This window comes from Diplotaxodon limnothrissa, linkage group LG17 (assembly GCF_057381915.1).
Source record: "Diplotaxodon limnothrissa isolate DT_005_m linkage group LG17, D_limnothrissa_male_GT1.1, whole genome shotgun sequence".
NCBI lineage: Eukaryota > Metazoa > Chordata > Actinopteri > Cichliformes > Cichlidae > Diplotaxodon > Diplotaxodon limnothrissa.
Window position 1 is genome coordinate 16,370,850 of NC_140612.1, and position 70,171 is coordinate 16,441,020.

General features: G+C 40.7%; 3 protein-coding genes across 3 annotated transcripts; 2 read left to right on the forward strand and 1 right to left on the reverse strand.

The window, feature by feature from the left end:
• The first annotated feature begins 535 nt into the window (after nucleotides 1-535).
• On the forward strand, nucleotides 536-12,953 carry pde6d (phosphodiesterase 6D, cGMP-specific, rod, delta). The gene is made up of 5 exons (XM_085376174.1): nucleotides 536-731; nucleotides 7,545-7,633; nucleotides 9,324-9,449; nucleotides 10,687-10,792; nucleotides 11,326-12,953. Exons 1-5 carry the CDS (start codon nucleotides 682-684, stop codon nucleotides 11,405-11,407), a joined length of 453 nt encoding a protein of 150 aa, XP_085232300.1. The 5' UTR covers nucleotides 536-681; the 3' UTR covers nucleotides 11,408-12,953.
• Nucleotides 12,954-16,230: 3,277 nt separating this feature from the next.
• LOC146614782 (prohibitin-2-like) lies at nucleotides 16,231-23,945 on the forward strand. The gene is made up of 10 exons (XM_085375500.1): nucleotides 16,231-16,306; nucleotides 17,140-17,272; nucleotides 17,520-17,604; nucleotides 18,597-18,676; nucleotides 18,933-19,117; nucleotides 19,306-19,435; nucleotides 19,612-19,715; nucleotides 20,061-20,138; nucleotides 20,318-20,397; nucleotides 23,146-23,945. Exons 1-10 carry the CDS (start codon nucleotides 16,286-16,288, stop codon nucleotides 23,168-23,170), a joined length of 921 nt encoding a protein of 306 aa, XP_085231626.1. The 5' UTR covers nucleotides 16,231-16,285; the 3' UTR covers nucleotides 23,171-23,945.
• Nucleotides 23,946-46,925: 22,980 nt separating this feature from the next.
• lrrc40 (leucine rich repeat containing 40) lies at nucleotides 46,926-57,319 on the reverse strand. The gene is made up of 15 exons (XM_085375947.1): nucleotides 57,138-57,319; nucleotides 55,389-55,570; nucleotides 54,691-54,764; nucleotides 53,094-53,223; nucleotides 52,811-52,934; nucleotides 51,469-51,608; nucleotides 51,113-51,285; nucleotides 50,736-50,826; nucleotides 50,391-50,436; nucleotides 50,079-50,181; nucleotides 49,153-49,260; nucleotides 48,915-49,025; nucleotides 48,448-48,525; nucleotides 47,538-47,723; nucleotides 46,926-47,193 (listed from the first exon to the last, which is right to left on the reverse strand). Exons 1-15 carry the CDS (start codon nucleotides 57,277-57,279, stop codon nucleotides 47,088-47,090), a joined length of 1,794 nt encoding a protein of 597 aa, XP_085232073.1. The 5' UTR covers nucleotides 57,280-57,319; the 3' UTR covers nucleotides 46,926-47,087.
• Between the last annotated feature and the right edge of the window lie 12,852 nt (nucleotides 57,320-70,171).

The window sequence follows — 70,171 nt, forward strand, 5'->3', positions numbered from 1 at the left end:
TACTTGCTAAAGTTAACATTACTGTTGGCTAAAGGGAGTCCGCGCACGGCTGTGGTGTTCTCACATACATTACACGAAACAATACAATTTTGCTCCAATAAAAGTAAAATAAATGACATAAATTAAAGATTTTCTCCATTTCGGTCGTCCATCACGGATGCAGCGTCTACTGTCGCGGTTGCTAAGCAACAAGAGCCGAGCGTCGTAGGGGACACGGTCCAGTTTAACAGCCGCTCACTTCCGGTCTTTAAGGGCAGCCCCTGAATTTGAACACACGCCTAGTTTTGCGTTTTAGGAGAGTGAGTGCTTAAATGATAAAAGAAGTAAGCACACAGACAGCGCAATAATGATGTAATACTTTGTGTGTGGCGTTGCCACTGGTGACGCGTCTTTATCCGTTTTAGTCCCGCCCTTGCTCGCTATTCTCCCTGTGATTGGCTGATAGTGGTTCCCTTGCGTTTCACTGGTTAGGCTGTGTGCAGCCCGTTTGCTAGCTGGGTATATTTAGCTGATTGCATTATCGGATCAGATTTAGCCTGCAGTCCAGCAGAGTAGTGAACGTTATTTCAGGTGAATTCTGACTAGTAGTTAGCCAAGTAGTTAAGCTAACGTGAACAGCAGCCGTCTTTTTTCAGAAAAGTCTAGGTTATCTGTAAGGAGCGAAAACAAACCATTTCGGACATGTCTTCAGACGAAGACAGGGCCAAGGAAATTTTGAAGGGCTTCAAACTGTATCCTTTTTCCTGTTTGTGTTGCGCGAATGTTAGAAACACAGCAGTGAGCTAAATAGCTAGCTGTCTGGGTAAAGGCATAGGACAGGATGCAGCAGCCACATTAGCAGGATGGATGTTGTTGTACAACAAGCTTAGTTGCTAAAGCTAACCTGCCACAGTCTCTGCGCACGGAGTTGTATAGTTGCTGTGTTCCAGTGTCTGAACGGACACAACAGCAGCTCATTGAATGACGACCTGTGGGCTCACATGAGCTTCCACATGAGGGTGAATTCGCCTGCAGTTGTAGTACCTGTGGCACATGATGAGGATGAGATTTTGCTCAGGTAGCTGAGAAGTAACTGTTGTGCCTCCTGTAACTATTATTAAGCGCCTCACAGGTATGTGACTCGCGTTGAGCATAGTCTGACTGCTGTATGGTTCCGTAATGCTGGAAGTTGAAACCCAGGTGCGCCTCTCTGTGTGATGATGGCAGACTTGATTCCACGCAGCTATTCTGGATTTGTATGCTAACCACCAGAGCAACATTGGAGATTGCAGTATGACCTGTTAAATGTGTACTCATGTAGTGAGTCAATTTTATTCCTCTTTGGTGTGCCTGTTAGCGCTCATCCAGCACATGTCTGAGAAAGTGACCGAGCAACAGATTTGTGATTAGAGAATAGGAGATGCTGTGCAGGATAAGTGTTCAGCATAAGTTACCTCAGTCATTTAGGTAGGTAAATGGAGTCTCTTTAAGCTTGATGCAGCTCAACATGTCATTGATTGATTCATTAATTCTGAGTTGTAGCATCCAGTTTGAAAGACAAATGTCAGAACATCAGTCTGTAAACTAAACCTGAAGCTGGTGTTTTGTTTGTTTTTTAGCCAAGGGAAAAAAAAAAAGACAAAGTGATTAAAGTCATGCAGTAAAAGTGCGGTAGAGTAGTATCACAATAGTCTCTTATGTGTAGGTTATCATTGTAGACTTATTTTTAGGGGTTACACCTTGTGTACACATGCTGTAACATAAGCATGAAGCAGAAGCTAAGGAGGTGTTTCAAGCACACATCTGATGTTTAGGTTGCCTATATCTTATAAGAACTCAGCGCTGAGTCAGTTCACAATCATTAAAACACTTGTAAAATAGAAGGACATGCCTAGAAGCACTCAAACACACGAGTAAAACTATGTTATAACCTGTGTCGCACAGAATTAAACAAATACACTTCATTTCTGATGCTCAGAAAACATAAAAACTGAAAAGCATGTCCAGATTAGAAATCTTACTATAGAAAAAGTCTACAGAAAAGAAAGGGGGGGGGGGGGGGGGGGGATTGTGTGCTTAATGGTTAATGGTCTGTGCCAGTGTCACCCTTTCATGTAAATTAGCTTGAAGCTACACTAGAACATCCTGGGTTAACTTGACCAGTTAAGAACCAGCTTTATGTGAGCACTTTTTACTGCAGGCTTGATTTATACATTCACACACATTTCTACAGCACTTTTACTGCATGCCTTTAACTGTTTGGTCAGACCTCTTGATGCACTGTGGTAATGGTTAAACCCATGATTTAGTGGAATGGAGCTTTACTGCCTTCTGTCCTTATTGAAATGGGGTAAAGAGAATTTTCTTTTTCCCTTCTTTAGTGTAATGGTAACACAGATAAAGTCCAATATGACAACAGCCCTGTTTAACTAATATAATACTAAAGTAGTGTTTGTGAAGTTATGTCACTTTGTCCCATACTGAGTAGTCATCAGATTTGTAAATGGTGAAATGTGATGATTTTAAATGGCCAGGATGTTCTTACGAAACCCCTTCAGACACCTTGGAACTGGAAGGAAGTCTTCTAGAAGGATTAGTCAGATTTCAGCAAGCTGCTGTGAGAGACTGACAACTAAAAGAGCTACACAGCGGTCTTTGTGCTAAAGCACAAAGACTGCTGTTTGGTACTTCAGTGTTTGGTACTTCAGTGTTTCCAGCTGGCTTTTCAATCTTTTGATATCTTTCTAGATATCAAAAAAGTAAAATAATGACCTTTGTTTTAACTGTATGCCAGCTCAAAACACTATTCATCTTCTTTTTATGGTTTACTAGTTGTAAATTAAAGGCAAAATATAAGCAGCTAATGTAATTGATGGTAAAACCTCAAGCAAAGAGAAAAGTTCTCTCCGTTTCCTAAAATTGCAGTTATGTGCTGTGAACATCACCTCAAAATAAATGGACATCAAAATTGTATTCTTTGTTTATCCTAACATGTAATACTATAAAAGCTATTTTGGCAGCTCCACAATCAAATCTTATTGAATTCTGGTGTAAATGGCTTAAAGGTCAGTAGTTGTATAAATGTTGGGGTTAGGAAGTTGCCAGTACTTGGAGCCATTAACATGTCTTTAAAAAATAAATGCAGACTAAAATGTGACAGCAGCTTTTCACTGGGGGCTCATTAACGATGTTCTGACGGGTCTGTGCAGGCACCCTGGTGATTTACACACACACACACACACACACACACACACACACACACACACACACACAACCTGCAGCAGACCCACAGGAGGCTATGGTATAATTTTGTATGATGTTATTGGAGCTGAAGTGTGTATGGGTTTTAGACTGTGAGAAAGTGATTGGAAGTAAATTGAATAAGGGCATACATTATTGGGTGTAAAGCATTTGTGGAGGTGATGGTTTTTATTTTCTGAGCCTTTTTTTTGTTTTGGTAGTGTGTAAAGAGGATTCTTCTGGATGGTGTAGATCTGGTTATGCATGGAGGGATTAGTGAAACTGTTCAACTCAGCATACTTTACTAGAAAGCCAAAGGAAGGGGGAGGGGCTAGTAGAGGTAATGGAGTTGTGCTGTCAGTGGGATCTGACCCATACGGCTGGGATTATACTCCCTTGCAGACTCAGCCACGGACAGCTGTCAACTGCAGACACTTAGCTTGGAGGAGGTATGTACATTTGGTGCCCTTCAAGTGGAGTGGCTGTGGAGACAACTGTGCACAGACCCAACCACAGGGAGGGTATGTGAAAGTCCACTCAGTCTCTTATATACACTGTTTGGACAAAAGCCACACAGCCACCATGTACAGGGCTCAACAGATAACAAATATTTTACAAATGGGCCAAAAACCTTTTTCCAAACTATAAATGACTGTATTCACTGTAGTGAAGATTGAGTGGACTTCTCTGGGAGGTCAGAAATGAATTACTAATCACATAAACATGTGACCACTAAAACTACCTTTTCAGTTCAAAAATGGAAGTAAATAACTGATTTGGCATCTTAATCAAAATAATAACATGTTGTACTTATATCCAATAAATTTGAAAATTATAATAGCAATTATAGAAACATAGAAAAGTAACTTTGGCAATTAAGGACATCTGTGACATAAAGCTTACACATTTGTAGAACTGTGTTCTTCAAGCAAATTCGAAAACAGTATAAGAAATCCACTATTCATTACACTATTCACAGATGACTAATGAATAATCCCATAATATGACGACTTTCATTCCTCTGGGGGGTTGGCCAACAGGCTGCTGGTGGAAACTGTGCTACTGTTGTCTGAAGATGAAGACAGAGGAGAAGGGGAAGGTGTTTTAGGCATTGGTAAGAGAGAAGGAAAGGCATGAATGCAGAAGTGTGAGTAGGAACTCTACATGTAGGGACTCCGACTGGTAAAAGGAGAGAGCTGGGTGATACGGAGAGAAGGAAGGTTGATATATTGTGTGTGCAGGAGGCAGCAGCTTTTCACTGGGGGCTCATTAACAAGCAAGGGAAGCACTCAAGGTGGATTCAAACTATTCTACCATGGTTTAGATTGGAAGTGAAGCGGCGTGGGGGTAATTTTTAAGGAAGAGGATGTGAACAGTGTTATGGGGATGAAGAGGGAGTGAGGTGGGATCATGAGTTTGATGATGGAAATTGAAGATGTGACGTTAACGGTTGTCAGTGCAGAGTGTCCCTATGGCGGGTGGGAGTTGTTAATTTCAGTGTAATGTAGGTTATGGGAACAGAGGTGATGGTGTTGGGGAGGAAATGTGGAAAATTATGTGGCAGTGGATTTTGCAAAAAGGATGGAAAGGACTGTCAAACATACAAGAAAAGAGAGGAACATAGGGTGGCATAAGGTCACCTTATGTTCACCCTGAGTGCAGTCTGAAAGACATATGAGACTCCAGGGTGGTGTCAAGGGAGAATGTAGCTAAGCAGCATCTGATGGTAGTTGGTAGGATGATTTTAGAAATTAAGAAGAGGAAGCGAGTCAAGGATTAAATGGTGAAAGTTGAAGAAGGAAGCATGTTGCTCAGAGTTCAGGAAGGAGCTGGGACAGGCTGTGGGGTTTGTTGGGAAGTTATCAGATGACTGGGAATGTACAGCTGAAGTGGTGAGAGAACCTGTCAAGAAGGTGTTTGACATATCCCTTGTATTTAAGAAAGAGTATAAAGATACTTGGTAATGGAATGAGGAAGTACATGAAAATATTCAAAGAATGAGGTTGGCAAAGAAAAAGTGTGATAGTCACAGAGATGAAGAAAATAGACAGGTGTACTGAGAGGTTTACAGCAAAGAAAGAGGTGGCAAAGGCTCATAGTGAGTTTGTGAAGCTGGAGACTAAGGAAGGACAAAGGACTTGCAGAGAGATCACGCTGAAAAGATTGTGCAGCAGCCTTTCAATCTCTAAACATAAAGATGGAAATCGAGTAATGAGTGAAAAGAGTGTTGAGAAGATGGAGGAGATACAGGAGTAAGGATGGAGGACAATTTTATTTATACAGCGCCAAATCACAACAACAGTCACCTCAAGACGCTTTATATTGTCAGGTAGACCCTACAATAATACATACAGAGAAAAACCCAACAATCATAACCCTATGAGCAAGCACTTCGGCGACAGTGGGAAGGAAAAACTCCCGGAGGGGCGGACATCTGCTGCAACTGTTTGGCGTTAGGGGAGGAAGACGGGACAAAAGACATGCGGTGGAGGGGGCCAGAGATTAATAATGAGTATAATTCAGTGCAGAGAGGTCTATTAACACATAGTGAGTGAGAAAAGCGACTGGAGAAGAAACACTCAATGCATCATGGGAATCCCCAGCAGTCTACACCTATTGCAGCATAACTAAGGGAGGATTCAGGGTCACCTGGTCCAGCCCTAACTATATGTTTTAGCAAAAAGGAAAGTTTTAAGCCTAATCTTAAACATAGAGATCGTGTCTGTCTCCTGAATCCAAACTGGAAGCTGGTTCCACAGAAGAGGGGCCTGAAAACTGAAAAAAGCCTCCCATTCTACTTTTAAATACTCTAGGAAGAACAAGTAGGCCTGCAGTGCGACAGCGAAGTGCTCTAATAGGGTGATATGGTACTACAAGGTCATTAAGATAAGATGGGGCCTGATTATTTAAGACCTTATATGTGAGGAGCAGGACTTCAACTTCAATTCTGGATTTAACAGGAAGCCAATGAAGGGAAGCCAATGCAGGAGAAATATGCCCTCTCTTTCTAGTCCCTGTCAGTGCTCTTGCTGCAGCATTTTGGATCAACTGAAGGCTTTTTAAGGTGTTTTGAGAACACCCTGATAATAACAAATTACATTAGTCCAGCCTAGAAGTAATAAATGCACAAACTAGTTTTTCAGCGTCACTCTGAGAGATGATGTTTCTGATTTTAGAGATATTGCGCAAATGGAAGAAAGCAGTCCTACATATTTGTTTACTGTGTGCATTGAAGGACATATCCTGGTCAAAAATGACTCCAGAATTCTATTGGTTAGGTTACATATAAAATTATTGCTTTTTGTTCATCATCAATTTATCCATCCAGCCTCTTCTGATTATTGTGGGGGCGGGGTTTAATTGTAGCTACCATAGGTTGAAAGTGCATTATGAGAAAATTTTCAAAGGTCATATTACAGTGTATGATAGATGACTGTTCATAATAATAGTAGCGTATTAAAGGTCTGCTTTTCACCTGTGTTTTGACACACTGTCAAAAAAAGTTGTAACGTCATCATTTTCAACATGTTCCAGCCATCAGTGCTTGAGAATTTAAATCTGTACTCTGATGGTTTTAAGGTTGTTCTGTGGGTTTGTGCTGTTGTCCTCCTGTTGTTTCTAACGTGAGCAGTCAGCACTTCTGTACTACAGTAGGAAATTCAGCATGCAGGCTTCATGAAGTCTGAGGGAATACTTGTTCCAGGGTACCATGCTTTGGTGTTAATGGCTGACCAGTGTTAAGTTGTAGTACTGCTGTTGTTGCAGTAATATTGTTGAGCTGATCAGAGGTTGTGTTTCTTCACCAGATATCCTGCCAGTTTTCATTTTGCTTTGATTGGAATTAAGTGAGGGCATGGCGCATTAAGAACAGCTTCAGTTCCTTCACGTAAGCTTCTACTGGTTTTTGGCTGATGTCTCCAGTGCAGCATGTCCCTTTTGAAAACACCAGTTGTAGAAGTATCCAGATCCATAATTTTTATTCACAGTACACGCTGTTTGTTGGGAAAAGATCATCTTTAATTGGAAATGATACGAATACAAAATTTCAAATATTTTGAATTTGGCAGCAAACACTTGAAAAAGTTGGCAATGGGGTAACACGACAGGGAAAGAGCCTGAAAATATGCATGTTGAAAAGTCTCACTGCGCTGACCTGACATGTAGGGACTTTACAGGGAGGTGTAGGTCAGGTACACGCTAGGTTACAGCATAGCTACTTTGTAGATCTCCCACTGCAGCAGAAATTCCCAGTAAGTCTACCGGTGTGTATTTGAGTGGTGCGTTCACTTTGGTTAGGACACTGTTACTTAACTGTTTCCTGCTAGAAACTGGATGAATCTTCGGGATGCAGAGACGGGCAAAGTGCTGTGGCAGGGAACGGAGGACCTCTCTGTACCGGGAGTAGAGCACGAAGGTATGTCTGCGCTTTTGACACTCTCAAGTCATATCTGTTGTGAGAGAACAACTAAATACAAATCTTCAAGACCTGTTTATCAGATGGTTTACCCACTAATTCATAATAAAACCCACTCATCTCATAAGCCAACATTGTCAGCTAATACTGATTGTTCTATATATGCAGTATCCTTCTCTCTGTTTATTTAGAGGCTGTATATTTAGACAAAGTCGTTTTTTCACATCATTTTAAGTTTAAAAATTATAATGTTGAAGAGGCGTTTGTGAGGGCCACTCAAAAAACACCAGATTGACCTTTTAATGTTACCAAAAGTGATTTTGCGGTTTTCAATCATCCTGTTGTAGAAACCAGCCTCTAGTTAACATTGGAAGAAATTGGTTTCACTCTTCCAGTGAAAATTGTGTGCAGCACAAACAATAAATGTGTTCTTTTGTAAATGACAGATAAGGTCGGAAATGACTGTTTATCAGGATCGACTGTTGCAGGTAAACAGGAGTGGAGTCATCACATCCATCATAAAATGTTTTGTGGCATTGTGCCTTCAAATAATGTAAAACACAGGACGACCAAGCAGAAAAAATGTGTTTGTCCATTATTGTTCAAGAAGTTACTTGACAGCACGATATCGCACTGACAGCAGGGAGTCTTTTATGAATTCCATTGTCATCACAGATTTTCCCGCAAATCTGAGGAGCCTGATCAATTTGTTACACTCACAATTGTTCTCGGTTTCCATTCAACCTGATAATTCAGTTACTGAAGTGAAATAATGATCAATGGGTTATGCAACTTTTTTTTTTTAGTGACAGTAAAAAGCTAAACTTTGTCTGTTAGTGGACAGCAAATCAGCCATTCATTATTCTTCACTCTCTCCCTTCCCCGTCATATCCCTCCATCAGTTTTTTAAACCATAGTAATTACACCTTCCTGTCGTTCTCGCGCTGTTCTTGGGCCTGCGGTCTCTCCTCCTGCACTTCTCCACAGCAAGTGTGAGCAGCAGCAGCCTCCTGTGACTGCAAAGGCTGGTTACTAGTTGTTGCTAGGACTACAGCTGTCAGTGTAGCAGCAGCCCTAACAACTAACATGTCGCTTAATTTCACACAGTTTGCTGCTTCCATTTCTTGTATCAGAGTGGCTATAGCTCAGGAACTAGAGCGGTCGTGCTAATTAGATGGTTAGTGGTTCAATCCCTGCCTGTTCTGGTTTGGATGCCATAGTATCATTGGGCAAGATGCTAACAATTCGTCGAAGTGTGGATGTTGGATGGAAGCACATAAGCATGGAAAACGTTCTTGTATGAATGGATGTGAACAAGTGAATGAAGCATGTTATGTAAAGTGCTCCGAGTGCCCCAGTAGAGTAGAAAAGAGAACCAGTCCATTTACCATTTCTGTCTTAGCTTTTCAGCTCCACTTTGCTACTTTTGTTTGCTTTGTTCCATCTTTATCCGCCACTTCTTCCACGATACACTCTGTTCTACAAGGTGCATGAATGCACAGGGAGGGCAGACGAGGGGTCAGTTGCCTTGACAGATTTGATCTGATCCTACATGCTGACCTGTAGCCTGTATAATTATGTCTATAAAGTCTTAGGTCCTGGGCCCACAAATGAAAACACTGAATGCTGGTGTTACGTACCTAGCTGTTGTAAGCAGAGTTAATTATATACGGCATATCTGTCTCTTCAGCTCGTGTCCCAAAGAAGATCCTGAAGTGTAAAGCAGTGTCCAGAGAGCTCAACTTTTCTTCCTCAGAGAAGCTGGAGAAGTTCAGACTGGAGCAGAAAGTTTTCTTCAAAGGACAGTGTTTAGAAGGTAATATGTGAAAACTGACAGATCAGTGTTCGTTTCCACATGAATGGAGCCCTGCATGTTCCTGTCTGGTTCTACAGACATCCTCTTATCCACATGTGGTACAGGGACCAGTAGCTAACTGAACATGTTAAAAACGGAGTCGACTAGGTACTGCTGGAAAAGTGCTATATGTTATCCATATCTTATCTGTCTCATATAATATAGTCAGTGTAAGATTAAACCTATTTTACTCCAAATTATGTCAAGTTTATTAAAATGTGTTTAAAATTTGTTAAAAAAAAAAACAAAGACCAAAATGAATATATACAAAATACAATATTATTCCCTTAAAAGTGATTACTACCCACAGAGTGAGCAGTGAAATGCTATTTGAAGATGTTAACATGTTTGAAGTAAACCTCCCTTTCACATAGCATCATCACTTAACCTCGACCCCTCAGCTGTAATCGGCTGACTGCGTTATGTCGTCACCACGGTGGGCGGGTGAGAGGTCACCCAGGTTTGTGAATGCAAGAACTCAAGAACAAGGCAAAAAAGAAACTTTGCATCGATACCATAGCTGTGTCTACTAAAAATCTCAGACAAGTTCAAATCTCAATGACTTGGACTTGGTCAGTTTTTTGTTTTTTTTTTTGAAAATCTTGTGAATGTGAGAACTTGAGAAAAAGACAATTTTGAAATTGATACTATAGGTGCGTTTACTAGGAGGCTAACAGCTTTTTGTTGTTTTGACCATGTGTAGGGACAAATGAAGGCCTGGTAGTCTTAGGAAGGTTAACCAATGAATACAGTTGCTACATAGTATTATGAAAAAAACAAAAATGATAAAATGCTCAGAATTAAAATCAAATAAAAACGTATTTTTGTGAATTCATTAGCAAATTAATTATAAGATTCTATAATCAAGCAAGTTGAAATCTGAAAGAAGGAAAACCTGTGCAGGGTTACTAGAAGGCGGTTTGAGAAGAACAGACAGCTCACAGCCCTGGAACCTGTTGTGCATTGTCGTCACTTCCCTGTTTCACTGTGTTTGCAGTACAGTAATCCCCCTGACACCCTGCTGCACAGTTCCAGAGAGAAAACACACAATCCACACCCACATAACATGTTTGTGCTGCTGTTTTCCACCTGAGAAGAGAAATGTCTGTGAACTAATATCTAGGCCATGGTGGTATAGTAATAGCAATGATAGTGTGTGCTAGAGCAGCAGCATTGAGCCCTCTGTCTCTCTGTCCAGAGTGGTTCTTTGAGTTTGGTTTCGTTATCCCCAACTCCACCAACACATGGCAGTCTCTGATAGAAGCGGCTCCAGAGTCCCAGATGATGCCAGCCAATGTTTTAACGTGAGTCTCTGCTCAGATGTTTCCTGTACTTTGTGTTTCTGTACTTGGACCGTCTCTGTTTTAATGCCATAGAGCTGTGCTAGGCTTTTATCTGGCCTTGAGCTACATCAGGCCTGCTTCCATAGCGATACAAAGTGTACATCAACACACAAGTGGTCTTATGTTCTTGGCTGAAATATATTTACATACCTGCATTTTATTCTGATGATCTGAACATTTGCACGTAGACGCCTTGTGGATTTTCAGCGACTGAATCATAAAAGATCCAGTCGCTGAGCTTCAAACCGCACAAAGTGTCGTTCAGCAGCCCTACATTCTTCTTTCAGTGCGCCCGGAGGTCGTCTTTAAACAGATGACTTGGGAAGCGCAGGCTAATCATAATTAAAGTCAAGTCCCACATTTAGTTTCCTTTTATTCTACCAGTCACAGCTGTACAAAGTTGCGCAGCATTCATGTATCTTTTGCCCTGTTGTAGTGAATTTTCTGTTATGTTTCACTTTTACTAAAGGCTGACACTTGTCTTTGTTTTCTAGTGGTAATGTTATCATAGAGACCAAGTTCTTCGACGATGACCTGCATGTCAGTACTTCCAGGGTACGGCTTTTCTACGTCTGACATTTAACCCCCCCAAGTCTACCTTCCTGAATGCTGACACCCTGCCAAGGTCTGTAAATACCCAAGGTTAGCTACAATTCACAGCGGTAAAGAGCTCTTTGCTGACGTGGGATCAGCATGTTGGGGTGAAACCCAGCTGTGGCGCCACAATCAGTCAAGTGAGCTCGTGTTCTCTAGTTTTGTCTCGACTTGAAAACCTCTGGACCTTGGAAGAAGAGGGAAGAGGAGAGAGAGAACTCGATTGCTTCCCCTGTTCCAGGATCACCTCTCTCTCTGTTTTCCCCTTCAGACTGTTTCACTGTAAACACGTGATCACTGATCTCAAGTCAGCTAGGGAAGCCCTCTTGTGTTTTTTCTTTTTTGTAGTGCTGCCCTATCTCACTCCCAGGTAGCATTTACTCAGGAACAGAACAGATGTGTAACCTTCTGTGAATAGATATCATGTTTTCTAATCTCCATGTGTCATGTCATGGCTGGTCAAAGATGGACTGTTGTTGTTGAGGGAAGGTGATGCACTCAAGCAGGGGTAGGGGAACTCCAGGCCTCAGGGGGCCTATGTCCTGCAGGTTTTAGATATCAGCCTAGGTCAACACACCTGAATAAAATGATTAGTTCACTACCTCTGGAAGTGGCCTCTGGAGAACTTCAAGACATGTTGAGGAGGTAATTTAGCCATTTAAATCATGTGTTGGATCAAGAATACATCTAAAACCTGCAGGACACGGCTCTCGAGGCCTGGAGTTCCCCCACTCCTGCACTAGAGGGTCGGGGATGACATGAAAGCTCTTATTGTCATTTTAGGTGCTACAAATTTTATTGACAACTCAGATAAAATGTATAAACCTGTTACAATGAGCACTGCATATTTTACATAATTCAAATATAAAGTAGTATAGCCTTGAGGCGACTGTTGTTATGATCTGGCGCTATATAAATAAAATTGAACTGAATTGAGCTCATTTCCTCTGGCTGCCTCCCGTTTCAGAGGCTGTCTGTGAGCGCCCACATTTCTCACATGGTATGTCTTTACTAGTAAGGGTGACTTTCCAAAGCAGGTGAAATGCAGCCTCCTTCCTTCATTTGAGCAACAGAAGGAGCACAACCTGTGCACTCTTCTCCTCCTCAGATGGTCAATTTGTTTTTTTCTAGTCATTGATTAGAATTGCTCGGTTTTTATTGGAGAAATGGAAGAAATATACATTTGTGGATATATTAATCTTTACACATTAACCCATTCGTAATGTTTCACTTTGATGAGTTGATGAGGCCCGTCTAACACTGCAGTGCTCATCCCCTGTTAGTTTTCACAAGCACTAACCTTAGCAGGCTGACTCGTGACTGGAACAAACCCGCTTAATGTAATGTTTGCAACAGTGGTTTCAATGTAGTCTGATAGAGGGCTACACACGTTTGCTTGTTTTTTTTACACTCCTCCATGAATTGTTAAAATGAAACCTTCACACAGTTATGACATAATTAAAAACTGTTGTTATTCATTGGTAGAACAAAACAAGCTTTTATTCCATTAATTTATGTTTTAATTGACCTTCACATGACTTAATTCTGATATTTCACTTTGAATAAAATCATTATCAGGGTGAAACCAAAACATGCGTCATTTTATCTTAGCTAGATCCAGATGGTAACAGCAGCTTGAATTCTTTTACAACACCTTTGCTTTGCATATTCTCACTAGATTTTTAGCTTTGGCTTCCTGCGTAGTTCACACATTCACCTCGTTATGTGTTTTTCTTAGCTCCTATCTGGGCTTTGTAAAATAGATTTGTGTTGTAATATAATGGGAGGTGTGGATTAAAGTTACATGATGTTGGAATAACATGATGCGTTCTGTTTATTTTATTAATTAATAATTTTCCCCGACCTGGTTGGGAAACAATTTCCCCAATTTCAAATGATGCATGTAGAGTTGTTGGAAAAATTCCCATGCACCCTGAAGTATCTTATCGCAGGTAAAGACTTGATATGCTCTTCTATGGCTAGGCCAAAAAACAGGTGGAGTCTCCTCTCTAGTACTGGGGCAAAGACTTCCACAGGCCAAGGAATGTCATTCCCCTAGTTACCCATGGGACCACCATCCCAGTTTGCCAATCCAGAGGGGACTGTCCCTGACCTCCACACAATGCAGCAGAGATTTGTCAACCAAGACAGCCCCACAGCATTTACTTCACTGCAGATACTAGTCAGCTGGCTCCAGAATCCAAGAAACAAACCAAGGGAAGAGGAGAGAGAACTCGATTGCTTCCCCTGCTCCCTTCACTTTTGGCGTCCACCATTGAGACAGGTACCAGCAACTTTACAGCCAGAAATAGAGGAGTGGCATCTGACTAATTTGGATCCTGACCAAAGATCTACTGCTCTTGGAGCAGGCATTTTGCCAGATGGTGCCTCCACATCCACACTGGACATTTGATTGAGATTTCCACATCAGTGCATCTTCCCACACCACCTTGACAGTTGACAGCTCAGCTTCTCTCAGCCTAGGTTGTGGGTGTTAAGTGCACTGATGTGGAAATCTCTTCAGTTTCATGCAGATTTTTTTATGGATTTTTTTTTTATGGATTGAACAATTATGTTTAGAAATGTACTTAATATACTGTAGGTCGTTTTCAGTGTTTATTTGTGACAGAGGGATAGCAGCAAGAGAGAAAGGGAAGGATTACAAGATGGTAGTGAGACCTGCTATGATGTATTGTTTGGAGACAGCGGCACTGAAACAAAGAAAGAAAGCAGAGCTGAAGATGTTCAGATCTTCATTATGAGTGAGCAGGATGGACAGGATTAGAACTGAGTCCTTTAGAGGGACAGCTCAGGCTGAGCAGTTTGGAGAAAAAGTGAGAGAGACGAGGTTGAGATGGTTTGGACATGTGCAGAGGAGGGAGAGTGGATATATCAGATAAAGGATGATGAAGATGGAGCTGAGAGGAAAAAGCACATGCTAGGGACAGGGTGAGATGATCCACTGGGATAAAAGACAAAAAATAATCACATAGCAAGCAGAAGAAACTCAAACACTGTTTGGGTAAATTCTACAGGGTGGGCCATTTATATGGATACACCGTAATAACACGGGAATGGTTGGTGATATTAAAGTCCTGTTTGTGGCACATTAGTATATGTGAGGGGGCAAACTCCTCAAGATGGGTGGTGACCATGGTGGCCATTTAGAAGCCGGCCATCTTGGATACAACTTTTGTTTTTTCAATAGGAAGAGGGTCATGTGACACATCAAACTTATTGGTAATGTCACAAGAAAAACAATGGTGTGCTTGGTTTCAACGTAACTTTATTCTTTCATGAGTTATTTACAAGTTTCTGACCACTTATAGAATGTGTTCACTGTGCTGCCCATTGTGTTGGATTGTCAATGCAACCCTCCTCTCCTACTCTTCACACACTGATAGCAACACCGCAGGAGAAATGCCAGCACAGGCATCCGGTATCTGTAGTTTCAGGTGCTGCACATCTCGTATCTTCACACCATAGACAATTGCCTTCAGATGACCCCAAAGATAAAAGTCTAAGGGGGTCAGATCGGGAGACCTTGGGGGCCATTCAACTGGCCCACGATGACCAATCCACTTTCCAGGAAACTGTTCATCTAGGAATGCTCGGACCTGGCACCCATAATGTGGTGGTGCACCATCTTGCTGGAAAAACTCAGGGAATGTGCCAGCTTCAGTGCATAAAGAGGGAAACGCATCATCATGTAGCAATTTCAAATATCCAGTGGCCTTGAGGTTTCCATTGATGAAGAATGGACCCACTATCGTTGTACCCCATATACCAAACCATCACTTTTGTTGTTCCAACAGTCTTGGAGGGATCCATCCAATGTGGGTTAGTGTCAGACCAATAGCGGTGGTTTTGTTTGTTAACTTCACCATTCACATAAAAGTTTGCCTCATCACTGAACAAAATCTTCTGCGTGAACTGAGGGTCCTGTTCCAGTTTTTGTTTTGCCCGTTCTGCAAATTCTGTGCACCGATCTGGGTCATCCTCATTGAGATGCTGCAGTAGCTGGAGTTTGTAAGGGTGCCATTTGTGAGTAGCTAATATCTGCCGAAGGGATGTTCGACTAATGCCACTCTCCAGTGACATGCGGCGAGTGCTACGCTGTGGGCTCTTGCTGAATGAAGCTAGGACAGCCACTGATGTTTCTTCATTAGTGACAGTTTTCTTGCGTCCACATTCTGGCAAATCCAACACTGAACCAGTTTCACGAAACTTAGCAAGCAGTTTGCTAACTGTAGCATGGGAGATGGGTGGTCTCGTAGGGTGTCTTGCATTGTAATGTGCTGCAATGACCCGGTTACTGTGTTCACCAGATATCAACACAATTTCGATCCGCTCCTCACGTGTTAACCTCTTCGACATGTCAATGGCTGTGAACAAAGAGAAACCTGTAAATAACTCATGAAAGAATAAAGTTACGTTGAAACCAAGCACACCATTGTTTTTCTTGTGACATTACCAATAAGTTTGATGTGTCACATGACCCTCTTCCTATTGAAAAAACAAAAGTTGTATCCAAGATGGCCGGCTTCTAAATGGCCACCATGGTCACCACTCATCTTGAGGAGTTTGCCCCCTCACATATACTAATGTGCCACAAACAGGACTTTAATATCACCAACCATTCCCATGTTATTACGGTGTGTCCATATAAATGGCCCACCCTGTAGATGACGGCTGGATTTTGGAGGCTAACAGAGACCTCCAGGGGGCAGCATTACTTCTGTGAGAATGCTTTTATGACGTGAAATGCCGAAGAAAAAGGGGACTACATGTCCCAGTGTAGTTTGCGGCCCACGCGGAGGGGTTCCATCTGTGTCGACCTTGGGCTTTGACGTTTAAAACATGGCGAATAAGGAGCCGAATGTAAGTGTTTGAAATGTGACTGGTTTTGAATGAAGACAGCATGATCTTTATTGTTGTGCGACATGTTTATCTGGCACTAATGTGACTGGTGACGAGGCTAAGTTAGTATGCTCCATCAGATTGAGCAGCTTTGCTAGTTTCGTTGTAGTTCACTAACAGCTCGGTTAGCAGCGACAACTGCTGTATGTGATCTAGTAGGCTTTACACGATACAGGTGAGGGCAGGAGATAGTGGGACAGGGCGACCTTTCGCTGTGAGGCAGATGTTTCACACTGTAGGCAATATCATGAGATTACATGTAGCTGACCTTCTGTTAGTAGAGTAACCTGAACTGGGCTATACAGGCAAACCTGCCGGCAAGCTACTGTTAGACCTTGTTTCTGCTTAAGGATAGCGGGTTTCTTCTCTACTACCACATATGGTTTTCAAGCATTCATCGTTTTTCTTAACTACCTAAACATGCCAATGCCAGCTAACAGTGGGCGGAAGGCAGTGATCCACCGTGGACAGGTCCCACATACATCACAGAGCTAACACAGACACAGCCAATATTCATGTCCACATCCATGTGTATGAATAACCCGGCTGGCATGCATGTGTTTAGGCTGTGGGAGGAGAACATGCGGACTCCACGCACAGAGCCTTAAGTTCAAATCCACAACCTTGGTACTGTGAGGTGATGGTGCTAACCACTGCACCATCATAGCTCCATCAGCTAAATGATAAATCAGAAAAATTAAGCTTTACACCTGACATAAACATAAACCGCACCAAGATACTGATTGTATTTTTGTTGTTGCACTCTCGCCACCACATACAAACACAAACTGCAGCGGTTCATCCAGCACCTGAGGGATCTGGCTGGTCGGATGTCCTCATCTGGTGGCAGAGGAGCCGGATTAGGAGTGAAACTGCTTCTTGGAGCTGGTGCATTGGCATATGGCATTAAAGAAGCCACCTACACAGGTAAACACAATGTGGGATTTTTAGACCATGCTTTAAATTTGTGGCAGCCTGGGTAATGCTATGGTTATTTACAGAAATAGATTCGAAGACCTGTTTAGAAACTTTAATGATGAATTTTGTTAATAACATGCTGTGTACTAGAACTGTACTACTGTACTTATTGATCGAGTTAAAGATGGTGACAAGGCAAGGTTTCACAACTTCAGTCATGCTAATATAGTGTGTGTGTGTGTGTGTGTGAGAGCAGTGGAGGGTGGTCACAGAGCCATCATCTTCAACAGGATCGGAGGGGTGCAGATGGACACAGTTCTGGCTGAAGGGCTACATTTCAGGTAGAGTTACAGCTAGTGTCAAGATAAATTTTAGATAAATTTATGTGAATCTATTAATGATACAGATTTTGCACTCAGCACAATTAAATGAAATCTCCCTGAATATTCCCCGAGAAACTGACTCTTAGTTCATTAAAAAAAACCAACTTTTTACTATTATTTTTGTGAGTCATTTTGCCTGATGACACCCAAAGCAGTTTCCAAACCACTTTTATGTTTGTTTGAGAGGTACATGATTAGGCAGAGTGAAGGATTCTGTGTGTGCAACTTACACAGATGTCCTTGTATGCAGTCCTCCAAAAAACCAACAGCTCGTAGCCCAGCAGCATTTGCTATGCATAGGTTAAATGCTGATTGATTGACAAGTGTACCTGAAAAGAAACGGACACCAGCTTTGACTGTAAAGGGGAGAAGTGCAGGAAAAAATGTGAAGAAGATGAGAAGCACACTCGGTTTACTTTAGCGCTTTAGGTTTGGACTTTGCTCTTCTTGGCTGGTTCTAGAGATTTTTGATGCTGCCCCCTGGTGACAGTAAATAGTTAGAGCATGTGACTACAAAGCTCTGTGTAGGCTCATGGCCCAGCTGTACTGATGCCTTTAGATCTTTGGTTTAAAGAACTACAAGAAAACCATTGGCTTTAGTACTGCCGTAGTGCAGGAGATGAGCCACAGCCAAACATGGCGGAAACTGTGTGGGTGGCCACAAATCGGCATGTGTTGGGTCCTATGGTATGTGTGTTGTTTTTCAGCCTCAGCCACTCATCTAATAATATAATATAATATAATATAATATAATATAATATAATATAATAAAGACATGAAATGGGCTGTGAGCTCTGTGGTGAGGTCAAGACATTACCTTTAAAAAAAGATTATGAATTAAGAATATTAAAGGTGATCACAGCACATGATATCTAAGTCATTTATAACTTAAATGTGAGTATGCTTCGAAATCTTGATCAGCTTTGCTATGACTTTCAAATCTTTTGTAGGATCCCTTGGTTCCAGTACCCTATCATCTACGATATCAGAGCTAAACCCAGAAAAATCTCCTCTTTGACTGGAAGCAAAGGTAACAAACATGGGGGGCTTTCTCACTCTCTCTCTGTCACACACTCTCTATCTCGATTCTTTATTTGTTATTTGTAATAGTGATCTAGCTCGTGCTTGAGACAGCTGCTGATGAATGTATCGATGTGCCAGTATAATAACTGAGGCGAAAGATTTGTTTTAAGTTCAGAGTTACAAAGGCGAATATAACAAAACTTGTTGGAGAGGTGGCAAAGAAACCATTCAGTCATTTTTGGTGTGTGCATGTTTGTTTGTAGATCTGCAGATGGTGAATATTGGAGTGCGGGTGTTGTCCAGACCCATGGCATCCAACTTGCCAGCCATGTACCAACGGCTGGGGAAGGACTACGATGAGAGAGTCCTCCCGTCTATTGTCAACGAGATCCTAAAGTCTGTGGTAGCAAAGTTCAATGCCTCCCAGCTCATCACACAGAGAGCACAGGTACTGCAGCACCTTCGCACTGCTGGGGGGGATTCATGTTTTTCCTGTTGGCCAGTTACTGTAATCAGCATTGATAAGTTGATCCAGAACAGTAACTATAATATTCAGCTGATTCGACTGTAGATTCAGTCGTTCCACTAAGCTGACACACAGTGCAGATCATACTTGTGTTGCTGTGTCTCGTTTAGGTGTCTCTGCTGGTGCGCAGGGAGCTATTTGAAAGGGCGAAAGACTTCAACATCATTCTCGATGATGTCGCCATTACTGAGCTGAGTTTCAGCAACCAATACACTGCTGCTGTGGAAGCTAAGCAAGTTGGTAAGGCTCAGTATACCACAGTGTTATCAAACAGTGAATCAGACTGCTCCAGTCTGTCATTAGCATCACTGGAGCAACAAACAGCGAAAATGCTGTTGCCATAGTTTTCATTATTGTCTCTGAAGTAAATGTGGCTGCTTGGGTTGCATTGACCACGCCTGTTGTCTTGTGTTTAGCTCAGCAAGAGGCCCAGAGGGCCCAGTTCTATGTGGAGAAAGCCAAACAAGATCAGCGACAGAAGATCATCCAGGCTGAAGGAGAGGCTGAAGCTGCTAAAATGGTAAGCAGACACTGACGTTGTCTCGGTGCAGTGTTAGCAGCAGTTATTACTGCACAACAAAATGCTGTTTTTCTGAGAAGCTGTTACATGTCAGCCAAGAAATAAAGTTGTTCTCTATTATGGGAGTGTCTTTTCCGTGCAAACTGGAAGTCGGGATGTTGTACCTGAAACCTCTACGGTTTCACACATGTATGTAACCCGAGTCAGACAGCAAAACAAGTGCTGAGAATGAACTGTGAGAAACGTAAATATCCATAGAGAACAATCAAAAGTAATCATTCTCTACCTTTCTTGTCATATTGTATGAATGTCGTTAATAATCTAAACACAAACTGTTTCCTTCAGCTCGGCCAAGCAGTGACTAAGAATCCTGGTTACCTGAAGCTGAGGAGAATCCGAGCGGCACAGAACATTGCTAAGACGGTCAGTACGCTCCTTCATTGCCTGTGGCTTCGTTTCTGTTTTGTCTTGACACTCAGTAAAATCCCAGAAATGCGTGCTCTGGCTTTTGAGTAATCAGCAGAATTCCTCCCCGAGGTGAAAATGTAGACTTTAACTCCCAACATTGGGAGGTGACTAATAATTGCTGTGTCTGCTTCCAGGTGGCATCGTCTCAGAACAAGGTGTATCTTAATGCTGACAGTTTGGTCCTAAACCTACAAGACCAGGCACTTTTTAACAAGTAGGTTTACCCACAGTCTCTGTCCCTCACAAACATACAGACCAACACACAAATGTCTGCATCGCTTCATTGTTTCATTTTATTACTCGGACCATGCACAGATTACCAGTTTTGTACCAGATTTCGCTGTCAGCTAATTTCCATCTGCATCACTTCAAAGGACGCTGCATCCTCTTTTAGTTTCCACTTGTCTTGACTGTGAACGATCGGAGGCTGAAGCTCAACTCCCACGTTCAGTTTTGTTGGCATCTGCACACAATCAGCAGACTGCACATGGCTCAGTAGTTACAAAGTGAAACAACACTTTACATTTCAGTGAGTAAAGCAGCCAGATCCCTGTGAACCTCCGTCTTAATCTACATCACTTTAACAGAAAGTATAAACAGTGTTTCTTTTCCTGTAAAATATCCTGCTGGCATCAACATAAATTCAATTGCAACATTATTGCCTTCACTAAATTCACTTTTATTAGTTTATAAAACAAAGCACAGTCTTTACTTTTTAGCTCATCCAGCTGAAGGACTTGTGCCATGTTGAGGCCTCCAGTGTCCATCTGTCCACAGTTCAGCTGCTGCTCTTCGTAGAGTCTTTTTAACATTTTAGCAAAACTTGCAGGTGACGATCACCTAATGGTTTCCCCCACAAACTGTGCTCAAAGTTGCTTTACGGGCGGTGACCTACGAATGATGAGGGAGCCGGATGAGCTTTTACATTATTAAACTTCTGGTCTTTATGTAACTTTTCAAAAACAAACCGTTCTAAACAAAAACCCCTCAAACACACCTCTCCACCAAAGCATGGCACTTTTTACCCCATCATCTGTGAAAGGCTATTGTGGTCACCAGTGTTGAAAATAGAAATTAGTTACTAATTACTGATTACTTCTCCAAGAGAGTAATCCTATTACTTTACTCATGACTTATTTTCAAAAGTACAGTGCATGGTCGTACTCTATATTATCCATCGTTGATCTTCACACGTCGCACGCTCGTACGTCATTGTCATGAGACACTCTCACAAACAAAATCGCGGTTTAGTAACGCAGCGTGCTTATGAGGAAGAAACAGTAATCTAATTACCGTATTTCCCGGACTACAGAGCGCACCTGAATATTAGCCGCACAAGCTAAAATCAGGGGAAAATCCTGTTTTGTACATACATTAGCCGCACCTGACTAAAAGCCGCAGGTGTTTCAATGTTGACTCATCATATGTAAGAGAATATGCACAAAGGGAATTGTCAGGAAAGAGATGGCTGTTTGGAGACACACCCCTTTTATTAATATTTTGAAAAACAAGTTATGGGTACATATTTGCATAACTTTTTAGGTATATGTACAAGTAGCGGTAATTACAAGTACGAAACATGTACTGTGCTTCATAAATGAGTAACAAATGTAGTACATAACAATAACCTACAGCACACCAGAAAAATAGATTCAGACTACCTTTTAGGCTCAGGTGCAGTGACACGGCTTTAACAAGAAGAAAAGTCAGTCATTCACCACCATCTTCCTCTTCTTCCTGCGCACTAAAACCACCAAAGTCCTCTTCTCCAGTGTCGGAAACGAACAGGCTCAGGATGGCTACGTCATCCACTCTCAGCTTCTTTCCTTTGTTGTCAGTGTCAGAGTCGAACACCCTCTGAAGGGCCGTGGCGGTGTCCTCCTCTCCATCATGCAGCAGTCCAGCCCTTCGAAATCCGTTGGTGATCGTGGATGTTTTCACACTTTTCCACGCTGTCAGATTCCACCGGTGGAGTTGAGCATAACTTGCTTTTCGCAAGTTTATCGCCGCTCGTCATCCACGCCTCCCGCTGAACGCGTAGCGCTACTTTGAAGTTTGTTTTTCGCGCTACTTGTACGGCACTACGTTGCCTGGCGGATGGGCATGTGACCAACATACCACTCTTGAACCCCGATACTGTGTGTCTGATCACATGCCCTTCCGCCAGGCAACGTAGTGCCGTACAACAGCGGAACAAACAAAACAAATCGTCTTACGATATGACAAAAATCATGGACAATCCATAGAAAAGCTGCACCTGACTAAAAGCCGCAGGGTTCAAAGCTTGTGCAAAAAGTAGCGGCTTATAGCCCGACAATTACAGTACCTTTTTGCAATAGTAATCCCTTACTCTACTCGCTACTTGAAATAAGTAATTGGATTACAGTAATGTTACTGCCCATCCCTGGTCGTAACCCAGGCAGGTGGGCAGCATGCACACTGAAGTTTGTAAATGCAATAACACACAATGACCTTGAACTCAGTTCGAGTCAACTTGACGAGAGGTCAGGACTGGCAGCAGTCATTAGTTTTATATAGTACCAAATAAAAACACAAACTACTTCCTCTGGAAAATGTATGAACACTCTTCAGTCTCTATTTTGTCCACAACACATAAGCAAGAAAACAGCTAACGGGCTTCACATCTGCATCGTATCTGAAACTCGTGCCTTTATTTTTGTAAATACAGATTTAGTTCAACTAAATTTAATAAGTGAAATGTTTAATATTTATTGCCTGTTCATCGCTAAAGGATCTGGTCTCTGCTCTGTGTTGCACTTTTCTTCTGACTCAGCTTTTTCAACAAGGTTGTTAAATTCCATTTCTACGTTTTACCACTGAGTTTATTTCCACTCCTGATAACATGAAATTTGAACAGTGTTGTGCTCGACAGCAGAGTTGTGACTCTGAGTTTAACTGTGTATAACACTGTACGCTAATGTGGTGTTCCCTTGTTTTTCAGTTTGACAATGGGTGCAAAGAAGTGATGAAGAGGACACGAGCTCTTGCAGAGGCTGTTGATTTTGCTTTGTGCTACTGGAAAAATCAACGTACATGACTGGAAACTTGATTTCTTTATGGTTTTTCTTGTTTTAATTCTCTCATGTGTCGGAGTGACTTTCATCAATGAGTTGTCTAGTGATACATAAAGGGGACGTTATTAAAATCCACATTGAATACGTCTAACAGATTTGTTGAAGAAAAGATCAAAATCCAGTTTTACCAGAGACTTTTGTGTTGAAGGATTTATGCAACAGTACATATGGATACTTAAGAAGATCAGAGACTTCTGTCAGGAGGAGCTCATTGGCCTAAAATGTCTCCAAGCCGCTTGTCTAGTTTGGCTGCCGATGTTCGTTTTACATGTTTTATCAATAAATGTTCCTGTTTCCTCTTTACAGCTATGACATGAGAATGTTAGCTCCATCTACACATGTGTGTGAGTTTATAATACAGCCACTGCTGCTAGCAGACCATCTTATGCATTAATAAAGTTTATTAGGAAAAGTTCTCATTTCTATTAGTTACACCGCTCTACTAACCAGCTGTCAAAGGTTAACTGCAGGGTTAAGACAGAGAGGCACACAACCGCTCATGCTCATAGTCACACCTGTGGCCAATTTAGGATTGCCAGAAAACGCAACTCATGCATGTGATGGGACTGTGAGAGGAAGTCAGAGAGAACCTACACAAGTGCTGGGACAACATGCAGGCTCCACAGATTTGACTACAACTGTTAAAGAAAAGGAAAATAAAGGAAAATGCAATATCAAACAGCCTACTGGAAGGTTTGTTGTAGGACAGCTTAATACGTAATATAATTGTATATACCAAAATACCCAAGCGCCAACAGGCTGTCTAGCTAGCGTTGGCTCCAGCCCGACCGCGACCCTGAGAAGTGGAAAAGTTCAATGGATGGATGTCTCCTGTGGTATTACTGACTGTTATTACTAGTTGGGACAGCTGGAGGCACTACACCAGTGCAGGATCTGGTGTGTTCTATGGATCTGTGTCAGCCTGCTGTGTGTGATTCCTGAGTCAGGTTTATGGCGTTTTGCCCTGACATCGCATGTGATGAAGGTGGGAGTATGCCCACCAGAGACCAGCAGTTTGCACATAGATCCAATCTGGAAATAGGTGACGCAATCATATACATGCTGCAGAGAGCATACTGCTTTCTAGATGTGCTCCAGAAGAAGGTTAAGGTTGCATTCACTGACCTTTCTTAAAGAAAGCTACTTTCTCCTTTCAGGTTTCCCATATAAAGCTAGAGCAGCAAGCGCTTCTGTCCATTTGGCCTCTTTAGAGTTTTGGTTTCAATCTTGAGAATGGTGTTTCTTTACTTTCTAGTAAGAGTGAGGTTTTGTTGTGGCCTTGGAGACCTTGACATTGAACCGCTTCCTTTTTCTGCTCCGATTTATTTTAATGGTGGAAGTTAATCGTGAATAAATTCCTACGATTTATTTGGAGGCTTAATCTGTGGTTTGCCCTGCTGGCACTTTTTAACTTCATGTGTCCTCTAGACTTTGCAGTAGAGGGAGTTATGGCAGCTTGGTTTAGTGCAAGGTAATTTCAGATGCAGCTTTTTAAAGAGCTCAACAACCATCACCATAAAGTACATCTGTGCAGTTTGTCACAAGTGTGTCTGCTAGCTCATGGACAGCTGCTCTATTTCCCAGTGATTGAGAAAAATGACACTGAGATGGAGGAAGCTGTAAGATGAATTATTTTCAAAGGTAAGGGCTGCTCAGGAAGTGAAACTTTATCATTTGAAAAAGCAAATCTTACATATAATGTTCTAATTTATTTTAGTTTATATTTGGATATTAGATCTATAAACAATGTGTTGCTGAATTGTTTTGTGGAAAAAAACATTCAAAACTTAAGTTTGTGCTATTGAAAGTTTGCATGAAAAAAAAAATGTTTTGCAGGCTAAACTAGTTTGCAGCACTGTGGTGAAGTTTTTCAGTGATGCTGTTAACAGGGTGTGTTGCTCCTGTTGGGTTACATCAGGTACTTTTTAGGATGTTTAAGGTAATGTGCTAAACTCTAAATCTTACACTAGCTTTATGCTAACTGGGATTGGAAATCAACCATGTGGCGACCCTCAAAGACCAGTGAATGTCAGTGAAAGAAAGAAGCTTTAGATTTCATTATGGTTTTGCTTTTTTCATTCAAAGGAAAAATCCATCCTTATGCTTCACAGTTGTGGGGCGGTTGATTCAACAGGCACAGCTGAAGTTGCTGACTCTCAGTAAGTTAACTGTGTTCAAAGCAGTTAGGTCAGTCCAGCTCCACTTTACACTGCAGCTCCACTCTGGGTTTCCCTGCAGCCTCTGCGGCGCCTCACTTCTCCCTCCCTCCCATGTTTGTCTCATCCGCCATTTCAAATAGGATTACAGCAATCCTGTGATGGTGGAAGAGGGAGAGGAGATTTGAGGAAGGAAGTAGAAATGTATCTGAAAATAGGGGCTGGAATTGTGAAGCAGTGATTAATGCATGCGCTGCTAGTTATGAGTAAAACTTTAACATCAGTGCAGTCAGCCAATGTAAATGTGTTAGTAGCAAATGCAGAACACTGATACCCATTTGTTACCTTTCAAAGTCAAAGTACAATTATATGCAGTAAATAAATAAATATAAAATATACACAGCCATCCTGTCTGGATCAAAGCTCATTTAAAATGGACTGAGGAAAAGTGGAAAACTGCTCTAAAGTCAGGAGAATAAAAATGTTTATTTCTATTTGGAAAACAGAATGGCTTTTTAGTAGAAAGGTCCAGGTGCTGAACTGGCATGTCTGTAGTGCAAACCTTTGAACAACTGAAAAAGGCCAATGGAGACCAGGGACTGCTGAACAGCTGCAGTGCTCTGAAAGATGAGAATGGGACAATATTCCCTCCCAAAGCCCAGCAGCTGCTCTCCTCAGGTCTGGGCTGGAACGAAAACTATTTTTAAACAAATATCTCAACTTTCTACTCCTTACATTTTCAAAACAGGCTCATTACTTTTACCAATTTGCGGAACAGCAACACATAAAAGTTAGTCCTGTTTGTATATGAATCATCAGGGGATGTCGCATAAAAGATGAGAGAGTCAGAACCGTGTTTTCAAAGTCAGGAAGTCAGGTGTTAAAGTGGGACTGTGTTTTGTTTTTTTTAACCCCTAGTAGAAGACGAGCGAGCATAAAGGGAGTCACGTTTTTTAACCATCAGGTAATTTTAAATGCAACATTTCTATCAGCAAACGGCAAAGCACCCACCCACCACTTTAATCACACTCAAGATCTTGTTCTGGCATATGACATAGAAACTGAACATTTAACAGTGTTTCCTGAAAACCCTCTTTGGTCTGATCATTTCCTAATAACATGTGAATTTACAAGAATGGATCACACAGCAGTGGGGAGTAGAGTTCATCACAGATGTCTTTCTCAAAGCGCTTTAACTCAGTTTAAGAATATATTTCAGCCACAGTTATCTTCTTCAATGCCTTGTACCAACACTACCTGAACACTACTCCAACAGAGGTTGATTATCTTGTTAATAATTTTACGTATGACACTGGATACTGTAGCTCCTGTGAACAATAGAGCTTTAAAATCAGAAGTACCTGACTCCCTGGCAGCTAAATCGTAAGCTGGAGAGAAAATGGCGTATCACAAATGTAGAAGATCATTTAGAAACACTTTGCTGCTTTATAAGAAAGCCCTTCGCAAAGCCAGAACATCTTACTATTCATCACTGATTGAAGAAAATAAGAACAACCCTAAGTTTCTCTTCATCGCTGTAGCCAGAGCGCTGTTGAGACAAACATCCTTTTAACATAAACTTGTAATGACTTCATGAACTTCTTCCCAGATATCATTTTCACCATTACCCTCCTAAGACCTGAACTCTTTCATGGCATGCATTTTTAATTTCTCTTTGCTGTTTGGGCTGATTGGGACCTGATGAATGCAAAAACAAAGAATTACCTGATTTTAGTTTCTGAGAAAAATGAGATCCACATATGAAGACATTCGTTTAAAACGTCGATAGAACAGTGGCAGTATGTCCTCATGAGTGGATATCAGAGCAAAATTTAGTATTTTGTTCTAGACAACCCAAAATGTGATGTCCACATATGTGGACGTCAGGTCCTAAGAGGTTAGAGACAAAATTACTCATAACCATCTCACAGACATAAAATTATGTACAGCTACTTTCAGTAGCGTTGATATTCATTTAGACTGTTTTCCTCCAGTTGATCTGAGTCAACTTCAGTAATTACGTCCTCCAAACCATCAATGTGTCTTTCAGACCCCATTCATACAAGACTGCTCATAAAAGTCCTACCATTAATGAAGTTTCAGTCCTAAATATGATCAGCCTATCTATAATAATTGTCTATGTACCACAGACCATGAAAGGTGGCAGTATTTAAACCATTACTTAAAAAGCTCCAAGCTTCTTTTTTTATCTCAAAAATCGTTGAAAGAGTGATTTTCAAACAGCTGACTGATCATCTGCAGAGGAATTGTCATGGTCCTGGGTGTGGTGACCCAGTGTTCATGTCTTTTTGAGTTTTGTTAATATTCCTTGGTTTTGTGTCAGTCATTGTTTTGGTTCTCTTTATTGTTTTTGTGCTTATGTTATAGTTTTTAGTCTTTAGGTTTCTGACTCCGTGTTCCAGGTGCCCTCTCTGTCTCTCCAAATCAGTCATGCCCCCCTGTTCCCAGCATTAAGGTTGTGTGTCTTCGTCCACGTCTGACTATTTGTTGTGCTTCCTGTTTTATTTTGATAGTCCTTGTCCTATGTTCAGGTCACGTCACGTATACCAAGTGTAAGATGCAGACAAGCCCTGCACAATTCAAGAAAAAAACTAGAGACCAGACAGAATCAGAGCTAAAAAACCCTCCTGTGTTATTTTTCTTCTTGAAAGCAGAGTCGGTTTTTATTGACATATTTGAATTATTATACATCACAGTGTGCCACGCTCTCTCTGCTGATGTGAGGAAATGGAGCTCACCCACCAGTCTTGGTCTTTCTCGCTTTCTGTTATCTATATGACAGTAATCATTGTATATTATTTATATAATATGTATTTGATGAAGCTTTCCAAAGGCTCATTAATAAGACAAAAGTATTTCTTATGTGATTTCTTGGTTAATCGATGGATTACTCTATAGCCCTAATTAAAATCAAACATTAATTACTCCGAAAGAAACATCAATTGCATCCTCCTTCATACCACCCACTGGTTAGAATGCTTGGTACTATTGTTTTCTCTATTTACATGATTGTGACTTGGAGGGGCACTCAGGTGGTCATTAGAAAAGGGTAGGTTGTGGCAGTAAAGACCAGCAACAATGATTTGTTGGTATTTAAAATGATCCAAGAAAACATTGCCCATATTATTATTTTTACATTGTCAACAGCAGCCAGACTGTTGATACAGGCCAGGTTGGCCCTATGGGCTGTTCAAGCCAAATTCTGAGCCAAGCATCTGCAGTCTCAGCAGAGATGGAGATCGACCACATTGGTTCTTCCAGGATTGCTGTGCCCACTGCAACCATCTGATCGCTCATATTTGGAATTTCTTCTCCACCTCCAAGACCTCTAGGATGTCTCTGATGAAAAGTGACACAGACGATATAAAAAGACAAAAGAATTTAACCGTGTGTTAAGGATCTCTCCTTTTGTTACATACTGGTTCATAGTTTGCTCTGTAATGTGTTCAAACATTACGTAACTTTAATTTAAAACTACGAAATGCGTTATTTCAGGTTCTTTCATTTGAGTTCTGAGGCCTGAGAGCAGCTCAGAAACAGCCCGTCCACCTGCTTCCGATTCGCTCCTGTCTTTGTCTGTTGCCCGACAGCGCGCACACTTTCATAAGCGGCTCTGCGTGATTGGCAGCTCTGTCAGCCACTCACATGGCGCAAAGCGTCAGTTTTACGTTAACTCCGGTTTGCTAACCAATCAGGACAAATGTTAAACATTCAAGACGCAATACGGACTCCAACACTCGCCATGTTGGTGAGGGAAGCCCCCGAAGCCCTCTGTGGGATTTTTAATGCAAGCTATCCTGATTACAGGACGGATTCAATCAGTGTAGCGTTCTTCTTCACTTTGTAGTTCCAGTATTAACGTCTTACTAGGATTATTGAATATTTCCTTTAATAGTAAAGAACCTACTACGCATTATGAAAATGTCCAAAAAAAAAAATGCAGCCCTGTCCACAGAGAATATTTTCATATTAATATGTTCACACTTTCTCCTCCTTTGGATCCATAACGCCTTTCCAATCCTGCCACCAAGCTTCCGTCCTCCCTCCTCTCCCTCCTCTCTATATCTCGCTACCTTGTCCAGCCTTTCTCTTTCCCATTCTTATACAGAAGTACTATAACTGGGAACAAATAGAAAGACAATAGAAGCAATAGTCAGTTACGAAAAAAACGAACATAAAATGCGATCTTGGCACATCTTGGCACGTAGGCTAAGCATATATAACAACCACTACACATACAATTGATACATGTAGTACTGAGAGAAACTGATTGCATTATTCCTTTAAAAAAAGTCAAAGAAAATCTTATTGCATGTTCACTTCCGAAGGATAATAATAATAATGATAATAATAATAATAATAATAATAATGATAATAATAATAATGATAATAATAATAATAATAATAATAATAATGATAATAATAATAATAATAATAATAATGATAATAATAATAATGATAATAATAATAATAATAATAATAATGATAATAATAATAATGATAATAATAATAATAATAATAATAATAATAATAGAAGTAGTGTAATATAGCATGATGACAGCTTTTTAAATGACACTGGAAATACTTTAGTACTTTTACTGAAGTAAAATCTAGGTGCCTGCCCATTATGCTGTTGGGGTATTTTACCTCAGCATCGCTCCTTTCAATACGCGTAATTAGGCGATGCTTCTTACACAACTGAACAGCAGATGTATGACAGTAAAATGGTCTGTATAGTAAAGCGTCGAAATTCTAATATAATTATATAAATCTACACATTTGCACTCCACTGACATGTCCTCAGGGACTCAATGGCTGCCGGCGATACCGGGCCCTCTGACCGCCACCAGTAGGCAACGGGTGAAGTGTCTTGCCCAAGGACACAATGACCGAGACTGCCAAGCCGGGGCTCGAACCGGCAACCTTCCGATTACAAGGCGAACTCCCAACTCTTGAGCCACGATATTGTAGTATGAAGTATAAAGTGCAGGCTCTAGCTTGTGAAATTGTTCAAGTTAAACATGCACTGTGTGTGTGTGCAACACAGCATGTGTGAGATTTATAGTGTATCAATGTCAGGACCCACACACACACTCACAAGGAGGGCTGGGTATTGTTTTCCCCTCGCCAATAGTAGGCTGGACATTGTCAAAGCCAAACCACCAATCACAGTTCGCTTCTGGACACCCTTCTCCGCCCACTGCTCTATAAAGAAGGGAGCTCCAGCTGGCGGACAAGCAGCTGACAGCGCAACGATTATCTTAACACAGCAGCTGGAATAATTACAATACGTTCATTTTTATTTTTTGCTATATTCTGACTGGATATTAATAATTTCCTTTTATATATCTAATATGGCAGACAGCCAGGTGGAAAGCAGCGGAGAACTGAGCACCAAGGTAAGGACAATAGAAGGAGACAGGGCACGATGCTTTTTCTAACTCTTGCTTCCATTTATAACTGTAACATGTTACTAATTTTTCTATTTTAAGCACAGTGCGTATGAAAAAGAAGACTACCAGTTTTCTAGATGATATTCATTATGACCTGCTTGTATGCACGAAATTCTAATATAAATCTACACATTTGTCATCCATTGACATATGTACTGAAGGATCGGAGCTAATGGATGAGGAATAAAGACGGGCTTATTAAGGTACTAGTTTTGGCACAGGGAACATTTCTAAGCTTCCTCGGTGGGCAGCTTAATACCGCCTCCCAGTTTCATTTAGAGTCAGACATGCAGAGATTGTAGGATGCCTGTCTGTCATTTCACAAACTACATATACGGCCGCTGTACTCGTCAATGCAGGTGTGTGTTCTGTGAGGGCTGTCCCGATCTGTCGCCAAACTCTCGGATAGTTGAGGGAACTGAACCGGCTGAGGCGCGCAGAACTATTACTTTTACTGTTTGGGGAACGTTTAGAAGTCGAAGCAGTGACCGAAAGCAAATAAAGACCTTCAGGGATGGAGGTAGGATAGCAGAGTGGGTTATCTCCCGCCCGGCACCGAGTGTTTCCATTCACGACCGCGGGACTATCACAGAGCCACATCTAGTCTTGTTAAACTACTGTTTTGGTTTAACATAGTAAATATCGGCTTCATTGTTAGTGCTTCTGATACGTATTCGTGTAATCATTCACAAAAGCAAATGGTAGTTCCGCTGCGGTGAAACGGCGTGGACACGCATGTTTCTAACTGTCCAGCTCTGTGTTGTCTGTAACTCCAGTGACGCGATCGAGCAATAATCTGAGTTTATGCATGTGGAGCTCCACCTCACTGCTACTGTGGCCCTCAGCGGAGCTGGGAGCGTGTCGTCACGGTGGAGGCAGGCTGCTGTGCCCGACCCTCGGGCCTCTCTTCTTCTTTAACCGAGTTTTCTTTAATGTCTCAGTTTCCTCGCGCCTCGTGTACCCGCTGGTACTGTAGTACTGAGTGATGCCGAGGGGACGCTGGTGGTTTCTGCTCAGTTTGTTTCCGAGCAGCTCCATTTCAAACAAAGGCTGACAGCGAGCGACGCGGCGCAGGGTGTTCTACAGGTACACGCTAATTCAAACAGCTGGCGCGCGAGCCGTGCCCGTGAAGCTGTGCATGTCTGTCTGCAAGCCGACTCGCGCGCGCTCCACGAGGGGTGGAAGCCTTCCTTTCGTCTAACCAGGTGCCATTCTAGGTTCAAACTCTTAGGGGGGCTCAGCTCCCAATCATAATGTGCTGTTCATAATATGCTCTTTGCAAATGTAATCAGCCCTTCTTACATCAGCAGACCTCAGGTCAATTGAATAATCATTACACCTTCAAAAGCAGCCTAATTAGTTGGATAACCTAGTGTAGTGTCTAAGAATAATTCAGAGTAAGTAGAAATTTCAGTCTAATCCACTCGTTTTAATGTGGAGCCTTTAGTTATCAAACCCAAGGCAAAGGCTCAGTGTTTTAAGAACTATTTATGGCAATCAGATAAGATGAGAGACATGGAGATTATTTCAGTCTCTTAACCACACAGAGGCAGTCCAACAACTCATCAAGCACTTAAACTAGCACACAGACACTGGAAAACCACTCCAAAGACCTGGAGTGGCAGGGTGCAAACGCGCGTTTTATTATGCAAACTCAGCACAGAGCATCATGTACCCCAATTTCACGAGTGAAGAATAGATTTGTAGTCCTGTTCAGCCATGTTTAGAAGGAATCCTGTGAAATGCTGCATTCATGTAAATATGCTCTGTTTAGAGCGTGCTACTGGAAAGCAGAGTGAGCGTTCATGAAAGGCACCGAAAACTACTTTGTTAAAAATAACTTTTGTTTTTCCAGCCAACTGCAACTTAAAGCGTCGAAGCACTGTGTTTGTAAACGATAACTGGCATCCCATTTCCACAGAGGTGAGGACAGGAGGGAAAAACCCGAGAGGTTTTGCGCTCATACTGACAAAAATATTCACTTTGAGTATTTGTTTTCTATTTGTTTTAGGCATAGATAAATAATGATGATGCGGTAATTAGTCTTTTGTCTAATCTTTTGGTTTGTGGTGATGAGAGGCTTTCTCTGTGGTGTTTCCTTATTATTTTGAGGAAAGCTGAAATGTGGAGATCACGGTTGTTGTTTTCAAGGCAAACTGCCATGGCTGCCATACCCTCTGTGTAGGTGACTTAATGAAATTGTACTTCAGATACTTCATTATCTGACAGTTTGTATCACTATTGGAATTTTATATAAAGTCACCCAGCTGTACAGCTAAAAAAAAAAAAAAAATTAATAAATTTTTGATTTGCTTTTTCTCATTGCTTTTTTATTCCTAGTATTTTTTTTGTTGTTTGTTTTTTTGTTTCTACACAAAAACAAAGAACTATATTGAGAACATGCATCTTAGGTCATACAAATGCCTACTAAACCAGTTAAAACCATGTGAAATGGTCATTTTATTTTGTTTTAATTCATCATGGCATGACTTTGCAGAGAAATTGCAAAAGGCAGTCTTCCTTCAGTGGAAGGATAAGATGATGTGGTTTAAAAATGCCATGTGGCTGCTTTCCTCCTCCACTTTCATGGCATGTATGTTTTTTGTTTCTGGACTATGATGAGCAAACCTGGATGCAGCTGGAGAAGCTTCAGCTTAAGTGGTTATTGTTGGCATTACTGTGATTCTTATAGGAGGTGCGCTGATTTGGTGAGTAAATAATTTACTTTTTCTGCCTTCTTGCAGTGTCAGGTTTATAAACTTGCTAGCCAGTGTTAGCCTAGCCTTGTAGCATGCTGCCGCCTCTCGGCTTCTGTTGGTTAAAAAAACATAAACCCTGCAGCTTTAACTTTTTCGTTTACATTTCTCTCAGTGAAACTAACTGTTGTTGATTCGAAATGGGAAAGGTGAGCTTATAAATCATTAGATAAGAGACTAGACGTTTTCGCAGCTCTTGACAAGACACAAATGAACAACTACAGGCCGATCTCAAATCTCCCGTTTTTAAGTAAGATCATTGAAAAGCAGTTTCTCAACAGCTCAGTTACTTCTTAAAACAGAATAATTGCTACGATGCCTTCCAGTCAGGTTTTAGACAGAACCACAGCACTGAAACCGCTCTGACCAAAGTGTTTAATGACATATGTCTGAATACAGACAGTGGAAAAATGTCAGTCCTAGTTTTACTGGATCTCAGTGCAGCATTTGATACAGTTGACCACAACATATTACTCAAACGACTGGAGAACTGGACAGGTCTTTCAGGAACTGTACTAAACTGGTTCAAAACATACGTAGAAAACAGGAAATACTTTGTATCAATAGGTAACTTCACATCTGAGCAGACAAGTATCACATGTGGAGTTCCCCAAGGTTCCATCTTGGGACCCCTTCTGTTTAACATCTACATGCTCCCACTGGCACAGATTATAAACAACAACAAAATAAACTATCACAGCTATGCAGATGACACACAAATATATATCACAATGTCACCAGGAGACCGAGGCCCTGTACAGGCTCTTGGTAAATGTATTGAGGAAATCAATGACTGGTTGTGCCACAATTTTCTCCAGCTAAACAAAAACAAAACTGAGGTAATAGTCTTTGGCGCCAAAGAAAAACGATTACAGGTCACCAGAGAACTTCAATCTATACATCTAAAAACCACAAACCAGGCGAGAAATTTGGGTGTAGTGATGGATGCAGACCTAAACTTAGAAAAACACATTAAGACAATAACAAAGTCAGCTTACTATCACCTCAAGAATATATCAAGGATAAAAGATCTGATGTCTCAACAGGACCTGGAAAAACTAGTCCATGCATTCATCTTTAGTAGGCTTGATTACTGTAACAGCATCTTTACAGGTCTACCTAAAAAATCAGTCAGACAACTACAGCTCATTCAGAACTCTGCTGCTCGAGTCCTCACTAAGACCAAAAAAGTGGACCACATCAGTCCAGCTCTGAGGTCCTTACACTGGCTGCCTGTCCGTCAGAGGATAGACTTTAAAGTTCTGATGCTGGCCTATAAAGCTCTGAATGGTTTAGGACCAAAATACATCAATGACCTCCTGACCCAGTATGAACCATCCAGATCCCTCAGGTCATCTGGATCCGGTCTTTTATCAGTTCCCAGAGTCAGAACCAGACACGGAGAAGCTGCATTCAGCTTTTATGCTCCTTATATCTGGAACAAACTCCCAGAAAGCCTCAGATCAGCTGAAACACTCAGTTTATTTAAATCCAGGTTGAAGACTCACCTATTCTCAGCTGCATTTGAATAAAGCACCAAATCCACACTTTAAGCTTAAATTTCAAAACTTATATTTAACTACTGATTTTATCTACTGTTCTGATTTTATCTGTTTTGATTTTATATACTGTTGTTTGTTTGTTTGTTAATTAGTTAGTTAGTTTATTTGCTTGTTTTATTCAATTTTAAATCATGCTTTTTATTTGTTCTCGTTTCTAATGTCTCTGTAAAGCACTTTGAATCACCTTGTTGTTGAATTGTGCTATACAAATAAACTTGCCTTGCCTTGCCTCTTAGCAGCGTTGTCATGTTTTCACCTCACACAAACTGTTAGGTGGCAAAAGCACAATAATTTACAAGCATGTATTCAAACTCCTGCATTTGTTTTAATGCTTTATGGCTACATCTGCGGCATCTGTGAATGTCAAATCTAGCCATTCTTTATCAACATAAACAAACTGCTTTTACATTACTGCTTTTACAGTTCCCATTTCTGTATAGCTGTATATCTCAGATTCTGTAAAGTTATTTATTTCATATTCTGTATAGTTTTTCATATTTATATCCTGTTCATAGCCTGTACATAGCTTGTACTCACTACAGCCTTTACATACTTAGTTATAGAATATTCACAACATACTTCATACCGTGTACATTATAACATACCATAATAGACCCATTTCTGTAGTATACTTACATATCTATACTATTGCTAATATATATTGTAATATATCTATATCACTAAAGCACTTCTGGATGGATGCAAACTGCATTTCGTTGCCCTGTACCTGTGCATGTGCAATGACAATAAAGTTGAATTCTATTCTATTCTATTTAACTAGCAACATTTCTGCTTAGTTACATTTTTAAAAAAGTAGTCTTAATACCATTACTTTTTACTAAAAACTGTATTCGTATACAAGTTTTGTTGTGAAAGTCAAATTTAAGACATCCAGAAACATTTTGGGGTAGCCTGTGTTAGATATAAACACAGCCACAAGTTTTATCTGGTCATCTTGCTTATTAGAAACTGTAACAAGAAACTGTAACAAGTAACAACTTTAACAACATTAAGTTCTATGTTGTAAACAACAGAACTTTATGTTGTAAGTTATCTATGGTTGCACAGCCATTAGGCATCTAATCTGCTTCTGAATAATTTGCTGGTTTTTATTCTTGTTTTCTTTCTTTCTTTTTTCTTTTTACTTTGTCAGAGATTTCTCAGAGAGTTTGCAGAATTGTCGTTTAATGATTGCCCACATTACACTGAACTCTTGCAAGTCTAGAAAAGGAGCTGTTGGACAGACATCAGTTGAGTGGTAAGTATTTTTTGTTTTCCAGTAGATTAGTAATATTCAGTGTCATCTATATCAATCATGCTAAATGTTTAATCATACTTTAGACCAACCTGTTTTACTCCTCTAATTTATTCTTTGGCTTTGGGAAATTGTTTCTTTACCAAGCTTTTCGTGCTTTCTGTTATTAGTCCTCAGATATGACTGCATTATGCTGTTGTCCTCAGACGCATTAAAGCAGGACTTTGTGTACATTTCATTAGACATGTTGTGTAAGTAAATACAAACAACAGTTTGGGCTGCATTTCTTGAAAGATTATATCTCACAAACTTAGTTTAGAGGTACCACAATGTCTGTACAGTATATAGCGAAGTCTGAACGTTTGAGCTATCAACTCAACTGAGTTGGATCAGGTGGTGGGGGAGGATGCTGGACAGACCTGTCACACCCAAGCATATAGGCTGCACATGGGATGCCTGCCAGAAGCCCCAGTTCAGGAGATCTTAATATCCCAGTTCAACAGTTTCCAAGGGAGGGTGGGGACATTGAGTCAAAATGGACAATGTTCTGCACCTCCATAGCTGATGCTGCTGCAGCAAGGAGCTGCGGCCGGTAGGTGGTTGGTGCCTGTCGTGGTGGTAATCTCAGAAGGGAGGCATCAAGCTGAAGGAAGAGTCCTACCAGCCTTGGTTAGCCAGGTGGTGGCCTCCGCCTCGCAATGGAGCAGTTCACAGCTGAGTGTGAAGTGGCGGGAATGAGAATCAGCACCTCCAGATCTGTGGCCATGGTCCTCAGCTGGAAAAGGGTGGAGCGTCCACTCTGGCTAAAGGACGAGTTGCTGCCCCAAATGGAAGAGTTTAGGTATCTTGGGGTCTTGTTCACAAATGAGCAGAGAGAAGAACAAAAGATTGGCAGATGGATTGGGGCCACAGCTGCAATCATCCTCAGAGTAGAGCTGCTACTCCTCCACATCGAAAGGAGCCAGTCGAGGTGGTTTGGGCGTGTCCCACCGGGAGGAGGCCCCAGAGCAGACCCAGGACATGCGGTCTGGGGGTTCTCTGCTTAGGCCCCTGCCCCCGCGACCCAGCTGTGGATAAGTGGAAGAAAATGGATGGATGGCATAATTGGTTATATCAAATTGACGGCATTTTTTGAAAACAGTGTAATAATGTAACTTGATTGTCTAAAATGCAGAAAAAATGTTTTAAGAGCAAATATAACTTGGTGTTCTAAAGAATGGGCAGTGCGGTGATTAGTTCGATTCCGCCACCTGGCCAGGGCCTTTCTGTGTGGAGTTTGCATGGTCGTGTTGGCGTGGGTTCTCTTCAGGTACTCCGGACTATCCCACGACCAAAGACATGTGGTTAGGTCAATTGGTTATTCGAAAGTGCAAGTGGGTGTGAATCAGAGTGTAAATGGTTGCCTGTCTCATGTGTTGTGACAGACTGGCGACATGTCCAGGGTGTACCCTGCCTCTCTATGGTAGCTGGGATTATCTCCAGCCTCCCGCCGCCAACCAGAAAAGGATAAGCGGAAGAGAATGAATGAGTTCTAAAGAATATGATTGTTTCCTTGCAGAACGCAAGGAGAGATGAGTCCTCCGTCACAGATGGTGTGGTCAGTGAAGATGGTCACCTGCATCTTCAAGGTCATTGGATCTCCAACCCACATCCACTGCCACTGTACGGGGATGTTGGGACAATGTTAAAGACTTTCTTCAGGCACTTATATTTGAATCACCTAAATCTATGACAGTCATTTTGAAAGTAATGCCAGGACCTTCACATCCTTAAAGTATTACAAGCTTGTGTGTTTAAATGCACAACAAATGTGGTGTTAGAGCTACAGACTACACTGAACATTTGATAGATAGACAGAAATTGAAACTAGGACTTTGTTTCATTATACGGTTATTAAAGCTTTAAATTGTGTAACAAATATGAAATTTACATTTGGTAATATTTAAAATAAAATTCAATAACACAGGCTACTATAGCGGCAGTATACTTGTTTGTTGTTCAGCAGAACAGTGTCCAGTATGTTGGCTGATATACTTTTTTGCGTTTGAAAATAAAAGTTGGGCTGATTTTAACTACATTACGAGAAGTGTTTTTAATTATACTGACAGTGTTTATATCTGAGTGTTGTTGAACTAGAAATCTCTTAAACTCAAGGAATATAAAAAGCAATGTGATTTTAGTTGCATTCAGTTTGTATGTAGACAAATTAAAAATAGTAACTTACCACAATTTTTTTTTTTTTCAGAAGTTTTTTTTTTTAATATAATTGATCTTGAAATGTTTGTCATTGACCAAACATTTACTATTGTTCAGAAAATCCAAGATATTCTTAGTGCTGTGTACTCACAATGAAGAAGCTGTCCTAAGTTGGTGATCTTAAGTACGCTTATTTCTTTTTTGAGGCAACGAGCTTGCATATTTTTTTTTTTTAAAACTTTGTAAGAACTAATTATGACCAATGTACTCATAATTAATAAGTTGCCCTAACTTGGTTATTTTAAATAAGCTTTTTGTATGTTTTTCTTTTCGTTATTTATTTTATTTTATTTTTTTTAGGCAATAAGTTTGCATATTTGATTAAATTTTTTTAAGTTTTGTGAACTAATTAGATTTTACAGTCTATCCACTCCAATGTTGAAAAGATGGTGCAGAAAGCTGCATCTGGTCAGGGAAGAGTTGGACAGATTTGTAAAAAATGAAGTGGCTGCAGTGGACAGGTGCAAGGATATCGATGGTTACACCATGTGCAATACAGAGGATGTAGGTTGTGTCACAAGATGGTCGATCAATTTGTTTCACTAACTCAACCACACAAGACATTTTGTAGAGGGTATAGGAGCTGTGGAAGCTAGCCTGTAAACAACTGTAATCTGCACATTTTGTTTAAAAGAAACAAAAGAAAACAAAAATACTCCTCCGTACTGTAACGCTCGCCCACATTTGTAACAAAAAATAGACCTGCAATAGAAACGTATTTAGAAGCATGCATGTGAGTAAAAAGTACGACAACATAAAGCCCACGCAGAGCCCAGTGTTTCAACAGAAAGCCTGGTAACACAACAGAAGCAGTGATGATAATGTCACATGTTAACGTTGGCTTGACGTCTGTCTACACTGTGCACTACAAAGGGCAAAGAGGAGACGACACATTGAGCTCAGCTGGAGTGAAAACTTTTTTCTAGCTGTAATGACCATTAAAACCTTCAGTGGGTAAAGCTGGCAGGAGCCCGTCATCAAAGAACCTGATCAACAAACTCCAATGTAAAGAAAAGCAAACCCTGTAGCTGCTCCATCCACGGCTCTTTGTTCTACACAGCAACAAATCTACAGTTAAGCTACAGACGTACGGCTACATTAAAATATGCAGATGAACTGTTCACTTAGTCTGATACCACATTTAGATTAGGCTGCTGCAGGTGACCTGCAACACCTGAGTCTAAAGGGGGCCATGAGGTGTACTAGACAGTATTTATTTGAAGCTTTTGTAACATTATTTTTCAGATTTAAAGTGAAATATTATAAAATATTGTGTTAATGAAATTGTTTTAATATTTAAAAATATAAAATGAAAAGCTTTTTCCCCCCACAGACTAATAAAAATGTTGTGGATCATGAGCCACTGGCCTGGGGCTGTTACGTTGCACCAAATGATTACTGACATTAATTATTAACATGTGCAGCATCATAACGTTGTGTTCAGCAGGACAAAATCTTCAGAATGTGCATATGCTCACTTTTCTTCACCGCTGCTACCACATGCTCCTTTAAAGGCTTAAAAACAAACTCACTCAATCATTTTGCACATGTAAACATGCAGACACACACCTGCACAAAGTCACATACTCATGAACACATACCTAATCTATGTCATCCAGCAGATACAACACTGTCAGAACCTTTTCCCACTGTTAACGTAAGAAAGCCTAACAGACAGTTTTATTTTATGTATTATGTTGCATGTATACCTTATATCATTTGACATTACAGTACTTTAGATCATTTATCTATTTTTGCATTTAAGAAAATGTTTTCTTTAAAAAACTACATTACTCCGGTTTCACTTATTTAGGGGTAAAGATTTCACCGAATCTAAAAGAAATGTATAGTCTGAACTACACCCCTTTGATTTAGACCATCAATCGCGATTTGGGTAGGTGGTGCAGCCTCCCTCTGTCTCTCTTAGGTCGTATTCACCTGGTCAAGATGAATATCCTCCCTCGCCTCTTGTATTTATTCCAGATGTTACCGCTTGCTCTGTCCAAAAAGGTTTTGTCAAAATTAAATGGTTCAATTATTTCTTTTATATGGCGTAAGAAAAGACCTAGGCTGAGATACAGTTTTCTGTGTTTGCCTGTTCAGAAAGGCGGTCTTGCCGCTCCCTCCTTCCCACAATACCTCTTGGCTGCACAGTTTAAATTTCTTACAGAATGGTTTATGGACGATCCGGATTCTATTTACCTCAGCGCTGAGTCCACTTCTTTAAAGGGCATTCCGTTGCGGAACCTGCTATATATTTCCTCAGGTAAAGCCACAGTTCTAACACAAGATAATATGGTGCTAAAGAATATGCTCATTATTTGGCGCAAAGTCAGGCGCCTGGAAGGATATTTTAATTGTTTCTCCCTACTTACTCCTATTCATGAAAACCCTGACTTCTTACCTGGTCTTCGGGCTGGTTTTGCGGACTGGTCTCAAAAAGGGATTAATACAGTGGGTGATCTTGTTCATGAGAACTCTCTTCTTACTTTTAATCAACTGAAAAGCAAGTTTGGTCTGACCAATAAGGATTTTTTGAAGTACTTTCAGGTAAAGCACTATATTACTTCTAAATTGAAGGATTTTAATGGAGGGTTTGGTCTTTCTCCCACAGAATCACTCATGGTAAAAACTACCCAACTAAAATGTATCACTAAAAAGGTTTATAACATTCTGTCTGATCTTAGAATGGATAACTCTAACAAAGTCAAGGGCCAATGGGAATCAGATGTAGGCGCTATAGATGCTGAGGCTTGGGATGAGTTGTGTTGTCGTCCTTTCAAAGCCTTGGCATCTAATTCTATTTGGGAGAGGCAGTTTAAACTTATAAATAGGCTTTATATTACACCTGAGAAGAGACACATTATGTTTCCAGCTTTGCCTAATCTTTGTTACAAATGTCAGTCTGCTGTTGGTTCCTTTTTTCATTGTCTGTGGAGCTGCCCTGTTATTCTACAGTTTTGGAGATCATAGATAAGCTATGTGTTATATTTAATTGCCGACTGCATCTGGGTCCAAGGACTTGCTTGTTAGGACTAAATGATGAGCTACCTGCCGGCTTTCGCAGCAAAGATCTCCTTCACATACTGCTACACTACGCTCGAAAGTGCATTATGGTACTGTGGTGGTGGTCAGAGGGCACGGTGGCGCCAGTGTTCGGCAGCCTCGCCTCTGTCAGTGCGCCCCAGGGTGGCTGTGGCTACAATGTAGCTTGCCATCACCAGTGTGTGAATGTGTGTGTGAATGGGTGGATGACTGGATATGTAAAGCGCTTTGGGGTCCTTAGGGACTAGTAAAGCGCTATATAAATACAGGCCATTTACCATTTACTGTGGATTTCTAATAAGGCTCCATCTGTCAACCAGTGGCTACAGTCTGTGATAAGTATTGTGCCAATGGAAGCCTTCTCTACGGCACTTAAGGACAAACCTTTCCTTTTCTACCGGGACCCTTTTTTGGCCTATCTGGACACTCCTTCTGCTCAGAGGTTGAAATCGGGCTTACGGGATTTAGCCTGGCAACAAAGGGACGATTGTTAACCTTTTTCATTGTTTATTACTATTGCTGTTGGCTTTTTCTTTCTGCCTCCCACGTCCTGCTATACATGTAGATGCATCTTTGTCCTGTGTATGTATATGCTGGTGACTGCTGTTTTCCTGCTTTGCAATTAAAAGTTCAATTAAAAAAAACAAACAAAAAAACAAAAAAACAAAACTACATTAGTTTTTTGACAGATGTCGTATTTAGTTAAACTTTAAGTCAATGCAATTTATATTTACCTTTTTCTCATTTTTGCTCAATTTTCTCTTTCTAAACTAAATAATCTTTCCTAAAAAATTTTCTGAAACCATAAAGTGAGTTATGCTGAGATCACACTTGGTCATTAGGTCATCTCATTTAATCATGTGCTCTTCCTGCATTCATAAAAGTGGGCCAGCATGTCTGAGAATATGTTTTGTTTCAGGAGCTGAAGGAGAAGAAACAGACTGAAGAGACAGAGAATGGAGAAGACTCTGCTGCCAATGGCAAAAATGTAAGAACAGCTCCTGTTAACGCCTCTCGCACCTTTTAGGACGTGGATAGTCCTTGTGTGTTACTGGTGACCAACATAAATCTGTCTCACCGTGTCAGGAAAAGGAAAATGGTGAGGAAGACAATGAGGTAGAGGAGGATGAGGAGGATGTGGGCGACGAAGAGGAGGAGGATAGAGAAGGTAGGTTTTTTTTATGCCATGCTGAGCAAAGAGGTGATGAAACAGAACAACAACAAAACATGTCAATCAATATAATGCAGAGGTGAGAGGAAAAAGCAGACGTGGCGTTGTTTTTAGTGTTGGGGTCATTTTAGGAGTTTGGATTTTTGTAACACCTCCCAACATTTTTGAATGTTTTTGAGCTCAACAAACATCAGCAAACACAGATGCTTGTGTGCAGCTTGTCTCACAGTGTGTTGCTAGCTAAAGGTTCAGCTGCTGTATTACACAGGGAGAGAAAAGAAAGAGAGCTAACTTCACTCCGAGATGGAGAAAGATATGAAAGAGGAAAGGTTAGATTTAAAGGTAAGGACTGCTCAGTGGTGTTTGATAAACTGGAAATTTTCAGTCCTCATGTTTGTAAATCAGATATTGGGTCTGTAATTTACTGGTCAACCACGTCCCTACCCTCACCCACAGTCACAAGCTGTAGTGACCAAAAGAATGAGATCACAGATCCAAATGTTGAATCCTCACCCTATCTCTAAGAGAGATAGGGTGAGGATTCAACATTCAACCTTTTCTGTGTCACACAAAGACACGATGGTTGGAACCAAAGATCTCAAATTTGGACTCATCAGACCAAAGCAGAGATTTCCACTGGTGTAATGGCCATTCCTTCTTGTTTTTGGCCCAAACAGATCTCTTCTGCTTGTTGCTTTTCCTGAGTGGTGGTTTTGTAGCAGCTATTTGGCCATAAAGGCCTGATACCTGCAGTCTCTCTATCTGGGCTCTAATCTGCGGTGCTTGCAATTTCTGAGGCTGGTGACTCAGAAATATATACCCTCAGCAGCAGAGGTGACTCTTGGTCTTCCTTTCCTGGGGAGGTTCTCGTGTAAGCCAGTTTAGTCATAGTGCTTGATAGTTTTACGGCTGCACTTGGGGACAGATTCAAAGTTTTAGCAATTTTCCAGATTGACTGACCTTTACTTCTTAAAGCAACGATGGACTGTTGTTTCTCTGTACTTAGCGGATTGGTTCATGCCATAATATGAAGTAGTCAAATAGGGCTCTCAGCTGTGTAGCAAGCTAACTTCTGCACAACACAACTGATGGTCCCAACCCCATTAAGGGGGCAAGAAATTCCACAAATGAACCCTGACAAGGCACAGCTGTGAGGTGAAAACCATTTCAGGTGACTACATCGTGAAGCTTATTGAGAGAAGGCCAAGGGTTTGCTACATATCTAAATTATGAATCATACACACGATGGATAACTACACATAAGACCAATTATTCATGTAAGTAGATAGAAATTTGTCTGCATTATTTATTGATAAAGTTTGACAAGACATCTGTTTAGAAGTCACAGCAGTCACAGTGTGATCCAGGTGGGGTGAAAAATACTGAACTGAAGCCTCGATTTGTTCTACTGTTTCATTCTAACAAGCTTTATCTTTTTGTATTCAGGTGACGAGGAGGACGATGAAGAAGATGACATTGATGGACCGAGGGGGAAGAGAGCAGCTGATGACGATGACGATGACGATGTGAGGATGTGTCCAGCTTACAGGAGCAGCTTTTTATGCTAAAAACAGCAAGAACAGTTAGGGTTACAGCAGATCAGTCACACTGAAGGGCTTCAGTGTTATTTATCCTGAACCCAGATTTGATACTCAAAATATCATATATTTGAAACTTTAGCTCAGTTTTCTGTATAGTTTCAAATTATAAAAACCCTACAGATTTACAGTGCATAATCCAACAGTTATCTAAGATTCCTTTAAATAATAATAATAATAATAATAATGATAATAAAAACATAAAACAATGTCCTGTTTAACACGTATCTGGATGGATGTTATCTTTACCTGAAACGTTTTTTAGTGAGGGATAGAAAAGTTCAGAGCACGTCTTTGAAATATGTTTTGTTAACCTGCTGGCAAACATTCATTTTTACTTGTGAAAAGGGGGATAACAAAACATCAATAGCGGTGTTGTATTTTTGTGCAGCATCACCTCTAACCTCGATCTTCTCGGTTTTCAGGATGAGGTTGAAAGCAAGAAGCAGAAGACAGATCAGTAGTGTCTGCAGCGCCCACTCTGCACGGAGGACGACACTGTTGAAAGACAGCCAGCAAACCTTCTACACCTCAGTCCTCCTTTCGTAACAAAAATGTGTTTAAAAAGAAAATTTGTTTGTATTTTTATTTACATTTTATATTTTTGTAAATATTGTAAGGAGTTTGGCCATTTTGCAAAAGTGGGTATACAGTGGTGCTCTGAAGACTTTTAGATCCACGTTCAACATCAACCATCCATACTCGGTCTCGACCAACAACCAGCCTGTCATTCCAACAGCGCACACACACACGTACTACAACTACCTTTTTTCTGTTTTTCTAAGACGTATAGGATGCTAGAAGTTGTGTGCTGACCTGTAGTTGCATGGGAGTGTTAAAATAACTCGGCTCTTCTCCCAGTGCTGGGGATATATTAGTGGTAGTTACTATGAGATTCCAAAGTCGTAGTTTCTCTTGTCCATGTGTCTCTATCTGTGTGTCTGTCATGGCCAGATTATCATTTTTTTAAAATGTCTGTGCAATTTGGTTGAATAATAAATTCATTTGATTTTGCTTTTAGATTTGGACTGATTCTGCTTTAATTAAAAAAGAAGTTTAGACAACCAGGAAGTCGCAAAACACTCCTTCTGGTTGTGCTCATGACATGAAAGCTGGTATATTAAGTGTTATTATTTTGGTAGTTTATTAATAAGCCAGGCTGCTGAGCATTTAAAAAAATATCAGAGTAGCTAGCCTCAAAAGTCAGGAAACACACCTCCAGGACATCCATCCTTCACTGCTGACCAACACATGACCCCAATGGTCCTGCAGAAGAAGGGTGGCTGAGCCTCAAAGTAGAGCTGCTGCTCCTCCACACTGAAACAAACCAGTTGAGGTGTTCAGGATATCTGACAAGGATGCTTCCCTGGTTGAAGCCCCAGAGCACTTGGCTGGTCTGAGAACATCTTGGTGTCCCCCCAAATCTTGGAGGAGGTGGCTGGGGAGATGGAATCTATCCCACTATGGATGGCGCAGCTCTCATTCCTAGAAATCTGAACAAATGTATCAAATTCCCCAAAACATGACTATCCAGAGCTGGGACCAGGAAGTAGAGTTGCAGTCTAACACGCCTCTCTGCAGATTCTCGTTTTCTGTCATCCTCCACAAACTGCATCCCCATAGAGACTCTCTGCTCTCAGACCATCAAAATCAATGATTTACTAGAAGCTCTGTTTTAGCACTATGATCATTTTAAACATGAGGCTGGATGTTAAGACCTTTTATCCCCAATCAGATGTGATGTCAGGGGGACTTGATCTCTCTCTGTCCCACCTTTCTCGACAGTGTTGTCAGCCTCCTAGTAGACAAACCTATCTTATCATTTTCAAAATTCTGACCACCTTATCATATTCACAAGATTTTCAGAACACTTGGCTTCTAACCTTGACCTTGACCAAGGTCTCTATGGAATCAATCGAAAGTCTTTCTCAAGTTATTGTGTTCATAAACTTGGATGTCAACATTACACGCGGGCCTGGCAGGGTGACAACAATACCTATCAGTCTTTTACAGCTGAAGGGTAAAAATTACTATATTGGACATATCAGCTATGTTTTTATAAATGAATTTACACTGAAAGGTGTTTTCTGTTATGTAACTGTGATTAATGAGGGAAAAAGAACTGATCTGACAACATGACCGAAAAGTGGACCTAAAACCTTTCAAATGGACTGTAGTGTGTATAGACGTTCTATAAACTCTATGCAGAGCTCAGATAAACAGCACTTTTTAGTTTTCATACTTTTAGTGGGCTATTAGCTGTACTTAGTATGTTATGAAATTCACACCGGTCACAATTAGCCAAACAACTTTATTTGGAGAAGTGCTGCCCGCAGAATAGCGAACAATATAAATCCTATTCTGACTCGCATCCATGGAAAAAAGAAAAACAGATCAATGGTTTAATTTTATTACCCTTAACATCTTCAAAAAGCAGTCTGCACCATTTTTCATAGATGTGTGAAAAAATGTAAAAAGATTGCATTTAAACGTCTTGATCACGGTGGTGGTGCTCTCCTCCAAACATGGTCACAAATCACGTTGGTATGCGGCTGCGCAGATACTCCATCAGTGCATCTATTCCTTTGGCCACAATTGCTGCTCTGGGTGTGCGGAAAGGATTTCCCTCCAGACTCAGACACCTGAGGAACAACACCAAATTCAACTCATTTTGTGAGGAATTTATTGTACATCTTACAGGAATTTACACAGTTTCCAAACTCGGCTGCGATTTTAAGTAGATGCACTTATGGTATAGAGGTGGGAATCAGCAGACAGCCCATGATATGATATTATCATGATACTTCACTCATGGTACGATATTATTGCCATTTAGCATTTTGTGACATGCTCACAGAAGCATATATTGTCATTTATAACTTCAAATTCTGTCCTCAAAGATAAACGTTGTCAGCATCTGCTTTATCCAGCAGGATAAAGTGATCTCACTTAAAAAAATAAAATAAATAATGAGTAAGGTCCTTACCTGAGGCTGGTACACAGGCCCAGTTCAGGAGGGATGTTGAGCAGGTCATTGTTTGCCAGATCTAGTGTTGACAGATGAGTCAATTTCATCAGGCGACTAGGATCCACCTCACACACCTGGTTATTAGCAAGCAATATAGTCTCCAGAGAAAGGGTCTCATACAGGACGTCAGGGAAAGATTTGAACCTGTGAGCAACAGAAATACACCGAGTACACAAACACAGGTCAGACAGGCCAACTTACTGAACCACTGTACATGTGCTCCATTACCTACAGTTTATGAGCCACAAAGCGAGGAGGCCGAACTCCGTGACAACAACGTGAAGCGATTTGTAGCTAAGACCATGACGATAACATATTTTTCTTATTAGTTTCATGAGAGCAGAGGATCATTGTCTAGTCTGTGATTAACTTCATTTTCAATGCACAGCATCATATTCTGAGGTCCAAACTGTACAACATACTGTAGGCAGGAATCAACATGTCAGCTGACATCCCTTGTGGAATCAGATCGAGTAAGACAACAGTGGATGCTTCATGCTAAGCTGCTAAGGGCAGAGGTTTAGATCACATCCCACTGAGTTCCATCTTTCCATCCTGCACACTCTTCTTTATTTAGTGCTTAGATGTGGTGCTCAGAAAGGTCAGTCAAGGGAAGGTCTTGCAATGGATCACAAGCTGTATATGGAACATCACAACACACAACATTACAAGCTAACAGCACTGAAGTGCTTTATGGAGTAATGTGCAAGCCATGTCAGGATCGCCTCAGAGCTGATCAGACATCAAGGAGGAATCCAAGTAAGGCGCTGGGACTGCTGTGGCTGCTCCCTCGAGCAGCTGCGTATGTGTGTGCGGGGTGTGATGAAAAAATGCTGGATGATGGGGCTGCAATGTGGAGTTAAGTTACCTGTTGTAAACGAGGATAATGGAACGTAGTTTAGTTAAGTTCTGCATTTCAGACGGTAAATCACTCAGCTGATTATTCCTAAAACAAACGAAAGAAACAAATACAGCATAAAATATTAACACCTGACCCTTCCCTTTTCAGAGGTTTCATACATCTTACTGACTAGTACTAAAAACAACACCCATTATTATGTAATGTCAGATTATAGCTTAATTTAAACAGGACAGGACGGGAGACTCCAGAGCTAAAATGTTGGCAGTGGTTTGCAATGATGTGGTGTCTGATTTAGAAAGGCAAAAATAAAGCAAAAGAACACACAAACACACACACACACACACACACATGAATGATGCGGTGGATTTCTGTCCTTTCTGTACTTTGGACTCAAAATTTGCATATTATATAATAAATGGGAGCTTCCTGAAATAGATTCTGTCCATATCTGAGTGTCGGCTGTGTCTGCGTACCGGAGATCGATGTGTGTAAGCTGGAGTAACTTGCAGATGTCAGGTGAACAGCTGATCAGTCTATTGAAACCCAGATTGACTTCTGACAGCGAAGATTGGAATTCCACCAGCCTGCAGACAGAAGTGTGATTAGCCTGCAATCATCTGCATTAAAATGGCTTTTTGTTGGGGCTTTACCGTCTGTCACACAGTGATGCTCTGTGTGTGAAAGAAAGAGAGCGAGGGAGTGTGCGTGTACCTGGGAGGAACTGAAGTCAGCTGGTTTTTGCTGAAGTTAACTGTGGCAATGCTCTGACCAGCTGCACCATCAAACAGCTCCTCTGGGATACTCCCTGCTTGCTTGTCACTGGTCACAAACACATTCACATTGGAGTATTTAGCGTAAATATACTGTAATAACCAATAATTATTAGGCATGGGAATTGATAAGAATTTAGCAATTCCATTGTCTCGATCCCTTGTCCACTTGATTAACTATTCATTCTCGCATCGATTGCTATTGGCGCTACTTTGTGAGCTACCACCATAACTAAACTGCATATCACAGACTTTACATTCTGCAAATTAATTGCATGATGTGGTCAAATGTTTGTGCATGTTGGGGGTATTTCTCCTCTTTGTTGGGATCAGTGTTGGGTCATTACTCCAAAACAGTAATTATTACACAGAACATTAAAAGTAATGGCGTACGTTACTTAATTACTCCCACGAGTCAGTCATTTGTTACACTACTCGTTACAGTCAAAGGAGCTTGCAAAGAAAAGCATCTGGACTTCTTTACGTTACTTGAAGACGTTTCACCTCTCATCCGAGAAGCTTCTTCAGTTCTAAGGTCAAATGGTGGAGAGTCCCAGATATAAACCTAGTAATGTAAAGTAATGTAACTACTCGTTACATTACTTTTGTGTTTCTCCATAAAATGACCTGTAATCACCATTTAACACTATAAGCCTGAGGCTAAAGTCCCACACACCAACACAAACCCCTATCCGGATGAAGACACATATGATCTTTCTCTTAGTATTTAGGTATGAAGACAAATCCAACAGCACAAAGCAAAGATAAAAACCAGCACAAAGAGCCTGGTGAGTATAGTTTTCTGATTCCCTGACGGAGTACATGCACATTCCTGTGGAAATGCAGAAACCAGTCTATATAACTAACCTGTATGCCAACAGCTTGAGAGTTTTAATGTCATGCACATTGACCCTGGCCTGGCTGGGTAACATCATAGCTGTATCTCCTCCATCTGTTTTGTCAGGCTCCTCTACAAAAAACAGACAAAAGATCATGTAAGGACAGCAGAATCTGTAGATTTGCACCCAGGACAAGAAGAACTAAAGCATTGATAGCAATACCATCACACTACTAAGCATTATTAGGGTATTAATAAGGTGTTAGCATGTTCATTTATATAGCATAACTACTAGTTAGTATCCCATTTACATATACAGGTAGGGCAAAAAACCACTTTACCTTTAACTCTTCCTCTCAAATACTTCAGAAGCTCACTGGTTCCTTTCTGTAAGAAAAGACAACGTTTCTCCAGATTCTCTGAATATTTTCTTGATATTATGTACTGCAGATAATGAATTACTCAAAGATAATAATATTTAATGTGATTTAAAAGTCTTTTAGTTTTTAAATTTAAAGAACATTCCAACTTTTCTGGAATTCACGTTGTATTACAACTTCTCCATATAATCCTGTAAATGCAGATTTCAGTGTTTTTACATATTCAGCTGCCACGTTTCCTTTCTCTCTTCCTTTCCTCTGTTTTACCATGCATACTCTGTATTTGAGTCCTCATGTGTCACCTACAGAGAGGATGTCTCTCCTGATTCCTCGCAGAGGGTTTCCCTCCAACAGCAGCACGTTCAGATTGGGCAGCAGGCTGAGTGACGCTGGAAGGCTGGCAGGACACAAAATATTATTTGTATGAAAATCTACCTGCTAGGATTTACTCTGAAAAGGTGGACACTTTTCAGATATAACATCAAGAAATACTTGAAATAAAGAAAACGAGAATAAAATACAAATTAGGCATAAATTCAGACTAATGGCACTAGAAACTTGATGCAGCTGCTCTCAGTGTAGAGCAGTGATTATATTTCCTTCCAGCTGAATTCAGTCGCATCCTGGCTGCTTGCAGGTATAAAAGGTTTACTGAGCAGTGTGTCATCATACTGAAAGCTTACCTGGTAATGTCATTGTTGGTGAGGTCAAGGCGCGTTAGCGTACTCAGTAAAGTGATCTCTTCAGGGACTATTTTGATCTTGTTGTTTCTGAGTTCCAGAAGAGAGATGGCTGTCAGGCAGGATAGCTGCTCCGTCTGCAACTGCTCAATTTGGTTGTTCCCCACATATAACTCCTACACACACACACGCACACACACAGTTACATCTTTCTGCACTGCCAGAGTAATGGATGCACAGAAGCATGTCTCAGACACAATACAGAGCGCAGAGCGATTTGGTCATTGCTCCAATACCGTCAGCTTCACTCACACCACAAAGGAGTTTTAATTCCTGGAACATCATTTTGCTGTTAATACCTTGAGCGCAGGTGCGGGGAGCTTTGGGAGGAAGCAGAGCTTGTTATGTCTAAGGTAAAGCTGCTCCAGAGCGAGCATCTCCGATAGGCTTTCAGGAATCTCAGTCAGCTGATTGTCACTGCAGTCCAGCAGCTTAACATCTGCCAAATTAAACCAGAGTTCAAAAAAGCCAGAAAAAGTAACACAACTTTCAGCTGCTGACATGCCCATCTTATTACAGGGCCTTAGTGTATGTCAAAGAAATAACTTGTTGTCCCTCCACCCACATCTTGGGGAATTATTGGCCAGCTTGTAGCAAACATAAAAATACAGAGAGAGCTGCCCAAAATAAAGCTCAAGCTGTACTACTGTGACCTATTCATTCACGAGTTTGTCTTATATTAATATTTTCTGTTGTGTGGAACATTATGGCAGACATAAAATGACACTATTGTGTTATCCAGAAATAAATACAAAGATTTAAACACAGAACCTTGTTATAAGGTGTCCGTGCTGATTACTGCACCATTGTTCTACCTGGGGGGTAAAAGAACCCCAAGCAAACAAATAAAATTCCAGTGAATTTACAAGAAGGAAACAAGAGGAGGAGCCATGATGCTGTTGCAGCTTTGCTGGATATTCATTCAAAATCCACCCGGCACGACCACAAAAATCGGCATTGAAGCCGTCGTTTATTTTTCAGGAGGACAATGAAATTTAAAAAACAAAAGAAAGGCTCTGCATGAACTATTGTTGCTGTTTTTTTTAATGCAACTGATCTGAACATCGAAGTCTGCCATAGGTGTGAATGTGAGCATCAAACATTACCCTCTGTCACACTCCCTCTAGTCACTTGCTTGTGCTTTGCTTTGCTTTATAGCAGCTGATCTTCATCTTTTAGATAAGCACCAATTCTCCAACAGTAAACAAAATCAATTCTGATATATCTGAATATGCACAGAGTTATGTTATTATTCAATAAAACAACATTAGCTAACAATAGCTATGGTCCTTCACTAAACAAAACACCTGCCCAGTTCTCTACCGTTTCTCCTCAAACCACAAATACATTTGTCACCAGTGGCTGTTTTTTCTCCTGATCCTCGTCTGTTTCTGGTCATCTTGATGTCTATCAGACTATTAATTATAAGGCTGTGGTCATATGCATACATAGATGTTTATACTTTAGTGCATATTTTATGTCAAATCTATATTATTGCATTCTTTTTATAAACATCTATTCGGTGTGGTCGCCAACCTGCGAGCTGCTTTTGAAGAAAATAAATGGATGGAATAATTTGTTACGCCGGAACAAACGCTTTCTCATTCACAACTTATTTGTAAGCACTTCTGCAACTCTTACTTGTGAGCCGGGCTAGGCTGTCTGGGAGCCCGCTAAGCTGGTTGCGACACAGGTTCACTTTCTGTAAACTGACGAGACACCCGAAACTGGAGGGCAGGCTCTTCAGCTGGTTGCTAGACGCGTCCTTTAATCATTCAACAGGATGGACAGAAATTGACCATCATTTCATTTCAGTCTTTCATTCCACTTTGTTTTAATTGGGAAATAAATGGATTATCAATGCATTTCCAATACAGGAGAGAGAGGAAGACACACTAGAGTGCATGCATTATGCATTAGTTACCAGCTCTGTGAGGTTCGCGAGCTGTCCCAGATCCTCTGGCAGGTTCTCCAGCAGATTCTGCTGCAGTGTGAGGCTACGGAGGTTCTTTAGAGTACACATCTCAACTGGCAGAGAGTCTAACTGATTATGACTGGCCACACAGAACAAAAACACAACAGATCACTAGTTATTGCCAACTTCAGAATGCTGATATGCTCACTTTTCTTCACTGCAGCCCCCGCATGCTTCTTAAAGGACTGCAGACACAAGCCCTCTCTTTCACTTGCACACTTAAATGCATGTAAATACATCATTTGTTTTTTGACAGCTGTTTAATGCACTTAAATTATTAAAGTACTGCAATTTCTAAAATAGAAATCAATGAAGACCTCATTTATGAAAGACCTGCAGTGTCTTCTCTTTTGAATATTTATTATTGCTCATTAATAAGGCACAAGTATTTCTTATGCAATGAACTGGTGGAATAATCAATAGGACACTCCATTACTAAAATGACTGATAGCTCCAGCAAATTCTGTATTTAGTCTTCATTTACTGTTTTGCTCGTCTCTCTTTTGTACTGTTGTACGTATGATTATGAAGAGTTAAACTAAACATTAAAGAGCTCAAACAAAGAAAACTAGGTTTTGTTCTCCAATGACTAATATATTGTTTTGAAGTTTGGAGTTGATCCAACAGAAACTAAAGCTTTTTCTTAACTCGTGTGACTTTGACTTTTGACCTTGAAGGATTACATCATAAAATGGTGTATTTTAGCTTTATCCATATGATTGAAGCAGACGTGGCTGAAATCTTTGGCTTCCATAAGCTGTACAAACTTGAGAGTTTTAGATCTATTGTGACATCTTGAAAAAATAAAGTGTACAGCTCTTTCCTGCACTTTCACACGACATATGACTTGATATGGTTTCTTTAAATGTTTTTTAGTTCGCCTTAGCCAACCTAAGTATTCATGTTACCCAAGGCCTAGTCTGCTACTGTGAAGTTTGAAAACAATACATAACTAATTTTGGGTAATGAAAGTTTTTACTGATTTTCATATTTGGTGCAACCAAACCTGATTTTCACCAAAACTAAATGAGCTTGAGCCGTTATCGATCATCACAGAGAATTTGAAGCTGACATCTTGGAAACTGGACTGTGGACAAACTAACAGAACCGATTACAAACTCCCTCTGTGGTTCCAGTGGACACAAGACTGGCCAGCAGACCGGGTATACTGCACAGTCTGTACACGGCCTCCAGCCACAAACACACTCTACAGGGAGATTGCTTTTGCGCTAACCCACTGAACCATAGTCCAGACTGTGGTTGAGTACCAGAGTTCAGGCTGGGCTGTAAAATAAAAGGTGGTCATACCACATACTGACTTTCAAACACATTACACACCTTACATACTGTATTTCCATGTGTATCTGCACATTTCAATAAACCGCTACATCTATTTTCCTGGCAAAATGTAAACAAACTGGGGTGGCTGTTGCACAGTATTGTAACATAAGATATTTTATTGGAGTATTATGAGTGAGCACAAACTTTTTCAGATTTCTCTTTTCCATTAGGATTATGGACTTATGGTGTGTGTGAGTGTGTGTACCTGAGTCGCAGCTGTTGAAGATTCTGCAGTTCTCCCAAAGCACTGGGTAAACTACTTAACTGGTTGTCATGTAGCTGGTAAAACAAAAGTTGACATTTTTTGTTTATTAGCTGGATTTCAAGTCATAATTTTCACAGGTGAAAACAGAAACTGCATTTCCTCTAATCAGCACTTGAGGCTAGTTTTAAATTCTGAGACAATTGCCCATACAGTCCCGTTTACAGCCTGGTACAATAAAACGGTTTTGATCTTTGCTGGTAGCTTTCATGCACTGTATCACAAGTAGTTAGAAAGCACTAAGTATAGAGGCAGTGCTTGTGAGAACTGGTGTGATTGGGTGAATGTGGCATGTTGTATAGAGCGCTTTGAGTGCTCCGGGAGAGTAGAAAAGCGCTACATAAGAATCAGTCCATTTACCATTTAAAAACAGAAATATATGTTCTAATCAGCTTTTGTTCAACATAGTTTTACTGCATTGTTAGGTTAGTTGAATGTATTGTCTCTGACTAACACAGCATTAGCAATTAGCTTATTATTGAGGGGAAGAAAAAAAAAACCAAAACATGAGAACCCCCCCCCCCCCCCCCCCCCCCCCCCCAAAAAAAAGTAATATATACACATATATATATATACACACACACACACAAATAATAGACATACACTCAGCTAGCTTGTTGATTGAGGCTTCTACTACTTACATCCAGTGTAGTCAGTCCAGGCAGCAGGCTGATGTCATCTGACAATAATGTAATCTGATTGGATGAGAGCAGTAGTTTTGTGAGGTCTGTCTGCTCCCACCAGCGATCTGCTGCTCCAAAGGACACATTCTGCTGGGCCTCCTCTGGTGTGTCGATGTTTAGACGATAGACGTTCTGGGGAACTGAGCCACGTGTTAGTCGGGTTTCTACGCAGTATTGGTGACATTAAATTCATTTCATGTCCTGGAGACTCAAGCCTAATTTTTACTTGCCTAACCCCAACCATAACACTTTTTCATTCACATAACTGGCCTACAACATGAAAGTAAAAATAGGATTATGCTCCCATGATGATAATAATAATAATAATAATAATAATAATAATAATAAAAATAATAGTAGTAGTAAGAAAAAGTGGTGCCTGTAGCTCACAAGATAGAACAGGTCATCTACTAAGGTTGAAATTCGATCCCTGGCTGCTCCCATGCCAAATATCCTTGGGCAAGGTTTAACCCTGTGTGTTCTCCGATGAATCCATCAGAATATGAATGCGTGCAAATGTTAGAAAGCGCTTACTTAGACAAACCATAAACCTATGCTTGTGTGAATGGATGAATGAGGCAAGTTGTATAAGCATGAATAAAGGCCATTTACCATTCACCTGACACAACAAAGGCCAGTGTAATTTTTTTGTGGAAAGAGACCATTGCCATGAAGGTATGCACAACATGGTACGAGTCACAAAGTAACAAAGCCAATAAATTCCTGGACCCCAGGTTTCATCTTAACCTTTGCAACAGCAACAAGAACAATAAACTTTGTCCGGCTGGGCCTACCTTTCAGAAGGTCGCCACAGTGGATCTGCCTCCATCTCACTCAGCATCCTCTGCCATACCAACCCTCTACATATCTTCCTTTACTACATCTATAAAGCTCTTCCTTCTGCCTGGCAGCTCCATCTTCATCATCATCCATCAAATATATACACACACTATTCCTTCTCTGCACATGTCCAAACCATTTCAGCCTTATCTGTCTGACTTTGTTAGCTAACTTTTTTTTTTTTTTTTTTAATTGCTGTTGCTTTCCTAACAGGTCAAAGTGTTGTGACCATTCTCCTCTGATCTCTGGCATCAACAAAGCATTTTCCCCCAGATAACTGCTGCTCACCAGACATTTCTCTTTTTCAGACTATGCTCTGTAATCCCCGGTGATGGTTGTGCAGGAAAATCCCAGCAGATCAGCAGTGTCTGAAATACTCACCAGCCAGACTGGCACCAACAATCCTCCCACTTTTAAAGTCATTTAGATCCCCTTTCTTCCCCATTCTCATACTCTATTTATACTCAGGTCGTCTTAACCCTGTCTACATGAATAAATGGGTTGCTGTCATGTGGCCGGTTGATTACATGATTACATTAACAAGCAGTGTAGATTAAGCAGAGAGACTTACACTGGCGTAAAATATACTTTTTGGAAACAGGCAGGATCATGTGTCAGTGTTCAAACATGAGCAATATGGGAATATCAAGGTTCAGTTTGTTCAGTCAAAATATATACTGAAAGAAGTCCAGCGAGGAAGAAAACGTGTAGTCATATTATTATTATTATTATTATTATTATTATTATTATTATTATTATTATTATTATTATTATATATTATAATATATTAGGTTACTTTTTTTTATTAAATCAATGGCAGATCTGGTCTTTTAGTGGTGCTGTATGTGTGAGCTAACATAAAATTACCTTCTTTCAGTCCTCGGCCGGACAGGTTGAGCTGCCCGCTCTTCCGGGCCGCCTTCAGCAGGCCGTACGGAACAGTCGGCTCTGCCGTTTGCACCCTAAAGCCCGCCAGAGAATCCTTACACCCCCCTTTGAATCGAGACATGGTGAAATAAACCCGCGTTGAACTCAGCTGATGTTTAACCTCAGCACCTCACCCACCCACAGCCTTCCGCCAAAATTAAAAGCGTTTCCGTTTACGATCCTTCAGAATAAAAGTCCTTTATTCACACTTTGTCTTCTAATCAATCGATTTATGCGGCATAAGAAATAAAATATCCTTTAAACACGAACAAGTGACATTTAAAACTTAAAAATCTACGACTCAAACTCTGGCTTGATGTGGTCTTGGAAGTATTTCGCACACTCAGGTTACACACGCTGTCATATCAAAGGGTTCAACAGGGGGCGCTAAATGTTCAGGAGTTCAGCTCCAGCTGCAGTTATATTGCATCAAAGCCTCAGTGACAGACATACAGGGATCGTGAGCTTACATACCCGTGGACACCGATGTCTGATGGATACTAGCCAGCTAGATTTCAATAGAAAGGCTTAAAAAATTATGATTATTATATTGATTATGACATAGCATTTAAGGTTACCACAGTAAAAAGGTCCTGAGTAGTGATTAGTAGTGATTAGTGTTTGGCCACTTAAAATATCTTTATAGGACTATTGTTATACTTGTTGCCATTTCTGCTGCTTTCTTGGCCAGGTCTCTCTTCAAAAATACATTTTTAATGTCAACAAGACTTTTTAACTGGACAAATAAGCAATATATACAAGTCACTTTGCCAAAAAAAACTGATTACAGCTTCTACCTCGTGGCAGAAATGTTGTTTGTGACTTGATGTCATTCATGAGGGATGGATTTGACATATGTTTCACATATTAAAGACAACAAATTACTTTCAGCAGTTTAAATACTGGTAATCACTTTTTGGCAGACCATCGCTTTTTGGCACAAACAATCTGAAAACCATAAGAGCACCAGTGATACCCCACTTCAGAGCAGTATTTCGAAACATCTGTGCTTTGGGAGCTCGACACAGTGAGGAAACGTCAGCATCAAAACTCCCATCCCTGGTCTCGGGTTCAAATCCACCATGATCTGATTTTTCTGTGTGGAGTTTGCATGTTCTCACCGTGGGTCTCTCCAGCGTGGGTTTTCTCTGGAGCTTCCTCCCGAGGTAATTAGAGTTAGGTTAGATTAATGACTCTAAATTGCTGTGCTACAGTTTGTACTTTGCCTCTCATCACATAGCAGCTGGGATAAGCTCTGAGACTCTAAGATAGATGTACACACGGTGTATACATCCATCCACAAAGGAAATATCCTAATAAAAATTCACTAATGTTTTTGAATGATCGAATCAGACATTAGATTGAAAACAGAGACAAAGTTTATTTATGAGTTCAAATCTAATTTCTTCGAGTTCATGTTAAATCTACCATCAGGACACAGACATGTCGGCATACTGAAGATTTTCTCAGCAACTTTAATGTTGAGCAAAGCAATTCTCAGTAGGCAACTTCCATAAAAATGGCACACCTTTTTTTCTTGTCCTCTGCTTTCCTTTGCTTACCTAACTCCTACTTGTTTCATTCTCTTACATAGCCTACCCAGATTATTATGTTAGTGCAGAAAGAAGCGCTTTTGTTTGTTTGTTTTTTTGCCCAGAATGCCACTTGGATAATCTAGGCTCAGCAATCAAGTTAAACTGCTGCTGTTAAAGCTATAAAATATTTCAGTATATTCAGATTCTTTGTAATGGCCCTGTGATTTTTACTCAGCAGTGCTCGCCTAATTAACTATTGTCCCTTATGAGGCCTATGGCTGTACATGAACCACGTGAAAATGCTGAAATGTAAGAGCACAATAACTTTCTGTGATATTATCTGTGTGGACTGTGAACTTTGACCCCAGTTAGTGTTAGGTGCATGTGTTTTCTCAGAAAGTCAGGTGAGCTGGAGTCCCATTTCTAGTGAGCTGTTGGATCGACTTGGTCTGAATTCACAATGAAAATATTTTTGTCATGCGTGCTGCTGTGTGCCACCATCTGCTTAGCTGACAGAGGTAAAACATGTCCCGCCTTCTGTTTGAATTCATATGTAATTCTGTATTTCTTACTACAAACAAGTGTGGGTTATATCGTCTTGCTGTCTACATATATGTGCGTCGGTGTGTCTGATTTTCTTTTATCTGCTATACTGTTTACAGCTCAGACGTTAGGTCATTGTTTAGTTACTTGATTTATTTTAACCTGGTGTCCTTAAACGCTAAAATGCTTGTTCTTGTGAAACACTAATCTGTCTAACTATGGCACTTTGTGGTACCATAAAATGTGTTTTCTTTGTTACTCAACTTTGTTTCCATATTTTGTTCATTAATGATTGAAGATGTCACATATGAGACCCTTGTTGCAGTGCGGTGTGAACCTGTAGGAACAATTATTCCTACAAACTGCTTCCACCAGGTTACATATAATTACCAGGTCTATCGAAATGAATAGAATGTAAACTCTGTCCTTCTGACTCGCTCTGTTTTTGATAAGGAGCAGTTCTGAGCCTAACGTCAAATTTAAAAAAATGATTATGTCATTAAAAACATACAAATTAATTTAAATTGGCTTTCACTTTATTTACAGTTATGCATTGATATCACAAATGTCATTATAATTCTCTGCACACACTGAGGACTCATCTTCCTTTTACAGACAGAAGCACCCATACTTTAAACTATGATGTTAAACAATCAGTTTAAGCTTATGGTAGACCCAAGTTTAGAGTAAGCATTTAGGGTAAGGTTTACAGGAAATCTGTGCAAAGTGCAATATCATCTGGTGATTAGAACCCCCCCAATAATAATGCAAGTCTGTGTGTGTGCAGGTGTTCAAAATGGCATGAGAGCAGCAGAAGGATCCAAGCCAGTATCCCTTCAGCCCTGGCTACTCGGCCTGACAGCTGTTGTCGGTTTCCTTCTCCTTGTCTTCATTATTCTGGTTATTCAAAGACTACTTAAGAAAAGGTTTGTTTTAGGGAAAAAAGAGGAAATATGAAATATATGAAATCTCATGTAGCAAAAATGAATGCAAGCATAGCTTACTTTATAAACAATAATAATAATAATAATAATAATAATAATAATAATAATAATGGATTGCATTTATATAGCGCTTTTCGAGACCCTCAAAGCGCTTTACAATTCCACTATTCATTCACTCTCACGTTCACACACTGGTGGAGGCAACGGTGATGAGCGATGTCACAGCATATAAACCAAACCTCACAATTAGTCAGTATTTTTAGGGTAGGGTAAAGTTCATTTATTTCTAGGCAGAAGCACAGTGTGCTGCACGAGCACAAACTACCACAGTGATTGCATAGATAATGTATAAAACGATGTAAAAACTGAATTACTACAATACGAAACAGCAATAAAAAGTAAACACAGTAAAACCTCCCTAGCAGAAAGAAGCTAGCCCCGTTGCCTAGAGCAAGGAGGCCAACGCCCACACACACACACACACACACACACACACACACACACACACACACATCAAAGAGTGAAAAGGTAGAACCATTGCAGACACAGTGCAGGTGCATTTCTCTAGCATCCAAAACAGCAGCACTGTTCCTGTAATCACCATTAAAACCTTGACTGGGAAAAAGCTAGCAGGCACCTGATAAACAAACTTTGACTTGAAGAAGCAGCCGTACTTCATCCATGGCTGTTTGTTTTACACAACAACAAATCAATAGAAAATCTACTGAAATGAAAATAAAATATGCTGATGAACTGTAAACCTATATGTTTATGCCAGGAGCTCAAGCCCCCTGGGTGTGCTTTATTTCTAAGCTTTTGTAACATTATTTTTTAAATGAATTAAGTTGCTTAATGGCATGCACCTAACACTAATAGCCTTCCTGTACCTTCTTCCCCATTTTCTTTAATTAATTCCAACAACCTTCATGGCTTCCTGCCAAACAGCAGCTCAAAGGAAGAAAATCCTGCAGGGTCCTGCGGCACCTCATGCACAACCACAATAGTGGGTCTAGCCAGTGATGCCAATTGTGTTCATCCTTGTAAATGAACCTACGAGTCGTAGACTTTAAAGTCTTCTTCATATGCCCCACTAACCTGTCAGTGCGCAAGTGATAGACGCTGGTCCGAACAGACTTTTAGCCCAATAATTCATAGTGTTCTTTTAAAGTGTGAGACAAGGTGCCGTGGTCCATCTGTATCCCTTTTGGGATGCTGACTCAGGAGGTGAACTAAAACAGCATCTGTGCTACACTCCTTGCAAAAATGCTAAGCAGCAGCGCTGCTTTGAGACATCTCACTGCATAATCCACAAGAACTAAAACAAAGTGATATCCCCCTGAGCGCAGCACAGACATCACATGTCATTGCCCATCATGCCATTGCCCATCAGTTTGTTAAACCTAGTCCAATCTGGCACATCCTTTAATCAGAATTAAGGGACGCAGAGAGAAACAGGTTACTAGGACATGAACAGGGCAGCTCCTCTCCCTCAGGTGGTGATGGAGGGTCTCCTCTTTGGGGCAAGGAGCCATGGTCTTGCCACCATTGGCTGAGGGCTCCCTGGTGGATCCTCTGAGCACGCCTGCGTCTTGTGGCCTGGGTCTGTAGCATCTCATCTTGTTGCTGATGCACTGCCTCAATCTCCTGATGCAGAGTGGGCAGCTCCTCAACCATCTTCACCGGTACCTGGACTGCGTGTATGGGCTACGCTTATTTACAAAGGCTTTTTCAGGCCTCAGTATAGCCGCCTTCGTTTTGTCTCTGTCTCTCAATGCCAGCCCAGTGTTGTCCTCCCTCTGCCAGGCTCCAGCGTGCTACTGAAATAGGTAAGGCATGATTAGACCATCGTTGACAGCTGGGTCAGTCAGCCTCCCCTGGCAGTGCCCCTGAAACCACTGTACCACCTCTCCCCTGCAGCTAAGCCACAGACCACATCCTCCCTCCACAGCAACAATGGAAACTGTACTTCTGCATTACAATTACCAGTTAACTTGGTGGTGAAATTAATAACCTTGTTTTTCTTTAAAAATATCTGGTATTCACATCCATTAGACATAAATTTGGATGCACTTTCTTACATTATGAAGTCACTCACGGTATTCAAAGGTAGCTACAGGTAAAAGCGATTAAACAAATAACCTGTCTGATCATCACTGTCTTTTTTCTGCAGGGAGGATGGTTATGACGAGCCAGCAGGGGCGGATGGAGCTGAAATTCATCAAACCAGTCTGTAGCTGTTCATGACCAACTGAAGAGCACGATTCTGCTAAATCACACTCACTCACTTGTTTTTATTTAATAAAGTTATCATGGTCATATTTAGTGAATATTGCTATAAATCGAGTTTTTAAGTTGATGGTTGAGCAAATATCAGAAAATATCACCAAAGACAAAAAGCACTTTTTCTCGCAAAACATGTCTGTGAGCTAAATAAAGAGTTGCTGTATTTTCCAGCGAGAGGAAAAAAACATTCATGTGCAAAACTGACAGATGGAGAAAGATGTAAGAAACAGGAGGAAGACGAGAGATTATTTGCAAAGCCAAGAACTGTTCTGGAAAACTGGAAATTTAAATCCTACATGTAGTGTCTTAATTCATTTTAGAGTTATTTTATATCAAATATTTGATCAATATAGAATCTGTTGCTGAATTATAAATTATGTTAAACATTTTACAAAACAAATTAAGTTTTGATTTGTGTTGTATTTGCAACATCAGGCATTTATTTACATTTTGCTCTTTAAAAATAAATGTTGCAATTTACTTTGGGTTTTTTCTTTGCAAATAAAATAAAACAAAATATGATATATTTAGTTTTAAAGGTTATGTTTACAATGATGCACTAGGTCTGGTTGGTTACTGGTTTATTGGTTAACCAGAGCTACTGGAGCTCACACCTGATGTACCAAATCCCACTGCTTCATATGTTAATCAAGAATAAATGAAAGAAGAAGAAGTGGTGTGATTAAGTTGTTTTTCCAATATCCTGTCATCTTTTTATTTTTTATGCATCCCTACATAAAGCTGTGCTTTTAAATAATTTGTATCCTTCATAAATGTATTTGAGAAAATATATGCATGTTGATCAAGAATCAAAAAAATGATGGAAACAAAACTTGTCTGTTAGTAAAACTTACACAGTATTTGGGAAGAAGAACCTCATACCAACAGTCAGATCTGGTGATTGTGTCATGGTTGTGTGTTGCTTTGCTGCTTCAGGACCCGGACGACTTGCTGTGAATAATGAAACCATGAATTCTGCTCTCTACCAGGAAATCCCGAAGGAGAATATCTGGGCTTCAGTTCATGCCCTGAAGCTTAAGAGCAAGACAATGATTCAAAATTCAATTAAAAAAAAAATAAATGGAAAAAACCCTCAACAACAAATAAAATAAGTCTCTTTCCAGCAATTATGCCACTGATATATAAACAAGCCTCATCCACAGAAAAAACCCCCACTTTTGTACAGAAATGCGATTGCAGATGGACATGCAAGTATATGTAGGAAGGTAAACTCAAAAAGTTACTGTGGAGAAGCTGAATCTGTTAAAGGTTGTTAACCAGTAACGTCAGCTACAAACCACAGCAGTGAGCTTCCTGTTCCTACTGCAAACTCAGTTATTCATGCAGCGCTGTCATCTATGCACATTATATGTCTCTAATCCATAAAGAACTATTTTTATTCACTAGATCAAACCATCCATCGACAGGACTCTGAAACGTCTCTTTTCTTTGAACCGCTCCCTCCTTATCACAGTCACCATAGTGGAAAAAAAGTGGTAAGAGTGCACAATGGTGGCAGGAGTGGACCAGTGGGAGCTAAAAATGCTACAGACATAAATACATTTAACACATTTTGAGCTATGCTATTCAAAAGATAACCAAACAACATATTATTCCAAATTCAATGTTGTGGATGCTGGCAGATCCCCCAGAGAGGAAGAGGAAGAGTTGTTTGAAAACCTTCAGGTATTGGCAAAATTGGGCCTCGAGGCCCGGTGTCCTGCTGGATCCATCACAGCTGATTCAAATGGCTAAATTACCTCCTCAACATGTCTTGAACTAATGAACTAATCATTTGATTCAGGTGTGTAGATCCAGAGTACTATTTAAAACCTGCAGGACACCGGCACTCGAGTCCTGGAGTTGGCCAAGCCTGATCTAGAGTCATGTTGTTTAAAGCAGCACTGGAAACATCCAGCAGGTGGTGCCAAAGCATTTAAGCCTTTTATAAGCTGTTAAATGGCTTCAGAGATCAAGAGCCCCATTGCCCTACATCTGTGTATCACGCAGGGCTGGACTGGGACAAAAAATCGGCCCGGGCATTTTGACTAGAGACCGGCCCACCAAAAATGTGACGTCATTCAGGGGTAAAACCGCAAAGGATTCTGGGAACTTGTGGCAAGAGGTACTAGCGCATGCAGGCTTTCCATTGAGCTCAGTTACACAGCGATAAAAAGAAACACAAAAAATGGCAAGAAGCTGTTGTATTATTAACTGCAATAGCCGGTGTTGTGCCAAAAAGTCTGCCAAAAACTGATTGCTGGTATTTAAATTGCTATGAGTAACTTGTTGGGCTATAATATGTGAAACATATGTCAAATGCATCCCTCATGGATGACATGAAGTCATCTCTCCATCTCTCTCTGCTGCTCTCCTGTCACAGACTTCTCCACTTTAGATGATAAATCAGCCTGGTGCAACATGTAAGGATTGGCACAATTTGTTAAGATTTTGAGGAGTTTGAGAAACTAACCTGAAGCATAAAATAAAATTTACTATCAGTAACTTCATAGCACCCGCCCAGCAGTATATAAACTCCGTCATGCTAGCTAGTACGCAGTACCAGTTATTCTAAGCGCCTGTAAAAAGTCAGCACAACGAAAACAAACTACAACTAAACTTGGTTTATATCTGACACAGACAGCAGGTCATAACTTCTTGCCTGAAGTTCAGTTCCTCTGCCACTATGACCGGCGGCCGCCTCGGTCTCTCCTCCTCTTGCCTCCCCTTTCCCTTATCCACCTGCTGGCCTCCACCACTTGCTGATGTTGCTAAATCTGTGGAAGCTATGCCATAGCTACCGCCAAACAATTCAGTTATTTTTACACATTTGGCAGCGTCTGCCTGAAGGGCTCGTTTCTTTTTGGTCCTAATTTTTTCTGCACCTTTTTTCCTTTTTTTGTTCTCCATTTTCTTTAGTTCGTCTATAAGATTGCTAAACAAGGGGGAGGGTGCATCCGACCTCCTCGGCTGTAATTGGTCCAGCCCAGAGTCGATCATGACCAACTGGCCAATCCAACACCTTTCATTATTTATACCCTTCCAAAAAAAAAAAAAAAAATCGATCGGCCCATAAAAACAAAAAATCGCCAGCGGCCCACCGGGCAAATGCCCGGTATGCCCGATGGCCAGTCCAGCTATGGTATCACGTACTGCTGCCCACTGTGCTTCACGAGCGCTGTTTTCCACTGTAGCTTGCTTAAGAGCTGGAATCACTGTCCCGAAGTGAGTGTTTAATAGCAGATTTGTATTTACTTTAATAACTTAATAAGTTCCCCGTGATAACATCTGGTATGTGTATTAATCCACCCATCATCTTCTATTCATCCAGTTCAGGGTTGGGGGGACAGGAGCCTAACCCAGCTGTCACAGGGCAAGAGGCTGGTTGACCTTGGGAAGTTGCTAGCCCGTTGCATGCATGTCTTTGAGAAGAAGATAGATGGACATAACCTGGTAGACATGGGGGAAACAGACAAACTCCACAGAGAAAAGCCCCAGCCTGGATTTGAACCCAGAACCGTCCTGCTGAGTGCTAACCACCACACCAACATGCCACCCCACTGAATAAATAAATCAAAAACTGTCTGAACTTCACAAACTACAGGGCATGTGTATAGCCACTTCAGTTTCTGCTCAAATACAACCAAATATAAATCAAATATGTTTAATATATATATCTATTAAATAAAATATATATCAATATGTTTGTTGTTTCTCTAGGCAGACGGCTGCCCCTCCCTAAACCTGGTCATGCTGAAGGTTCTTATAAAGTGTTTACTCACAGGACATCATCAGATTGTTGTTGGGGTGCTTTCTGTTTTAATTCAGTGTTCTTATATAAATGTATAAAGCACATTGAGATGAATGGTGCTGTGAATTGGAGCTATATAAATAAAACCAAATTGAACTGTGTATCCCAGCTATGCTGATTATATATAAGTATCGTGTTTAATGTGAATCATAAGATTACATTTTGTTGGACAACGATCATGAATGCAAGAAAGTAGAGCAGATTTTGAAGTCAAGAAAAGAGAGGCTTGTTCTGCTCTGTCATTCAGTAAGTGTGAGGTCTGTTCCGGGGTTTGGGTACTGGACTGTGTGTGTGTGTGTGTGCTTATTCTGACCTGTAATTTACTCCCTTTATGTCCTGTTGTTTTTGTGGACCAACAGTGCTGTGTTTATGCCTGATTTGCTGCATGTTTACACCTCTGAGGGAGGTTAATTGTCTAATTAAGTGAGGGGGTGGAACCTTAGAGATGATTGATTGAACTAGTAATTACAAGATTGTGTTTTAAATTTATGTGCATGTGTGTGGTGAGAGGTGGGCTGTTTCATACTGCTAAACGCTCAGTAAGTTTTCATCCTCTCTAGTATTTAAAGCAGTATTTAGGCATTTAAAGGGAAAAACTACTAAAAAGACCAGGGAAGAACAATAGTACCCTAAATAATAATGCCAGTTTAAGGCAAGCCTAAAACAGCAGTTTGACATTTGGTGGAGGAGTATTGACCTTCTCGTCAGTGGGCTGTGGTTGGCCTGATCTGGAGACCTCAAGCCCTCAGCTGTAAGGCTATAACTCTATGGGCTGACATAGACACTAAGTCAACCGCACTGTCACCACACCCTGAAAAACCACCCGTCCTCTAGACAAGGCAGCTCAGCAAAGGGCAGAGGTAGTACTGTAAATTGGTTAATTTACTTTAAAAGAAAATTGCAAAATCCCTGTGAAGGAAGTATGATTCGAAATGACATCCATCTATCTATCTATCTATCTATCTATCTATCTATCTATCTATCTAGCGAGACTGTGTGTGTGGTTGTGGGTGGGTGAGTGGCTGGGTACATTTAACCAAAACAGCAATTTTACTATTAGTTTTTTTCTGCTAAAACTGGTCTGTAGAGTTGTTGCAGCCCCCAGGTCTCCAAAATGGTTGGACCCCGTGTTCCTGGGAAGCCAGAAGCATTCGGCTGAGGTACAATACCGAGCAGTTCAGTTTGGCTCATTTATTTTTAATTGACATAACATTAGTTCATCAACAGTCATCTCAAGATCAGCTATAAAGTAAGATAAAGAAAATGCCAATAACTAGACAAACTCTTATGAGGATGAAGTTCCTTTAACAGGAAGAAGACCTGTAAAGGGCTTTTCCACAATTGGTTGGACTTTGTGGACAGATAAAAAAGAAATGACAAATATAGAGACAAACAACTAGCAAGCGTGGCAACACAAAAGCACAGGGGAGAGCAGATCAAGACTATTAACACCTAAATGCACATAAATTCCTAAAGGGACAAAAATGCACGGGTGGTGAAAAGAGGGGAGTGGAGTAGGAAAACTAATAGTATGGTTTGAATGAACGCTTCAGAAACTGGCCCACGTACACTGGCCTTAGTGTGCTGGAGTCAAAGCTTCAAAGCCTGAGGGTCTGCTGACTCACCTGGTTACTTGGGTATTGGCCAAAGCTATGTCCATCTGACTCGATACACACGTCCTCTTTCTTATCAGGGTTGCAGCCCATCCCATCTATGATAGGGCGAGGGATGGGGTACACCCTGCTAACACAGAGAGGCAGACAACCTATGGTTATTTAGAATCACCAGTTAACCTAACCTCACCAACTGCATGTCTTTGGACTGTGGGAGGAAACCAGAGAACCTGGATAGCCTACACAAACACGGGGAGAACGTGCAAACTCCACAGCAAGGTGGTGGAGTCGAACGCAAGACTTTTTTGCTGTGAGGCACCAGATTCTTCCCGTGGTCCTGGCGTATAATTTTAACACGTTTTGTCATGCTGACAGAGGAGACTCAGAGCAGAATGGGCAGGTGTGAGTTTCCAGCACAACAATCATAACAGAAAACTCACATACTACAAAACAATAGAATCAGAGCAAATTTAGGAGCAATTATATAGTTGTGAATTCCCAAATATTTAGGGTATTAACAATCTCAGTATTCGCAGTATTAGTATCCACTTTTTCTTAAGCTTCTCAGAGTCACGTATCATCTTTTCTTCTCACCTTGAGTTTTATAATTTGATTGTGGAATAACTCGAAAGTGTCTCTTCCTAACATAAGAGAGATTTGAAATGATAGGACATTAGAGAACTTCACGTTTCCATGAACCACTGAAGAAGTTAGATTTGAGGATCCCTGTACCAGCCCGTGCTGCTGTGGGGGTGTTGGATAAAAAGAGAGCGAGCGAGTGAGAGACAGAGAAAGGTCAGTGCATTTTTTCAAAATGAGCACTGAGTCACAGTGGACATCTCGACCTAAAGGGTTTTTGGCTCATTTTTGTTTTATTTGCACATTAGTGTTTTTTAAAGCAACGTGTGTATGTTTTTGTACATGTATGTGATTAGACAGCTGGCAACAAGCATCTGATGTATGTGTGTACCCGCATGTGTGTCTACTAGTTCTTAATCCGCCTCTTCAAAGTGACAGCCCACTCAGTGGAATAAAGAAAGGGGGTGGCTGGCTTGTCGGTTTGGTTGTTGGCTGCTGTTTTTCCTCCACTTTAAAATTGTCAGAAAGAATGGAGCTTGATTGAACTTTTTTAAATGGGACTCTCTGTAGAGATACTGCTGAACTTGGACAGGTGCTGAAAGGACCTGGAAAAACAATACAGGAATATATTCAGTACTTACAAATAACTAATGCCTATTTATTTTGATTTTCCAAAATGAAGAGACTGTCAGGAGCCACATGAGGGAATGATCAGGGGAAGCATAACTGACAAGAGAACAATATCACGTTGAGTTTTGTTTGGAGTTCAAAGTTTGAGGTTTCCCTCGAGGCTGTGGGGGACAGAACGTGACAGGTAAGCAGCTCGGCTTTTGTATGAAGAAAGAAATGCAAGAAGCTGACGACTGGAAATGGACCATGGTGGAGTGGGACTTTTGAAATTCTCTGCCTGATAGTTTTTGGATTTAGTGGGAGTCCAGTGGGACAGAGAGGAGAAACGGTGCTGGATCAGGGTTCCTATATAGTTCAAGGCTGTTTTTTTGTGCTTTTATAATGTAGGCTTTATTTAAAACTGCACTAAATATAACTAACTTTTTGTTTTTCGGAGGCTTGACTGATTTGTTGAGCAGGGAGAATATATCATACACAAGCAATACAAAGTGTCGACACATGTCAGAGGATTCTTGAATATGTCAAATGTACATTAATCTTCGTTGCACTGGAAACCAAACATCGAAGCCCTTCTTTTTAGATACTGGACGGTTTGGGCATTAGTTTGCCACTTGCTTCTTGCTCTGTTCTTCTCAGGAACTTTGTATAAAGACCCAGAGCTGAACTACAACAGCACAGGACTGCATCCGAAAAAGGCTGAGAAATACAGACAAAAGCACGGGAAGCGCAGCTCATCCCTTATCATCGAGTCCTCTGTTTTCCTCAAAAGCCATGAACTGATGGTTTGATTGCTCCCTTTCTGTTGTCATGGCAATGTCATCTGCACCAGGAGGATGCGGTGAAGCAGACAGCTCGGTGAAGTGGCAGTTGTGTTATGATGTCAGTGCCAAGACATGGTGGATGGTGAGTACAATAATAATGAGCACTATGGTGCTAATCTGTTTTTATTTTATTTGTCAGATTTATGAGTTTGGTATTTTAATTTTAATATAAAATAAAGTTGGAGTTTTTTTTCCCACAGAAAAAGCAACAACAC

What these genes read in the sequence shown, in the direction of transcription:
- pde6d (XM_085376174.1), top strand. Translation starts at nt 682, where the DNA reads ATGTCTTCAGACGAAGACAGGGCCAAGGAAATTTTGAAGGGCTTCAAA. An exon ending in ACCGGGAGTAGAGCACGAAG is followed by an intron (nt 7,634 to 9,323) that starts GTATGTCTGCGC and finishes CTGTCTCTTCAG; the next exon opens with CTCGTGTCCCAAAGAAGATC. An exon ending in CAAAGGACAGTGTTTAGAAG is followed by an intron (nt 9,450 to 10,686) that starts GTAATATGTGAA and finishes CTCTCTGTCCAG; the next exon opens with AGTGGTTCTTTGAGTTTGGT.
- LOC146614782 (XM_085375500.1), top strand. Translation starts at nt 16,286, where the DNA reads ATGGCGAATAAGGAGCCGAAT. An exon ending in TAAAGAAGCCACCTACACAG is followed by an intron (nt 17,273 to 17,519) that starts GTAAACACAATG and finishes GTGTGAGAGCAG; the next exon opens with TGGAGGGTGGTCACAGAGCC. An exon ending in CACAGAACATTGCTAAGACG is followed by an intron (nt 20,139 to 20,317) that starts GTCAGTACGCTC and finishes GTCTGCTTCCAG; the next exon opens with GTGGCATCGTCTCAGAACAA.
- lrrc40 (XM_085375947.1), bottom strand. Translation starts at nt 57,279, where the DNA reads ATGTCTCGATTCAAAGGGGGGTGTAAGGATTCTCTGGCGGGCTTTAGG. An exon ending in CAGCCTAGCCCGGCTCACAA is followed by an intron (nt 51,609 to 52,810) that starts GTAAGAGTTGCA and finishes TTAATTTGGCAG; the next exon opens with ATGTTAAGCTGCTGGACTGC. An exon ending in TCAGGAGAGACATCCTCTCT is followed by an intron (nt 50,437 to 50,735) that starts GTAGGTGACACA and finishes CTTTTCTTACAG; the next exon opens with AAAGGAACCAGTGAGCTTCT.